This window comes from Nicotiana sylvestris, chromosome 3 (assembly GCF_000393655.2).
Source record: "Nicotiana sylvestris chromosome 3, ASM39365v2, whole genome shotgun sequence".
Taxonomy (NCBI): Eukaryota; Viridiplantae; Streptophyta; class Magnoliopsida; order Solanales; family Solanaceae; genus Nicotiana; species Nicotiana sylvestris.
In genome coordinates, this window is record NC_091059.1 from 37,387,911 (window position 1) to 37,459,999 (window position 72,089).

Consider the following 72,089-nt stretch of genomic DNA (forward strand, 5'->3'; position numbering starts at 1 on the left):
CGTTCATTTTTGTTATGATGTTTGTTTTAAGTTGAAGTTAAATTGATTATTTGAAGATTAGTGATTTGAATATGTTTATTTATTTTGTTTAAGTTTAATTCGAAGTTTGAACAAAGTTTGTTTGTTATTGTTACTGAATATTTTCATTCATGTTCATACTTTGTTTGGTTGATCTTGAATCCGAAATTTGTATAGTTTGATTTCTTGTTTATCATTTATGATTATTTCTTGAATTTGTCTCATAATCTTGTTTAAGTTTAATATAGGAATTGTTTGTTGTAATGTTGTTAGAGTTGATTTTAAGTTCAATATTATTGAATTTAGAAATCTGAATATACTTGTTTGTTGTTGTTGTTGTTGAATCCGAAAATAGGTTTGTTTGTTGCTAAAATATTGTTCAATCAAATTTTAGTTGTTCTTTGTTGTTCAATCATGTTCATGAGATTTGTTGTTGAAATGTTGAAGAAATCATGTTCATGAGATTTGTTGTTTGAATTTATGTAGAAATTGGTCATATTGACTATATTTTGGTTGAGTTTGATTAATTGATTTGTTATAGCTGATGGGGTAATTTGGTAAATCGCAGTACGTTTGGGGGTAAAATAGTAATTGCAATAAGGTCGGAGGGGTAGTTTAGGAATTGTACATTTTGTAATTTTTTATATGAAGCATGGGGGACAAAATGTAATGGGGTGGGTTGTGATATAGTTGTTTAATATAAAGGGGGGACAAGACAAAATTTAGTGGGGAGGAATCTTGTATTTGTTTAGTGAAGCATGGGGGACAAAATATAATGGGGTGGTGATGATATATTTATTTAATGTAATGGGGATGAGTGGGAAGATAATGGATTTGGTAGGGAAAAGGGATTGATTTTAATTGATTAAAGGGTTGGGATTATATATAGGAAGTCTTGAACACAAAACAAAAAAAAGACACACAGATAGAGAAAAATAGACAGAGAAGAGGTACGAATCTGAAAACTTTCAAGAAAGAAAACAAGAGAGAAAAAAGGGCTGAATATTTAGGAGAGAGAAAATTTCGAAAAATATTTAAACTTAAAAAAAACTAAAAAAAATCTTCTGCTTTCTTTCATTGTTTGAAATCAGAATTAATTGTTGTTTCATCAAAGCTTGAAGCTTTTGTTTTTTTTGGGATTACTGCTCCACTGGTTTGCAAACTCTGTTCCTGGGTTATTACTGTTGCTGGACTGTTGTTGTTGTATTGTTATTACTGCTGTTGATTCTCATCTTCATCTTCTTTTTCCAATATCAGGTACACAACTGTAATTTTGGCATTTTGTAAGCCGAAATGAAGAATGGAGTGTTAAATTTTTAATTTAGTTTTAATTTTTTTTTGTATTGTATTTAGATTATTCATGTATTATTATTCTGTAAATCACTGTCATTTTGCATAATCAGGCATGTTATAGCGATATATTAAATAACGCCTTAACCGGATTATTAGGAAATATATTTAAGCCTGATTACTAATTAAAACTGTTTAATAATCAAAATAGAAGAAATAACGTAAAAAATGGCGTTATTGAATCAGTTTGGCAAAAATTGACTGAGTTCCTTATTCATAAGGTTTTTTGTCAACGTAAGGTTTTTTGTCAACGTTAAGTTAATTGGAATCATGTAGTTAATTTCAGTTAAAACATGAATTAGTTTGCGAATCAAGTATTAGGACATGATGTGAATTAAAACAAGGTTAGTTAAAGTTAAATTGTTTAATTTTTAGAAATATGGTTTAGTAATCAAGTTTTTTTTTTCTTTCAATTTTCAGTATTTGTAAATAATTAATTTCAATAAGCTTAAGTCATACTAACAATATGAATTTTAATCCAACTATGGGATAATTAGTTTTTATTTTTATTTTTGACAATTCCATGTTGTTTGAAATTATAATTTTAGTAATATTACTTTCCATTAATATTTGTTTTAAATTAGTAATTAATATGTTATTTTTAAGTATGTAGAGATTGACTTCATAATTATAGACAAACTTAGTAATAATAAAGATGTAGTCATTAAAGGGTATTCATAAAATAAGGGAGGATCTCGCTAAAAAATAAATAAATATAAATAATACAAAAAATTGTAGTCCTCCAATCTTATTTATTTATTTATTTTAATATAAGAAAATATCTAGATTTCGAGATGGACGATTTAGTAAAATTCACAGTCCTACCTAATAGTACCATAATGCGTAGTATTTTGGCGCATATTTAATAAGGTTATTTTCTTAAATACGGGTGTACATTTATGTAACCCAAATCACGATCTTGACGAAGTCAAAATGCGTCAACAAATCACGTGTGCACTGGTTGTGGCGTGGTTCGAGATGCGTTTTCGCGACGTTGCAATTTTGTATAAAATAAATAATGATAAAAGCGGTTTTAAAAGTTAAATTTGCATATAAGTTCTTAATTGTTTAAAAATCAGATAAATGAGCCAAATATGACAATTGAGCGACCGTGCTAAAACCACGGAATTCGGGAATGCCTAATACCTTCTCCCGGGTTAACAGAATTCCTTATCCGGATTTCTGGTTCGCGGACTGTAATACAGAGTCATTCTTTTCCTCGATTCGGGATTAAAATTGGTGACTTGGGACACCCTAAATCTCCCAGTGGCGACTCTGAAATAAATAAACAAATCCCGTTTCGATTGTCCTTTAATTGGAAAAACTCCCTTCACCCCCCGCGGGGGCAGAAAAAGGAGGTGTGACACTGGTTTGAGCATGCATATATATTCTTGATTTATCTATAAATATTTATTTAGGTGCTAATTGTTACAGGTCATTTATATATGCTAGTTGGGAGCCTCGACTTCGTTGATTGAAACATATCTTCTTTAAATTCTATATCTGAGCAGCGTTACGATTATCTCTTGCACTGCAAAAGCATGCTTTATATTTCTTGACTATTGATATCTTTAATATTTGTCATTTATGAGTCTATTTAATGTTTCAGTTCTAAGTTCTGTTATTTATATAAGTGTTGTAAGTATCTTGATGCTTATCGCCTCGCCACTACTTCTTCGAGGTTAGACTTGATACTTCCTGGGTACCGATAGTGATGTACTCGCATATACTTCTACACATCGTTTTGTGCAGATCCTCAACTGGGTGCTAGCGGAGCCTCTTGATTGAGCCTAGGCATCACACAGAGACTTAGAGTGAGCTACACTCCATGGATTCATTTGCAGTTCCCGAGTTTGTGTCCTTTTACCATTTTCTATCTATTTCATTATTTCAGAAAACTTTGTTCATGTAATCAGACTTGTATTTAATTAGTAGTTGCTTGTGTACTTATGCGACCTAGTCTTGGAGGTTGTATTGTATTCGTCGTGTTTAGGTCATGTTATGAATGTATCTGATATTATGATTCTTTTGAAACTATTTCTGTCTTTATTTATAAAATGACTGTTAATTAAAGGAATCTAGCTATATTTTTGTGGATTGTTAGTTGGCTTGCTTAGCAAGTACGTCTAGGCGCATCACGGCCTAAGGTGGGATTTTGGGTCATGACACTACCATTGGTAGGATTTTGGTCGTGACAAAGTTGGTATTAATGCTCTAGGTTCATATGTTCATGAGCATGTCTAGTGGAGTCTTTCAAATTGGTATGGAAACGTCTGTACTTATCTTCGAGGGCCTATGGAAAAACTAGGAAAACTTCACTTTCTTCTTATCTCTATCGTGCAACTTTATTTCATCCTAAAGTTAGAATTTTTTATCTTCTATTCTCTCAGAAATGGTGAGAACACGTTCTTTCGAAGAAGCTGAGAAGGCACGAGTACCTAGGCTAGAGCCTGGAGAGGTAGAGGCCAAGGTAGGGGTAGAGTTCAAGCCAGAGCACATACGACAACACCTGTGAGAGGTGTAGCACTTGTAGCTCCTTGTGCATGTGCTAGATTAGTTTTTGAGGAGCCACTTGTAGCTCCAGTTGAAGATTAGGATGTAGTTCATGATGTTCCACCGGGTCTGACTCAGATCCCCGTGGGTTTACTTGTTATCCCAGCTCTTCGGGACACTATGGTTCGTATCTTGAGTTACTTTGATGGCTTGGCACAGGCCGACATACTTTGTATGATTCCATCTAACTCTCATACTGGAGGGGGAGAACATGCCCCAACTATTCATACTCTAGAGTATATCGTTGCTATGTTTCAAACTCCAGGAGTTTCGATTGTTCCACTAGTGGGAAAGGTTCAGCTTGTTGCTATAGTCAGACCTGAGATTAGACCTGCTATCACTATTGAGAAGCAGAAGAGAATGGATCGGTTCCAGAAGCTAGATCCTCCTTGTTACACCAGTGATCTCACAACTGATGCTCAAGAGTTCTTGGACAGGTGTCATGAGATTCTATGCAATTTGGGACTTGTAAAGTCCAATAGAGTTGATTTCACCGTATTTTAGTTAAGGGGGCCAGCCAAGAGGTGGTGGAAGACATATGACAGGGCAGACTAGTAGGGTAACTTCCTCTCACGTGGCTCAATTTTTGACTCTTTTCTTAGAGAAGTTCATTCTGCTTACCAGGCGAGATGAGTTATGCAACACATTTGAGCACTTGCAGCAGGAGGGTATGACTGTGACGCAGTATGAGATGAGGTTCACCGAGTTGTCATACTATGCAGCTCTTATGGTTCCTACTGAGAAGGAGAGGGTACAAAGGTTTGTTAAGGGACTCAACTACAGTCTTAGGTTTGTGATAGCACGAGAGGTTGATATTGAGACTACCTTTCACCTGGATGTAGAGATTTCTAGGATATTGGAGTGTATTTATAGGTGAAAAGGGGAGGATAAAGAGGCCAAGATGTCTCGTAGTACTGGAGGATTTAGTGGCTCCTACTTTGGGGACAAGGGTCATCATAGTAGTGGTTATTATAGTAGACCAGTTTAGTCAGCACTTCAGACTTCACGTGGTGAAATAGTTAGTCATGGATCTCAAAGTACTCATCCAGGGCAGTCATTATTCAGTGCACCTCCCGCACGTGGTTCTTAAAGTGGTTACTCCAGTCGTCTAGGGCAAGCTAAGTGCTAGCAGTCACGTCAGCATAGAGCTTGTTTTAAGTGTGAGGATTCGAGGCACGTGAGGAGGGATTGTCCCAAGCTTCGTATGAGTGTACCTCAGCAAGGCACCCAGACTTTATTCCCCCGCCAGTTGTTACACCACCTGCATAGCCAGCTAGAGATGGAGATCAGGAAGGTAGGGGGGACCTAGAGGTGGAGTCTAGTCATGTTATTATGCTTTCCCTGGTAGGCCTGAGGCGGTTGTGTCTGATGCAGTCATTACAAGTATTGCTTAGGTCTATTTTAGAGATGCTTCAATATTATTTGATCCAGTTTGTACTTATTTGTATTTGTCATCCTACTTTTCATATTTGGATATGCCTCGTGATTCTTTGGATATTCCTTTTTGTGTGTCTACACCTGTTGAAGTTTATATTGTGGTGGATCATATTTATCGGTCTTGTGTGGTTAGTATTGGAGTTTATGAGACTAGGGTTGATCTTCTGTTTCTTAATATGTTTGATTTTGAGGTAATTTTGGGTATGGATTGGTTATCTCCATACCACGCTATGCTTGATTATCACGTGAAGACCGTGATGTTAGCTATGTCGGGGTTTCCAAGGTTTGAATGGTAGGGTTATTTTGATCATACTCCTTGTAAGGTGATTTTATATCAAAATACTCAACGGATGGTTGATAAGGGGTATTTGGCGTATCTGGCTTTTGTTAAAGGTGTTTGTGTTGATACTCATGTGGTTTATTCAGTCTTTGTAGTGAGAGAGTTTCCATATATGTTTCTTGAAAATCTAACGTGCATGCCACCTAATTGGGATATTTATTTTGGTATTGATTTGGTGCTTGGAACTCGGCCCATATGTATTTCACTGTATCACGTGGCTCCAGCTGAGTTGAAGGAGTAGTTGCACGAGTATTGGAAAAGGATTCATCGTGCCGAGTGTTTCTCTTTAGGGGGCACCGGTGTTGTTTTTCAAGAAGAAGGATGGTTCCATGAGGATGTGCATTGATTATAGGCAATTGAACAAGGTTACTGTAAAAAAAACAAGTAACTATTACCTCGTATTGATGATTTGTTTGATCAGCTTCAGGATGCTAAGGTGTTCTCGAAGATTCACTTGAGAACTGGTTATAACCAATTGAATATTAGGGATTCGTACATCCCTAAGACAACTTTCAGGACTCGCTATAGGCATTATGAGTTCTTGGTGATATATTTTGGTTTGACTAATGCCCCAACAACTTTCATGCATTTGATGAGCAGTGTATTTCAGCCCTATTTGTTATTATGTTCATTGATAGTATCTTGGTATATTCCCGTAACAGGGAGGAGCACGAGCATCATTTGAGAATTGTGCTTCAGATTCTTAAGGAGAAGAAGTTGTATGCTAAATTCTCCAAGTGTGAGTTTTGGTTGGATTCAGTGGCATTCTTGGGCCACATGGTGTCTAGTTTTGGGTCCAAGGTGGATCCGAAGAAGATTGATATAGTTCAGAGTTGCCCAGACCTATTAATGCTACATAGATCGGGAGTTTCTTGGGTTTGGCGAGCTACTATTATCCCTTTGTGGAAGGGTTCTCATCTATTGCAGCTCCATTGACCAAGTTGACTCAAAAGGGTGCTCCATTTAGGTGATCTGACGAGTGTGAGAAGAGATTTCAGAAGCTCAAGACTGTTTTGACTACAACTCTAGTTTAGTATTGCCCTAGGGATCGTGGATGGATATTATCTATTGTGATTCTTTGCATGTTGGTCTTGGGTGTGTATTGATGCAGGACGGTAGGGTGATTTCTTATGCATCGCACTAGTTGAAGGTCCATGAGAAGAGCTATTCGGTTCATGATTTAGAGTTGGCGGCTATTGTGCATGCGCTTAAGATGTGGAGGCACTACTTATATAGCTTGTCATGTGAGGTTTACATTTATCATCAGAGTCTTCAGCATTTGTTTAAATAGAATGATATGAATTTGAGTCAGCGAAGATGGTTGGAGTTATTAAAGAATTATGATATCACCATCTTGTATCATCCGAATGAAGAAAGTGTGGTAGCAGATTCCTTGAGCAGAAAGGCAGACAGCATGGGGAGTTTGGCATTTATTCCGGCGATGGAAAGACCTTTGTCTATATATGTTCAGGCCTTGGTTAATATATTTGTGAGATTGGATATTTCTAAGCCTAGCGGAGTTCTTGCTTGTGTTGTTGCACAGTGTATCAAGTCTCGCTAGTATAATAATCCACATTTGTTAGTACTTAAGGACACGGTACAACAAGGTGGTGCTAAGGAGGTGGTTATTGGTGATGATGGTTTGAAGTCCGGATTTGTTTTCTTAATGTTGATGGCTTGAGAGACTTGATTCTTAAGGAGGCTCATAGTTTGCTAAATTCTATTCACCCAAGCGCTACAAAGATGTATCGTTATTTGAAGAAATATTATTGGTGGCAGAGGATGAAGAAGGACATTGTTGGGTATGTCTCAGGGTGTTTGAATTGTCAATAGGTCAAGTATGAGTTTCAAAAACTGGGTGGTTGGCTTGAGAAGATTGATATATCATAGTGGAATCAGGAGCGCCTTATTATGGACTTTGTGATAGGCTTTCCACAGACTTTGAGATAGTTTGATGCCATTTATGTCATAGTTGATCGGTTGACCAAGTCGGCATTTCATTTTTGTTGTGAATTTTTATACTTCAGGAAGTTGGCTCAGATCTACATCAAAGAGGATGTTCTCTTGCATGGCGTGCCCATATCGATTATCTCTATTACACCACATGTCTTCATATGTAAAAGTACGTCGTAAGTATATTGATGTAATCTCGGAAATGAGATCCTCTTTGAAAGTATATAAAGTAAGTTATTCATGTTACCTTGGAAGTTAAAAATATTTAGGATCATGATCAGCAAGTAACAAGAGGGTTGGAAGGTTTAGAAGCTAAATGAATCGAAGAAAATAAAATTCGCCGAAAGTCGGCAATTTGGGAATGTTATAACCCATACTTTTAGGGTGATACTAGTGTGTTTAACATGATAAGAAGGTAATTTTATGAGGTATTTTATTTATATGATAGTCATGTGTTAAGTTTTGGAGTTACGTGAGTTATGAAATAAAAGTCGATGAAAGTCGTCACAAGTTACGTTCATACATTTTACTGAAGTTTCGGTCTAATGTCACTAAGCTTTTCTCCCAATATACTTTGAGTTACGAGGTGATTCACCCACCAAATTGAAGGTCCAAAAATCTAGTTTCCAATGCATTAAAGCATTAATCAATGCAATATGGCAATAGATAGATATTCGCATTTTTGCGAGACTGCACAGATAAGTAGGTGACAGGTAGGTGTGTTGCCTACTTGCTTAAATGAAGGGACCAAATAAATCCCCGAAAGAGGGCAGATTGAGGTCTCATATTTTAAACATAATCTCCTGAGCAAACCATAGGATAAAAACATGTCACGTCCCGACCTTGGAGAGCGCGACCAGCGCTCAATCGAGGTATCCTAGTCAAGCAAGCCTACTTGATACGTTCGACCAGACATTACCCATGATTAATGCGAAAATGAATATCACAAGTTAGACAACGAAAGAGTAACATGTACAATACCCATTTCATTACCATGTAACTTTGTTTACGATTACCCTAAATATTACAATTTCCTAGTTTGAAAGTGGAAACATGTTTGACAAATACAACATTTCTAGTTTGACTTTCCCAAATCAAAATGCAACTCACACTGTGTCTACGGAGCCTCTAATTGATACAAAAGAGTAGTATGATAGTGTCGGGGCCAAGGCCTCGGCTATACCTCAAAATATAATGCACAAGCAGCAAAAGACACAAGATATTGATAGGAAGCGGGGTTCACCAAGTCATCTGAGGAGAGGGTGTACTGCTATCAATGATCGATGTCGCCTACTATGGAACTACCTGTATCCATTAAAGAGGCAACATTCCAGGAAAAAGGGACGTTAGTACATATGGAATAGTACTAGCATGTAATACTAAACACCCTCTCAATGAATAGAGAAACAACACAAAAGGAGAGAAACATGAGATCAATGAGAAAACCAAATAATAATAAGATACCAAGTCAAGTGTGAGGTAAACCTTCAAGTAAAAATCAATATTTTAGGTCAAAAGATCTTTAGCACCGATACACCATCGTGCTTATAGTATGTAGTCCGATCTCTGCCTGATCGGCTAAGCCGTCTCACCCCAAAATATGAGGCTTGACATAGAACACAATACCACCACTTGCACAGCATGGCATCTGATCTCTACCCGATCGACTAAGCCGTCTCACCACAATGTTGTGTGGGTCGACATGGTCTTTGCTAGCTCTCAACTCAACTCATCCCAATTAAGGGAAATAATCTCAATATAACATAGTGGGGATTTATCCCTCAGTCAATACCTACAACAGCACGTGTAGTTTCAGGCTTGGATATTTATGACTCAGCCTTCCTCGGTAATCTAACGATACTCCTAAAAGCATTTATCATAAAAAGGATCATATACTTTTCATAGCCTTCCATACTTTCTTTCATTTTCGGTGACACTCTGGGATCATATGTAAATCATCACTTTTGGCACAACGGCCGCATTTCACAATTTATACTTTCATTCTTTCATTAACTTCCAAGGATCATCTTAAAACATTTAAGGATGTTTGAAACATTGAGAAAAATCATATTCTCATCTCATAAGCATGTAAGAATTCGAAACACATTGGGGATAAGCATAAAAGAGGAGCATAGCATTATACAATCGGGATATGAATCAGACTATAGGCATTTGGACCAGCTAACCATAGAAGAAGACAGTAATGACAGAAATAGGATCTTGATCAACCCATAATCAAAGTTTACGAGAATTTCGAGGAATCCGATTCTACTGAAAGAGTTTAGTCAACATGCCTCAGTTGATTTTTCCTTAGAATTACTACAACATTCTGAAACTTGTAGCGACTTCAATCTATTAGAGATATGACAAAATTACACCATAATTAGGAAGAAGTACATAGGTCCAACTCATTTAAGTATTTCATCAAATACTAGGTGTGCAATTTGACTATAAGGTTCTCTTATAGGATTTCCTTCACCCCACAACAAATATCAACAAACAATTCATCCCGGGTAATTCAACAACCTCCAAGACCCCTATACCGATACATGCATGCCATATCTTTTAATCCTCGGCCTACTAGACCTGTAACAAACTTGCATGGAAGATTGAGAACAAAAACTTACCCGGATAGGTAGTGGTCTAGTGAGTGATTTCCCTTGAATCTTCAAATTTGGGACAAGAATTGATGAGCAAAGTGGTTGGGGCTCCTTCATCCCTCTCTAAATACTCCCCACTATCTAAAACAACTGTTGAGTCTAGCCAAAATAACCCCCAACGTCTTTTTATGAAAATGGATCAAGTAAAATTTCTCAACATTTAACCCCCCCCCCCCAACGGGGTCTGCGATTGCAGACAGGACCGCAAAACAGATATGCGGTCTGCGAAAGGGACCGCAAAATGGTCCCCAAAAACTGGGCTATTCTGATCCAGTCTACGGTTGTTCTGTGATCCGCAGAACAGTTATATGGTCGCATAACACACTACAGCATCTCCCTTCGGAATATTCTCATGATGGTTCAGCGACGGTAGTGCGGCCCGCGAAATGATTAGCGGTCGCACAATGGACCGCAAAATGACCTCCAAAAATTGAGTTTTCTTTTGTTTCGTCCAGCGGCGGATCTACGGTCCGCGAAGCAGTTCTACGGTCGCATAATGCACCACAGAAACGCCATGATCTGCCAAGAATTTTTCCACCAACTCCACAGTGCTTTTCACAACCCAAAAGTCTGTACCGCAGCGAGTTTGCGACTACAAAAATTTTCTATGCCCTTCTAACATATTACTCAACCTCAGCACCACAAAAAGGTCAAATTCTTAGTGAAATTTGATGGGGCATTACAAAACCTCTACAACTCCTCCCCAAAAATCCCACACAAACCCTAGGTGAATTTAGATAGTGATTCTAGCTCCAAAAAATCCTGACAACTTGCTAGTCTCCCTTTCTCTTTCTTTTTGTTGTGTTGGGGGACTGATTTTGGATAGAGAGGGACTAGGTTTCGTAAGTTCAACTCAATTCAAGATAAGTTTATGCTTCTCTTTCCCTTATCCAAGCTTCTACGAGTTATAGCTCGATCGTAAAGACTAGAACTTGTAAATTTCGAAAGAATAGTATGCTATTTGTTATTGCGTCACTGTTGGCTAGTTGTGAACTAATTTTTAAGTTACATTCATGGCGGGTTTATATGAGATGGTTAATTGAGAATGGCTAAAACACACTAATTCCTATTTCCCAATTCTTTGTGGTATATAGTATTAAATACTAGTAATATTTTTTTTAAAAACGGTACAAATAGAAGTGGACCAAGTGACCCCCAAAATTTTGGATCGCCCCATACATTTGCTAACCGCTAGGGTTTCGAAACCTCGACAACTCTACAGTTCTAGTTGCTCTGGTAAAAAGCCTAAATAAATATAATTTGAACAATCGTGTGGCAAATTCCTTAATCAAGAAAAAAAAAACATACGTGTACTCAATAAACAACTAAAAATGTAATGACACATTAAATTAGCTTACTTCATAAATCGAGTTTACTCGGCACATCCATGACCATGAGGCTATCTTATTTGGTCCCTTTTCTACCATTGATGCAATCAACTCTGCCACTATGCTACAACTGCACTCTAGACTAAAGATGTCCTTGAATAGCGTAAAGCTAATTCTCTTTCTTTCTGTTCCTTAAAAGAGGGCACTAAAATCGGGTGATTAATGTATGATGAAACTGTATGAAAACGAAGGATAAGAAGTATGCTTCCTCCGTCTCATTTTATATAATGATTGTTTTTCCAGAGTTAAAAATATTAACTTTTGAAACATGTGATTTAAGAAAAAGCCATAACCTTTTTTTGACTAAGGGGAAAAATGTCATAAAATGGAACAAAAGGAGCAGTAAATTTCTAAACCAAGATATGCTACCGAAGGACTGCCTCTGTTGATGGATTGTTGCCACTCTAACGAATTATACCAGAGAGTGGCATGTGAACCGATACTAATTGAAATTTGGATCCTGACATATCTACTGGTTCTTTGTGTAGGCGTCTAAAGCGTTATTAAACTAAAGACACCTTGAAAAGATATAAACTACAATATAAAGCCATGTAATTTAGACAGACTAAACAAGAAAGAAAGAAAATAGGGCACATATAGAATAAATGTCTTTGGTATAACCCAATTCTTATACAATGAGCTCATCTTCAAGATAATTGTACTCAAATGTGAACTCCTGCTTGATCCTCTGGCACCTGAGAAATAGCACAGAAATGATTTCAAAGTCATGAAAATCAGTTGCAGACATATTTGCTTATGCCAAATTTAATCAATGGAGGATTATAAAGTAACCAAGATGCCAAGTCCAATAGATATTCTGTTAATCTCTTTCATTCAATTTTTCCTTCATCGGGGTGGAACCATGGAAGTAGGGGTGGGATGGGGGAGGGAATTAGCCTTCAAACCACAGCAACATTCGCAGATTACATATCTCAAAAAGGAAATGTGCAGAGCAAGGCAGGTATACATATCTCCATGAATATATGGACACTTTTTGGGATGAAAGATATTACCCTCCCTTTCTCTCCTTATCCCTTCATTTCACTCCTCAAAAACTTAATCCAAGCAAAATATTATATTCACGCCTCCATTCTCCTTCCCTTTCCTTCAATCCAAAAGATATTTAGAGTAGCTCCGCAACAGAAAATAGGAAAGATAACCACATGAAACACGATCACCAAAAGGAAACAGGAGATATATTTGAGAAAAAGGAAAGGAGAAAAGAAGCAAGCTTTTCTGGAAGAGTTAATGGATGCCAGTGATTAGGAGCAGAAAAGAATAATGGTTAAAACCAAAAAGGAGAAAAACTATAAGACTCATGCAGCTCCATGAATCAGCAATGTCTTTAGTCTTTACAATAGGAAGCTCCAAAAAATGATCTTATTATACAGAGCAATACAGCCTTGCTTTGGAATGGCTTCCCCAAGGTAAAAGAAAAGAATACATCAAGGGTATAAAAAACCAGACCCCAGAAATTAATAAAAACTTCCTGGTTAAAATTTCATCTGGATTCTTTGCCATTAAGAAGATGGAGGAGGACCGAATATGTGGAAAGAAACATGAAGAAAAATAAAATGAAGATCAGCTATAGGCAGGGAACTAAGTATCAGGTTTGGGAAAGGGGTGGAATACAAAAGCACATTCTTAAAGTCTAAGATTGCACACCGCATCCATGCTTGAGAAAGGCTCCTAGGTTCCATCTATTCCCTTTCAAGTATCAAGGGAGCAAAAGATAGTATGTTCTTTATATTAAAGCTTCCTTCCCTCTATTTCATTCCTTAAATATACCAAACGAATAATTTAACATCTTACATTCGTCCAAACTACCAAACCAAATGTAGACGGTAGAATGGGCTTGTTATTTACAATTCCCATGAAAGTCGGTCACCAAATATCTTTCTGGATTTGGGTGGAGTCAGCCACTCAAATATCAAAAGAAAACATTTTGAAATGCAGTATGCAAATTGAAGAAAGTATAATCTGGTAGCATACCATCCATGTTGCTCGTCATTGGCAATGTGGAAATCAAAGTACACATATGTCCCCTGTTCAAAGTCATCAGTCGCAACAGTAGGCTCCTCATGCCGCTGAAACCATGTGTTATATTTTCTGTGATACCTCCAAGACTGTTTCTTCAACTCCTTAGCAGCCAGATACTGCTGATAAGTATTCTGCAAAGAGGGTTATAAAAGAACAAGGATAAATATAATCTCTAAGATTGACCAAGGGCATTAGAACCAACAGAAATTGCAGTGCACCTGTTGGTAGTAAAATGCAAAGAACAGAGTGTCAGTGCCGTAGTTATCAGCTCCAAGTCTTTCCCAGAAGGCAGGATTGTTGACAATGGGTGCCTGTACTTGGGGATAGCTTGGAGGGGTAACTGCAGGGTGCCTCTGTAGCAACAGCAAAAGATAAGTTCATATTAGTTTCTTTTCCAAGTAGCACAGGGGATGAAGTATTAAGCTTACCGGTGTATAGCTCTTTGCACGTTCAGAATCTTTGGGTTGAGGAAGTTTGTAAAAGGCAGATTCAAGCATCTGCAAGTTGTATAATTGGTCATGCATTCCTCCAGAATTTGCAGTGGATGCACTCAGGTTATCACCAATTGCTCCAAGGTCAGCAACACTCCTTCGACCAATAACCCCAAGACTTCCAGATGGCTGACTGGATTGCAAAGGTTGCCCAGGAGATAAATCTATATCCCTTGGTCTTGGGGATGGTTCAGCAATAGAGCCATTGACTCCTCCCTGCATCTAAGAATTTGTTATAAGTGACTAACAGACTACTAATTTGACCTTTAGAAAGATTGAAAAAAAAAGTAAAAATTGTATAAATAAACAAGAAGAAATTATGAAAATGGGTACATCGTATTGACATTATTCAGATTAAAGAGTAATTAAGGTCTTGGCATGTAACGTGAAAAAAGAATTAAAAGGAAAAGGAGAAATAACGAACTACTTTGGACAAGAACTCCAACAAACTTCATCAGTAATCCTAGTACCAACTTAGAAATTTAAACATTCCAGAAATGCTGTTTGCAGGTACGAATAATAGACAAAACAATTTTGAGGACAAGTCACCAAAAGCCTGGTAATGCTCATCTATGCTAAGTTGCTCGTACACGGTTGCGGGTGTCCGACACGGGTGCGGATCTAGAGGTTGGATCCTTCAAGATGTAAACTCTAAGATTCGGGAATACGGATCCTAGTATAGATACGGGTTTGGGGGATCTGGCAAAAAATAATTCAAAAAAATATAAATATAAAATATCTTTGAATTATGAGAAATTTTGTGAAATAATTACGTATAGCTTGTAAAGTGTGAATTTATTTTTTATTCTCAAGTTGTAGATAAGTAAAGGATTGATTTCATAGATAATGTCATGTTATTTTCTTCAAATTTACCCTAGTTTTGATTCTGATTTCGGTAATCAAATTGTATCACGTCCCAAATTTTTCCGTCCGGCATGGTCAAAATACCCAAAATTGTTGACCAAATCCGGTATGGATCCCATACCCACACCCATACTAGTGTTCACGGGTGCGGTACCTAAACTGTCATGTCAGAGCAACTTAGCATCTATGGGCCCAATCAGAAGTTCCCACTAGACAATGGTCTTGCAAACCTCACCACCCCCTGTTCAATAAGTAACTCAAAAATAGTTCAAACTTGCCATAGCCGTTGCAGTAGGAATTTAAACGAAGTCATATTTAGGAAGGCAAATTTCACACTAAGATTTTTAAGGCTCGCAAAAACACTTCAACCAAAATACGGCAATTCTTAAAAAATGCTCTTGGGCACTTCCCCGAGATTTCTCTCTTTCCGACTTCCTAGGAATGCAGAGCAACCACTTCCGGTGTCCTTCCATCGAAATTCTTTTAGTGTTTTAGAGCTCAGTTTTCACCCACTATGATTACTGTTTATATTATTATTATTATTATTATTATTCTTTTGTAAGATCTCATCTGCAGTCTCATTCTCATGGAGGAAGACAGAATTTATTTGAACGCAGGTTTCAAATCGTTTGACATCACCAGATGGACTTCTAGAATAGATATATGGTATGATTGGGTGGAAAGAAGTCGTCACATGATGAGAAAGACAACAATGAGCAAAAAGATTATGGAATGAATTTGCAGTATTCTCAAAGAGGCTCTGAAAGATGAACGAAATTTGGTTAGGAGATGGAAAACCAAGGAGTAACGAACAGAATACATATGCACCAGAAAGTTCAATAATTATGGAAGATATATGAGTATTCTCTCACTGTTGGGCAATGAAAGATCAATTATTATAATTCCCGAGCTAGCATTGAATGCGGGGTGGAAAGATATAGCTTTAAAGATAGAATTAAATGCTCCGTCAACTAAGCAATGCAGAACCTTTAAAGAGGACTAGTTGTTTGCTAAAGTAGTAAGAGAAAGTAAGTGGCAATCTAATACTCTTCGAGAAAGCTGCTATCAATGCTAACAAAGGAGATACCATTATCATGGAGCTATCTGGAATGAAGGATATTGATTTAATCAAAAGATGCATAACAGGGTATTTCGGGGAAGAAGTAACAGAGAGACCATCCTTACCCTTATCAGACATCATGAGATGGACCTCTGCTACCTGGAAAGCTGCTTTGGGGGTGAACATGTACCAGATGGCCGGAAACATGTTTCTATTTGAATTTATTTGAATTTCCGAATAGGAGTATGACAGAACAAATTCTTCAAAAAGAATGGAGATGGAAAAACTTTAAGATGCATCTCGATTGGTGGAACCATATTGCAGGCTATATCTCTAATTCCCATTCTGATTAAACCACTTGGATTAGAGCTTTGGGATCCCACTACATCTATGGTCGCGTAAGATATTCAGTGAAGTAGGAAACTTGTGCGGCGGATGGATTTCTGCAGAGGAAGAGACAGTCCTAAAGAACCACCTCAAGTGGGCTAGGATCCAGATATCAGTAGTTTGTCGGTGATCAACTAGCGAGGTTGTTATTGAGAGAGATGGTATCAAGTTCTTTATTCCAATTTGGGTGGAGAGAAAGACTCGAGTTGAACTGGGATCGTCGGAGCTGAAGGAGATTCCCGAAGAATCCGGAGATCCTAAGCTGTCAAAGGACCGATGGGCTAAAACAACCTATGTGAAAGAGATGGGTCAATTCAGCCCTGTAGTTTCACGTGATATAGGCAAGGATCGCGTGAGATACCTAAGTGAAAAGCCAGCTGTCACAATTTTACAAAAAACGAGGAAGGCACGTGCAAAGGAGACGAGGGTTTCAGAAGATTTAAGCACAAGTTTGGGCCACTCTATTGGGCCCAATGCTTAAGATTCTGTGAATACCACTTATGGGCCAGATTTTGCAGCCCGGGTCATTTTTAATGACTTATAAAAGAAGCCCAATGAAGATGAAAGACTTGATCCTTTCTTTGAAGACTTAAAGGCAACATCTGAAGTGGAACAACAGAGATGCACAATAAATCATTCCGATTCATTAACATTAGAGGCATAAAAGGAAGAAACGAAAAATACTACAACTTCAGAACCTGGGAAACTGCCAACTGAAACGGATGGCGAAGATGAAGACATGCAAGCAGAGAAAAACATAAACTCCATGGCAATAATCAAGATCGGAGAATATTCGAAAGTAAAGTGTCTTTGTGGAATGACAACGGGTTAGGACAAGGAACCCTGAAGGGTTTCTTCCCTGACATTCATGAAATAAATCAGCAACAACAAGCAGTTTTAGCAGAGGTTTGGACTGCCCGGGGATGGAATCTCACTTTTAGGAGAATGCTAAATGATTGGGAGATTGACAGATTGACCGAGTTCTATAGGGTCTTGGGACAGTTCTCTGGAATCAATACAAACCAAGACCTTATCATGTGGCAACGGAATGGGCAAGGAAAGTTCTCAGTTAGAAGTGCGTACAAAGAATACAACCTTGCAAACAATCAAATCGGATGTTGGCCATGGAAGATGATATGGAAAGTCAAAATTTCATACAAGGTCGCTTGCTTCACATGGTTATTGGCAAAAGGTGCAGTCCTAACACAAGATAACTTAACAAAAAGAGGATTTCAAATGTGCTCTAGGTGCTACTTATGTGGGGAGCAGGCAGAGACAATCAACCATTTTTTTTGCATTGCAAGTTCACTATTCAGATATGGAGGATCTTCATTAGTCTACGGGGAATTCCATGGGCAATGCCGGGAAGAATCCTTGATATTCTAACTAGCTGGAATAAAGGGGATTTCTTTCGAGAGACAAAGAGAGAGGGAGAATTGTCCCAGCTTGTATTTGGTGGTCAGTATGGGAAGAGAGAAACCAAAGATGCTTTGAAGGAAAGTGCAACAATATCCAGAAGATAAAGATGAAATGTGTAGCTCTGTTTTATTTTTGGTGTAAAGGAAAACTTTTGGAGGATCATGAATCCATCTTAGATGCCCTAGGTTCATTGTAAGAAGAACTAGGAGGAACAGTGTCCTTTTTTGTGTGTAGTTTTGTATGGACACTTAACACTGTAATTATGGGTGACTTCACATTTTCAGTGAAGTCTTTATATTAATATACAAATTGTTACCTTCTCAAAAAGAAAAATTCTGGTGGCGATAATAGTGCAATTGAGAAGAATCAGGCCATGACCACTCACCAAGAAGGTTCAGATATTGACGAATGGGTAGTGGAGGATGTTGAACCCTTACAACAACAGAATTTTCTACTTGAAAAGGAGATGAATGTGGCACTTTGTGTTCATCAAAATTTGATAAAATTGGGGAAAATGTTTGGGGTTGATTTCCAGGGTCATGAAAAGAAGCTCTTGAACTATTAATGCAAATCGACAGCTGTAGAAAGGCTAGAAGAATGGAGGCAGAAGGTGACTATTAAGAGGTGTAGATACAAAGGTATTCAAGAATTGAAGGGGCTAACTTCTTTTGATGCTATCAAGAGTGATAGCACAAGGAAGGCAAAAAGTGGTGTATTGACTGAATTATAAAGTTGAAGTTAATCTTATGGGATGTAAGGGGTTTAAATGATTGGGAAAAAAATAAAATTAGTGAAGAGTCTACTGTCAAATTGGAATGCTGATATTCTACGTTTTCAGGAGACAAAACTGAAAGGGGAAGTAAGAGATCTAGTTAATCAGATATATGGAGGGAGATGGATAAGATTTGCATGTCTGAAAGCTAGTGGTACTAGGGGGCATCTTAATGCTATGGGATAGTAGAATATGGCAAGGGGAGGTGTTACAGGTTGGAGCATACACCTTAACTCGCAAATTTGTGGCTATTTTGCAAAATTTTGAATGTCACATAAAGGCTCCAAATTGTAATTACGAAAGGAGGCATGTTTGGAGGGAAATAGGCGCAGTTAGAGGTTTGATGGATGGTCCTTGGGCTATTTGTGTTGATTTCAATGTCACCGGGTTTCCTTCCGAGAAAAGGAATTGTACAAGGAGATCCAGAGCTATGGTGGAGTTCTCAGATTTTATAGAGGATATGAATTTGATTGACTTACAATTGGAAAGGGGTACCTTTACATGGTTCAAAGGGATAATCATGCCAATGCTTCTAGAACTGATAGAATTCTAACTTCTAAAGAGTGGGATGATAGCTTCTGAAACATCAAGAAAGCTCTTCTTCAAAGGATAGTATCAGACCATGCTCCTGTATCGCAACATTGTGGCTCCTGGGAACAAGCCAAAACATATTTAAAGTTGATAACTGGTGGCTAGAGACTAAAGGCTTTGTAGACAGAGTTAGTGAATAGTGGACCTCTTTTGAGTTTTCTGGGAAACCAGATTACATCCTAGCTTGTAAACTCAAGGCACTCAAGGGTAAAATTGAGGAACGGAGCAGAAGCAGTCGAAGAAATTTGGGTCTACAAAAGGCCAACCTACTTAGCCAATTGACAGCCATGGACTCTCGACAACACACTAGAGTTTTGACAGAGGATGAATCAGTAAAGAAGGCCGCTCTTCTTATGGAATATGAAGAACACATTAAAAATGAAGAAATAGCATGGAGACAGAGGTTTAGCACTCTTTGGCTTAAAGAAGGTGATAGGAATACTAGCTTCTTTCACAAAGTAGCTAATGCACATAAAAGAAGCAACAACATCGACCAGATTTTATACACAGAACGAAGAATGGAGGCCTGCTAGTAATTTTGTCAATCGCCCAGCTATAACTGAAGAAGAGAGGGAGTCGTTGCAAGGAAATTTTGATGAACCAGAGGTACTTGGCTGCCTGAAGATGTGTGCCATGGACAAAGCCCCTGGTCCTGATGGTTATACAATGGGATTCTTTATCAAATGTTGGGTTGTGGTGAAGCATGACATTATGGAAGCTTTCTATAATTTATCACATGGAATTTTTGAGAAAAGTTTCAATGCAACTTATTTAGCCTTGATTCCTAAGAAAGCAGGAGCGGAGGAGCTGAGAGACTGTAGGCCTATAAGCTTAATAGGCAGTGTATACAAACTATTCTGAAAAGTTCAAACAAAACGACTCATAAGGGTGATAGATAAGTCGATGGATTCTCAACAGATGGCTTTTATCAAAGGAAGACAGATAATGGATGCTACTTTAATTGCTAATGAAGCTGTGGAAGTTTCCAGGAATTCTTTGTAAATTGGATATTGAAAAGGCGTATGACCATCTCAACGGGAAGTTCTTGCTGAGGATTTTAGCAAGAATGGGCTTTAGGAAAAAATGGATCAAATGGATAGAACATTGCATTTCTACTGTCAAATTTTCCATTCTCATAAATGGATCACCTGAAGGTTTTTTCCCTGCTTACAGAGGTTTAAGACAGGGAGATCCATTGTCTCCTTTTCTTTTCATCTTAGCTATGGAAGGTCTGAATAACATGGCCAAGTCAGCAAAAGTCAATGGGTTGATTAAGGGGCTTGAGGTTGCTAGAAATGAAAACATCAACTTGGAAGTAACACATCTGCAGTATGTTGATGATACCTTAATTTTTTGCAACAATGTGATCGAAAAATGTGAAAAGAAACTGTCCAGGTAAATATCCCAAAATTTGTCCCTTCGGGGTAGACTTACCCATATAAATTCAGTCTTAGATGCACTCCCAACTTATTTGATGTCTCTCTTTCCCATTCCTCTTGCGGTTATTCAGAGACTTTGACAAACTCAAAAGGAATTTCTTGTGGCAAGGAGAAAAAGAAAAAAGGGTCATAAATTTGATCAAATGGAAATCTCTTATTGTTGGTAAAAATCATTGCGGCTTAGGTATTAGGAATCTAAAGATACAAAACAAGGCTCTCAAGATGAAATGGCTATGGAGGTACTGCCAAGAGCCTCCAACATATTGGGGAAGTGTGATCAAAGCTAAATATGACGAGGAAGGAAAGTGGATGTCTAAGGAAGTGAACACTACATATAGAGTCAGCCTTTGGAGATCCATAAGGAACCTTTGGCCAGTATTGAAGAGTAATTCATCTATTAAGTTGCAGAATGGGGAAAAAACTTCCTTTTGGAAAGATAACTAGCTGGGAGATGGTTGTTTAATGGAACTCTTCCTTGATATACATGGCTTGGTTCTTAATCATCAGAAGACAGAAGACAGTAGCTGAAACATAGTCACCTCAAGGTTGGGATCTAATATTCAGAAGAGGCCTTGAATGACTGGGAGATGACCAGGTTGATTGAATTCTATAAGAAGCTAGAAGAGTTCAAAGGCATACAGAATGGAGTAGACCGGTTATGGTGGCAGGGACACAATAGGGGCATCTACAAGGTGAACGCAGCATATAGCCATATAAGACCTTGAACTAACCCAATCAGCAGATAGCCAATTGGCCATGGAAGCATATTTGGAAAGTCAAGATCCCATACATGATAGCCTGTTTCACTTGGCTACTAGCAAAAGAGGTGGTTTTAATCAATGACAATCTCATTAGGAGAGGGAAAGGAATAGGAGAGCTTTTGAAAGGACCAAGAGTGATTTTATACATGTGAGGACTGAGGAGTAATCTCGTGTCCAGCTACTTTTTGGTTCACCAGTTCTTATTTGTACAAATAAGTAGGTGACTTTTGTAGAGAACCATCTTTTTGGTGTAGCTTTCTCTATTTTTTGGTGTACTACTTGTATACGGGAATTCCCCCGACATTAATAAAATTATTTATGTTATCAAAAAAGAAAGAGGGATGACATTCTCATGTAGTAATATTGACCATTCAGAAAAATGTCTTTATCTGAGTAAAGGATTTCATTGAGCAGATAGAAAAACCTTGACTCCTGCAAAAAACAATTCGCGCTTTACAACTGTATTGAAGATTAGCTAACCGCCGGGAAGAACGGCTTCCTTGTAGTTCCAAGCGCCTTGAATACTACATGGGTTATTCTCCTTTTCTCAAGCAATGTAATTTTTAATATGGTCAATTGAGTCAGTGCTCTTTAAGATAACCTCCTTAGCATCAAATCCCTGACATACTTCATCTTAGCAATCCTAATTGCTTATCTAATCTCAAGTCATTAACCATACCCTTTAGCAATACCCAAATTGCTTGTCTAGTCTCAAGCCAAAGATTTCGAGGAGTAAAGGAGAGAGAGAGAGAGAGAGAGAGAGAGAGAGAGAGATTCGAATTAGATAGTAAAAGAGACCAGAATCCTCAACTTCCTATCAATCACTTGAAGTTCCTACTCTAAATCCACAATCATATTCGTCCTTTTATTTTCTAATCCACCCCACGGAAGAAGCTTAATTTTAAGAGAATACTCAGCCTCCTGAATCTACCTTTTTGCCTCCAACGATTACCTTAACACCTTGAAGCATCCCTTCAAAGCCATCCAATAGAAAGATGGACCCATGGAGCCAAACCAGTTCTTCTGACTCATTCAGCACTAAACTATTTTTGCCTAGTGATTCCAAAAATACCTCCTCCAGAACTCCACATTTTACTCAGGCTCTTCAATCAAACTTGAGTAGTATCCAGTTAATATATCACACAACCACATGCTCTCATGTAAAGTGAATAATAGGCTTCTAAGATATGTCACTGTAAATCACTAATAAAAAATAATTTGGCGCAACATTAAAAATACAGTAAGTTAAGAATCAACATGCCATAAACTAAAACGAACGATTAATGAGATAAAGTAAATGAACTTAATATTGGAAGTCAGATCAGTTAATGGCATTCAACTCACTGGGGTATCTAGTCCATATGAAGCCTTCATATCATCTTCATTCAAAAGATTTTTCCCGGGCCCAGGATTTGCAGCAGAATCTGTAGAAGAATCTTCAGGCAAAGTCTGTTGTTGCTGCAAGTCTTCAACTTTTGAGTGGCCTGCATCTGCAACCATTGTATTTATAAAAGCATAAGCATCCATGCAATCAAAGAGTATTGTAGGACAATCTTTTGCTTCAATATGCTACAGAAAATACCACTATAATTTCTTTTTTAATTTTTTTTTCTTTCAGCTGTCCATTAGGTACACTAGACCATTATCACAAGTCGAGCTATCTCCTCTAATACATAATCTAACTCAAACTATAATTTTCTGGACAATAAGACCATTACGATAGGTCCTCCCTCCTCGCAGTCCCATTCGTACTTCATCTGAAAGACTGAAACTAACAATAATTCTATTCTCCTAATAGGCAAAGCCAAATAAATTGGAAAAAGGGTGACAAGTCCAAAAGTTAAAGACAACAGCAGCAAAAAATTGAGACTGGGATTTAAGATCCACAAGAAAAAAGAAAACGGAGATGAGCAAATCAATAATCTCAATGCAAGTGTTGGTGGCATTGTCACCCAATAGGTGATGACGGAGGTAACAACATTGTCTAATCCATATTTAAAGAGCACCTTGTGTTTATCTTATGATTTGTATGGCGTGGTGAAATAACTAACGTTTATCTAATGAATCCTGGAACTTGATCTATAGTGGAAGGTGAGGTATGTCTACATACTGCTATGACGCAATTTGCTCAAAAGAAAGTGAGCTCAAAGCATCTTGAATCCTATTACTAGTTCCAAACAACAACAACAAAAAACCCAGTATAATCTCACTAGTGGGGTCTGGGGAGCGTGATGTGTACGCAGCCTTCCCCCTACTTTGAGAAGGTAGGGAGACAGTTTCCAATAGACCTCGACTCAAGTAAAGATTAAAAAAGAAAAGAAGATTAACAACAAGCTGTAACAAAAGCAAGATAATAAGAAAATCGAAGCGAAAGAAATAATAGGTAGAAACCTAAGAATAAGAAAATACAAGACTAATAGTAATACTACTGGTATGGAGAAGAAAAATGTTCGACCACCTACTAACCTTCTAATTCTTGACCTCCACACCCTCCTACCAAGGGTCATGTCCTTGATAAGCTGGAGCAGTGTCATGTCCTGCCTATCACTTCTCCCCAATATTTATTTGGCCTACTTCTACCTCTCCTCAGACCTACCAAATCTATTATTTGTCAAGAAAATTACCAGTTCTTGAATTTATATAGCAAATGAGATGAATGGATGATGAGAAAGGCAATTTTGTCAGTGTGGTTAACAGGAACAAGTGGCGATAGCTCCACAGTAAATGGAGATGTATCAGGATTAGCCTTATAAGGGTAAATTTAGGTAGAGCATTAACTATTTCTCTAACTATCTGCCCATAGGAATTTTACAGAATTCTCATAAATCCAATCACAGTTAAAAGTCACAGGTGCCTCCACATACCTAAACCTAAATCCATAAAAGAAACTAAAAGAGGAAGAAAAAGACTTGTGAGTTCCTGAAGTCAAAGGCTCACAGAAATTTTATTGTTAAGACCAACATATATTGGAGGTTGGGGAGGAAACTTTTGCTTCCAAGTCCTGTTAATGTCTGCATGATTGTTGAAGTCAGCATCTCATGCAGGGATATTTCATTTCTGCCACCTCCATGTACTTCATGTACATATACTTGAGTTCAGGATACACTGATAAACCCAAAAACTAAAATTTATCCATACTACCAACAAAGTTACAATGCCCTAAATAAATTCTCATGACACTTGGCCATTCATTAAAGATTAAACCCAAAACTGTTAAAGTCATTATCACCTATGTTAAGAAAATTGACGTTGGGCCTAACTCAACCCCAAAAGCTAGCACCTGAAACGAAGATTGCACAAGACCATATTTTCCCCTGCCAATGTGGGTCACTTAATAGTTAACAACCTGCCGCATGCCCAGGACTGAATATTTGGATCGTGGACAACATAACATGGGTTACCATCATTGGGTAGACCAAGAACTGAGATGGTCCGCATTTATTTTTGATAAGAAAAGGGGCCCTGGGCTACCTCAACCCAAATTGCTAGCTCATGGGGGGGGGGGGGTGCTCAAAACCATATGAGGAGACAACAATTCATACACTCAAACAACAAGGAACACTTAATAACCTACTAATATTTTTAAGTTTTTTCCTCAGAATTTTCTAAAAGCCATTTTATTCACTTCAAATAAATTTTAGCAATTTATTCATTAGGAGTGATAGTTTTTAAACATAAACATATGCCAATGTGTTGAGTTTGACAGTTTTTCTAGTTTTGAAACAGAAGTACCACAGATTAGTTAATTTAAAAACCGTATAAGAAGATCAAAGTAGATCTAGTCTTCACATGTGATCACTCTCATCGGCTTACTTCCCTTTTCAAGGAACATAATTAAAAGGTTTAAATGGAAAAAAATGGTTACTCTTTTTCCTTTTCCTATTACATAGGAGGATTGAGGAAAGGAAAGGGGGCTAGTAGAACCGAACTCACACCTGTTGTGTGGAAGACACCATCAAATACCACTAGAATATTAGCCTTGGTTTCTTCATTAACTAATACTATGTGTTTCTTATTATCAAGAAGGCAGCGAAAGATAACAACAAATATCAAATTGCAAGAATGAAAAAGCAAAACAAAGAACTTCAAAACGGAAGGCAGAGACAAGGAACAGTAGGTACAAAAGATGGACTTTCCTCATGATTTTCATATTCTATGAGACAAACCAAAAAATACATGACAGAAGATTTTTCTTTTTATCCAGAATAAAAATAAAAAGATTAATCTCAATTCATAAACAATAAACAAAAAAGGAAATCCACTTGTTTTTTTATGAAGAAGCAGGAAAGGAGTGAACCAAATGAATCAAGCCTCACAAATTAAATTATGTTTCAACTCAGCCAAGCCCCAAATGGGCTCAATACAGAAGGCAATCATATGACAGAAATTGACGCCAAAAGATGTCCATTCACCATCGCCGTCAAACCTAGATATCAAAGGCTACTGATTAAATAAATAATGTGTCACACCTGGCTGCTGCTGCAAAGATGCAGATGAGGCAACACTGTTAATACTAGATGCTTGGACTCCAACTCCCAGTCCAAGTTGAGGAGAGACAGAGGAGCTTTGAGAATTGAACTGAAATTATAAAATAAGGTAAGAGCACATAATAAGACTAAGTCACCAGCATATTAGGATGGAGGAAACCAATGCAACAAGTAATAAAGTGCAATAAGCCCAAAGACAGCAGCAGATTCTCAAGTTCTTCCCAACTCACTATATTTCCTCTCTTTTTACTTAATCGGATTATCTCCTCCTTTTAGGGTGCCAAACTAGCAAATTCACATGGTGTTAAAACAATGCCATAGAGTTGATATTTTCAACTGATGTAGAATCTACAGAACGAAATCTAGATGATTCCTTGATGCTACATGCTAGGGTTTGAAAGTAAGAGTTTTTTTTTTTTTTTGAAATTTTTTTTAGGGCTTTACCCAGAAGGGAAGCCCTTTCAAAAATTCTCAATGGCCAGGGCAGAACCCAAGCCAAAGAGTATTTTTGTTTTTAACTTCAAAGAATTTTGTCATATAATAACAAGTCCACTGGGTCTAAAAGCAATACTACGCAAAGAAAATGTTAACAAGGAAGACAAGGGAATCGACAAAAAAAGGATGTGCATAGTGAAAAAGGGCAGAGTTAAAAATTTAAAGAAAATATGGTGCTGAAGTAACAAAATCATGCGATGAAGGGAAACAAGAAATGCAACCAACCAAAAGAAGCAAATGTCATGAACAAACATTAAACAGCACCTGTGGCAGAAGTGGATTCTGTTGTTGGGACGAGAACTGCTTAAGGTTTCCTCCACTAAGTGGAGGTATACCAAGAAGATTACTCTGACCCTGCTGCTGTACTTGCTGAAATCGTTGCAAGAACTTCTCCCTCTGGTCAGGTGCAATTTCAGTTCTTCCACGGAATTGGCCCTGAAAGCACAAGAAACATATTGAACTCGAATGATACCTGTTGAAGCAATTGAATATATAGTGGTCTTGGACAAAAAGTTAGAAACTTATAGATTAAATCACACCCCAAAGTATGTTATCAACATGAAAAAGAAACTAAACTTGAAACATACTTGGGATCATGCATGGGAAATCCGACGTATCCTTACAGCAATCCATAACTATTGAGAAAGATTTTCTTAGTGACAGCACTCCGTATCAATTTAGGCGACGTATTCTCTTTCAACATCGATGAGGTGCTATAGTTTTCATATACTCTCTCCAGCTAGGAATGAAGATACATAGAATAAAAGCAATTTCCAACAAGCAAAGCAGATACCAAGATCAGGAATAGTTTTTAAGGACTGTCAGCATTTAATGACATATTTGAGGTGCTAATAACTTTGATTTTTAAACTTGCAGCATGCGATAAACGAATAAATAGGTAAACATTTAAGTGGCAATTGAGAGCTCGCATAAATGATAAAAAGGAAAACATACCGCTTCATTTTGATTCTGAAAGGAACTGCCAGGCCTCCATTGCATACCAGGACCAACAGAAGGAGAGAAAACCCTACCAGTCATAACCGTAGCATCACCAGGATTTGCCCCATCAGCAACACCAATTCCATCTGTAGCCTTAGCTGCTTGTGACATCATCATTCTGTTAGCCAGAGGGGATACCAAAGCCTGACCCATGGCATTACTTCCAAGCCTATCCTCGGAACCTAAGGTATTTCTCTTCGTGACTTCAGAAGCTGAAGGAATAGCTCCTAGACCTCCATTCCCAGTAGCTGCACCACCAGAACCAAGTGTAATACTAGCCACGGGTTGGTTAGATAGGGAACCTCTATTGACACCCCTTAAAGCAGTTTCATTAAGAGCAGGGGAAGGCTTTCGACCAGGGAAGCTTGTCACGTCATCTTCTTTTATCGCATTAGACATGCTAGTTGGAGATAAAGCAGCAACAGCACCTGCATGTTCCAAGAAACCACATCAGAAGTTCTGAAGAAAACAAAAAAAAAATTGATGTATCATAGAGCTTTCGAGTTGAAGCATGTTTAATACCCTGTGTTGCATGACTGCCAGCGGGTGTTGTGGGTGCAGAAGCAGCAACTGCACTACTTTTAGGAGGTGGGGTCCTTGCAACTGCTTCAGAGCTACTGTCCTGTGATGCTGTTTCATCAGCCTGATCCTGAACACAAGCAGCTTGCTGTGCTGAAGATGTTACAGACACCTTGAAAGCAAACCGTCAATTAGTTCTTTACATTGGCAATGCTAAGTAAGCTAATGAACCCTATAAATTTGGAAAGAATGGGTCTCAAACTTTACTTTTAGCCAATGAAACAAAAAAATAAATATCATAGTATTAACATCAGAAATGTAGAAGAAAGGTGAATAAAGTGTCTTCAAAAACAATTCAACAGTTGCATCAAAGAGATATGGCGAGAAAGGAGAAAGGTGGTAGAGATTGAAATTATTTGTGTATTTTGGGGTTTTGGATGGTCAGTTTGAGGAAGTGGCATCATAAGAACCATACACATGCTACACCTACTTTGAGAAGTAGACACTGCTCCTTCAATTCTGGCTGCTTCAGGGGAAATTTTGTATTTTAATATATTCACAAACTTAAAAACATATCAATTTTGAAAAAAAGATGAACTTATAACTTTAGGCTTCAGTATCTTCAGCCATGAACAGTAGGAAACATATATTCATAATATTAAACGATGACAAAGACATTGTATTTCAGTGAAATGTTTGTCTATACCCAATAGTACAAAAGGGAAAAATATTTTGTTGTTAGACTTGAGAGTGTCTTTGACCATGATTAGTAAGATGTAGGATATATATCGTTCTTTTTTATAAAGTAGTAGATATGCCTATAGCTAAAAACAATAGTATGAAATAATAAGGAAGCAGACATATTTCCTAAAATGTTTGTGTTGTTTCAGAGTACAAAGGGATAATATTTGTTATGAGGTTTGAGATTGTTTTCAGCCACAAACAGTAAAATAGATATCTTCCAGTAAAATTGACAAAGAAGACATATTTCGTCGCAAATGTTTGCATCGATTCCCGGAGTACCGACGTGATAGTATTTATCTTTAGGCCAAATTGTCTTCAACCATGAATAGCTGGAAGGAGATCAGCACAATACTAGAAAGACGACATAGGAGTCATTTCTTTGAAAGTGTTTGCGACCCTTCATACTCCCTCCATTTAAAATTTATGAGTCTTACTTCCTTTTTATTCTGTTTCAAAAAATATCTTGTCTTTCTATATTTAGTAAGTTTTTGGTTTCAACATTTCCATTATACCCTTAATGACACTTCCTTATAGGAAATACATGGCATATTTAAGACCAGAAAATTATTGCATTGTCAAATTGCTACTTAGTTGTGACATATAGTCTTGAGCTGATTCGGCATACAGTGTGGACTGCCAATGTCAAGAACATAGAAGAACATGCTACATGACTGGCCTTGCAGGAATGGAATCTATATACATTAGCTCTCATATGGGGTCTTTGGGAGGAGAGGAACAGGATTTCTAAGTGGGGAATAGGAAAGTTTTTTGTACATTTGAGAAATAGCTTTCTGTTTTAAGTTAATTTTGCTTCACCCACGAGGTTCCTATTTGTATAGATGATTGTGTCTTTTGTAGAGAATTTTCGCTGCACCCACGAAATTCTAATCAATACAATTATTACTTTCTCAAAAACAAAAGCTCCTTTAGGTGAAAGAAAATCAAACTTTTAAAACTCAATATCACATTTGAAGAAGAAAAAATTACCCTACAAGAGAAGGTAGATCAATCGTTGAGCTTCTGAAAAGTTCAATGCATTACCAAGACTTGTCCATCAAAACCTTGCTCCAAGTTGTAAGAATTCATAGACACATAATGTTTTATGTTAACTAGTTTTCCAGTAGTTACTCGAGAAAACCTGATGATGCCATAAATTTTCATCAAAAAATAAAAAAAGACACCATATCTTTTAAGTTGCTTTTGTTTCATGTTGTTGTATTAGCCTGAAATAATTCTTTCGCATACATCATTTTCTTTCCAACCCATTCTCACGACAAATGATATTTCTTTTTGAGAAAGTTCTCATGACAAATGATATTATTCATCAGATTTCAATTAAATGGGCAAAAGAGAAAGACATAATACGATTATTTCCACTTAGATTCAAAGATTAATAGAAGAATCGCTCATAATCCCCGTTATATTGGGAATAGTTCCAACAGACATCCATTGCCTTAGGCATCAAAGCAGTAGAACTTCTAAGTAGTAAAATACAAATTGGAATAAATGCAGAAGATGAAGATCAATTCGATAAGGCATACAATAAACAAAACAAAGAGTACCAACTACCAAGTGAACTAATCTACATGACCACAATCACGGTATCTAGCTTAAACGAAATAGTACAAGTCAGAACCATAGTGCCATACTACTAGCCTTCCAAGTAACCACTGCCTGACTTATTAGCAACGGGAAAGAAAATGTGTAACAAACTGCGCTCAAATCTTTTGGGTTACACTGTGCTCAAATGTTTCCATCCAAAAGCCCACGTAATGCCAAAAGAGGAAAGAGATAAGGAAAAAAAGCAAACCATACCGATGATTGAGCAGGGGAAGAGGCCAGAGAATTTTTCACACTCAAAACAGCACTGGCAACAGTGACACCCTGGAAAACCAAAACAATGTTACAGCTTCTGCAGAGGCTGTATGTCCCATCCCTACATAGATGGGCAAGGAATTTCTTTCCTCTACTTTTTTAATATATATTTTGAATTAGTTAAGGCACACAGTATTGCACGTGAATACCAAAAGATACTAGAAATGGGAACTGCTATTTACATAAACATCAATTACGCCCCAAATAAGTCGCAGCTGCCTAGGTGAATCATCCATATCTATTTCACTCTATTCGGGCTCAACTCATTCCAATACTGGTAAAATATGTCTTTTAAGGAACTTAAGGCTTCTCTAAAACTTAAGGTTATCCAAATCTCACACTTCTCCAAATCCAGACCTAATAACAACAACTAAGCCTTCATTTAAAGTAGTTGGTATTGCTTATATAGAATTTTTTCTTATATTGTGTTATGCTCTTAGTCAAGCGGAGTTAAGTTTATATTAATTTCAAGAACTTTTAGTTCTTCTGAGACAACTCCCATCCATGTAATTAAGATCTATCTCATCTCTTCCCTTTATAATAATAGATAAGTGTAAGATTTATAGCTCAAACCTAGTCAAAGATCTTTGATGCCCTTTATATTGATTAGATTGCTGAATGCAAGATCCTCGTAGTAAGCTGAACCAAGATCCAGATGGTCGGACTCACTATTTGGTGAAAACGACGATGGCTGTGGCTGATTCTCGAAACGATAGAGCCACTAGGCATTGTCGTCAGATTATGAGAAGTATTGATTCAAGTAGGCGAACTAAAATATTGAATACCAGTACCCACCTGGGCTATGACCAGTACAAGATGTTGAAATTGGGATACTCATCGAAATCTTAATGTCATCGAGGGGATGGAGAAAGAAGATGTTGAAGATGATAGAAGGGCAACGCGTTCTTCTTCACTTCCCGAGCTGACTGACACGTGGCAGAGATCAAATGGTCTTACTTCATAATTCAAATCTACTAAGAAATAATATGATAATAACAGCTCATCCGCTGATGAGGTATTGGTAAAAGTGGCCCATAATCCGAAATCCAAAGATAAGAGGTATATCAAAAAGTAAAAGATATGAATCTCTACGAAAAACATAAAAAGGCATTAAAACAAGAGGATATTCCTCAGAAGTACAAAGTCATGCCCTTTCCCTTCAAAAGATCTCATACTTCATTTCCCTCCATACTATCCACATAAGTGCTAATGGAGCAACATCCTATGACAGGCGTCTTCGCTTCCATCTTCTGAAGAACTATCATAATAAAGCATCCTTCATAGTACCCAAACATAGTTCATTGTATATGGAACCATCTAAAAAGCTCCCACCACATACGTGGCGCTACCTAATATGTTATAAGAGATAATCCACGCCCTCCCTCGAGTGTTTACACATGAAGCACCAACTAACATATGTAATCCTCCTTTTCTTCAAGTCTTAGGCCGTAAGAATTGCATCTCTAGCAGCCAACCAAGCAAGAAAATACACCTTTCTTCGCGCATTAGGTATCCAAAAGGATAGACGAGGGAAATCTAACTTCTCTCTAACTAGCAACTTGCAGTAGTAACTCTTCACCGAAAATCGCCCAATGCTTCCTAACTGCCATCCCAAGAATCCTGGCTCTCAACGAGTAAGGTTTGCTTGTAGCATTTTAAGTAGACTTTGAAATCCCACTATCTCTGAGTCCTGAAAGTTCCTAAAAAATTTGAGATCCCAAATAACACTCTCCTCATGTAACCTCCTAAACTGTTGGACCATCATCTACCTTTTGGCACGAAATAATATATATATTCAGGAAAGTAATCTTCAACATGTCCCTGCTCCACCTGTCCAACAAAAGCTAAGCCTACACCCACCCGCCACCTTGAATGAGATACACCCACGAAATCCTTTTTCTTTATGGATAAATACACCCACAAAACTCTTCCCATCCTTTCACAATATTCCTCCAAAAGCTGCACCTAGAGGAAGTAGTGATGTTCTTGGCTATTCTCCCCCACCCCTCAATGATGTCATATTTATCTGCTATCACCTCTCTCCCTAATGAATGCTCCTCTGTTTTGAGATCTCCATAGCCAAATTCTAAGCAAGGCCTTGTTGAAGATGCAGAGATCTTTTACTCCCAGCCCTCCCCACCTTTTGGGAGTCATATCAGCTTCTTAATTGACTAAGTAAATTTTCTTGCTCCATCAGTTTACTCCCACAGGCATTATGGTCAGCATAATGCTAAACTAAATATAACACATAAAACACTAACCTTATCAATGATATGGTGAAAACATTGCACTTTTTGGCAACATAGTTACAATTAGGACCATGAAAGAATTACTTTTTCTCAAGCAATACAGTATTGTTAGAACCATGAAAATGCTATCGCTCTTCTAGCAATAGAGTAAAGATTGGTTTAATTCACAGGCTAGCAACAACAACAACAACGACCCAGTGTAATCCCACAAGTGGGGTCTGGGGAGGGTAATATGTACGCAGACCTTACCCCTACCCCGAAGGGTAGAGAGGCTGTTTCCAGGAGACCCTCGGCTCAAAAAAGCAATAGGAGATGATATATTAGTACCATAAAAATGCGTAATAAAAATAACAACAATATATAAGAGATATGAAATATGAAATACAGAATACGAAATACGAAATACGAAATAGATGGCTGGTATAGTACCACTAGAATGTAAAGCCATGCATCAATAGATGACCAATGACATTCCTAGTCTAACTCCTAACTAGATAGTCTCCCTCTATTGTGCTGTAGAAATATTCACACTCTCCCCTAACCTACAACCTTAGTGCTCGACCTCCATAATTCCCTATCAAGGGCCATGTCCTCAGTAATCCTAAGTCGCGCCATGTCCTGTCTGATCACCTCTCCCCAATACTTCTTAGGTCTCCCTCTACCTCTCCGCGTGCCCACTACAGCCAGTCGCTCACACCTCCTCACCGGTGCATCAGTGCTCCTCCTCTGAATGTGCCCAAACCATCTGAGTCTTACTTCCCGCATCTTGTCCTCCATGGGGGCCACACCCACCTTCTCTCGAATATCTGCATTCCTAATCTTATCCATCCTTGTATGCCCGCACATCCACCTCAACATCCTCATCTCTGCTACTTTCATCTTCTGGGTGTGTGAGTTCTTTACCGGCCAACATTCAGTTCCATACAACATGGCAGGCCTAACCACTGCTCTATAAAACTTACCTTTTAGTAACGGTGGCACTTTCTTGTCACACAAGACTCCCGACGCTAACCTCCACTTCATCCACCCCACCCCTATACGGTGTGTGACATCCTCGTCAATCTCCCCGATCCCCTGAATAACCGATCCAAGGTACTTGAAACTACCTTTCTTGGGAATGACTTGAGAGTCAAGCCTCACTTCAACTCCCGCTTCCGTCGGCTCAACTCCAAATTTGCACTCGAGGTATTCCGTCTTCGTCCTACTCAACTTGAAACCTTTAGACTCAAGAGCATGTCTCCAAATCTCTAGCCTCTCGTTGACGCCGCCTCTTGTCTCGTCAATTAGAATAATGTCATCAGCAAATAGCATGCACCATGGAACCTCCCCTTGAATATGATGAGTCAGTGCATCCATCACCAGGGCAAATAGGAATGGGCTGAGCGCAGACCCTTGGTGCAACCCCGTAATAACTGGAAAGTGTTCAGAGTCGCCTCCTACTGTCCTAACCCGAGTCTTAGCTCCATCATACATGTCTTTAATCACCCTAATATAGTTACTCGGGACCCCTTTATCCTCTAAGCAGCTCCATAAGACCTTCCTAGGAACCTTATCGTACGCTTTCTCCAGATCAATAAACACCATGTGGAGATCCTTCTTCTTATCTCTATACTGTTCCACCATCCTCCTAATAAGGTGGATAGCTTCTGTGGTAGATCGTCCCGGCATGAACCCGAACTGGTTGTCTGAAATAGACACCTTCCTTCGCACTCTCATTTCTACCACTCTCTCCCAAACTTTCATTAATTCACAGGCTAGCTAGGCAAGAATTATAATGTAAGCATTGCCAGGTGATAAATAATAATATAACAATTCTTAACTGTAGAGTGTATAGATAACAATATAAAGATAGTTATGCATTAGACTCATGCAAGTATTCTTGCTCTATGTATTCTTATTCCATATCACATCCGCATAACATAACACATAGATCCCCACATTAGCTATGACAATATTAGTAATGCCCAGTCTAATACCAGCAACCAAATGTCGTGTTAGTAATACTGGGTTTTATTCCCAAGACCAAATGTGCAATTTATGTCTTAAAGTAAATGTTGTAGTTATATTTCACATGATCCCATATTGTTAGACCCGTCTAACTTCAATATTCTTTGTAATCATTCCTTAGTATTTTCCTTATGCTAGAATGACTACAACACTCAATAGACCACCAGGCAAAGACATCAATTATCAGCCACCAAAACAAGAATCTTCTTTTTTATTTGGTGGGACCAGCCACCATCAGCATGCATCATATCTCATTTGAACAATACTGTAGCAAGAAGTTCCTGGACCTCCACCCTAATTCCGAACACCCTTGTTAAGTACATTGCCCCCATCATGCTTTGCCACTATCCTCTCTTTTTTTTTAATAAAGACTTCGACACTATCCATATTAAAGAGATAACGTCATCTCCCAGATATTAGGACAAAGTGCCATATATTATTGCATGAAAAACATTTCGAAGTAATATGTAGACTAATGACTTGAATGTGTGTATATTAAGCCTATGCTCGAGTAAAAGCTGAGGATCTATGGGTTTAATCTCTTTTGATAAGGTGATCTATAGGTTTAATCATGAAGGCTAATTTTTTTTTTTTCTGAAACTGGTAACTTTTTAATCATGAAGGCTAATTAAAGAGGCAAAAATCCAAATGGTCCCTAACACACAAAGGTAGGACTAACTTGGTCCAGTATTAACCATGAATGCAAATGGTCCATAATATTTTATAAAAAGTGGACAATTTTGGTCCAAATATATAGAAATGACGGAAAATATAGGAGTCTTGTTAAGCTTAACCGATATTGATCACATTAGGAGAAAAAAGCATAATAGCTATACTGAAATCCCCAACTTGTATCAACCATAAAACCCTCAGCCTGTCGAAATCCCCAAACTGCGACCAAAAACCTTAAACTGCGAAATCCTTCATCTGAGCCCGTAGAAATTCCTAGTACACAACCAAAACCCATCGTCGAGCGTTGAAGATTATAGAATCAAATAGTAAATATACATAAACAAAAGGGCGGCGGGTTACATTCACCTATCAATGCCAATTCAATTGGGAACCACCAATTTAGAGCCAGCAAAATCTTCAGGTTACAAATTCAGAGCAACTCATGATTAACGATCACATCATGTCTGCTTCTTATACCTATCAACTAGCATTCCATGTCTCCTAGAATTTAGCAGGCTGAAAAGTCCATGCTCATCCTAGAAGTAAAATCCAATCTTTGAAACCCAAAATTCAGCAAATCAAGAAAACCCACCAGAGCAGTAAGCTTATCAATATTGTTGGTAACTAAGTGACAACAATGGAAAATCCCTTGACTTCGGACTGATTTTGGAGCAAAATATCTAGAAGATGATATAGGGTTCTTTGTTTTTCACTTCTCTCTATCAGGCTAATTGGAGCGCTTCTACATTTGTTTTCTTCTTTCACCGTAATCGGTAACAGGTCTTTTCTATTTGTCGTTAGTTTTAGGTTTTGGCCAAAACATTGAGAACAAATTTGTGTGCAGGGTGGTATATATTAAGAACCAAATAGTCCTACCCCAATATATTAGAATTTAGAAAATGACCACAAATTCTCTTAATTTTAGTAAAAACGGAAAAGGGGGAACTTTCGTATTATTATGGTATAGGAAAGAGAAATAAATATATCACTCAAAATTAAAAGATGAAACAACAAATAAATAACTTAGTTAGCGAAATAAATTAGAAAAAGAAAAGACGATTTGGATGTAAATTACCTTAACAAGACCAGGTGGACCGACAGTAACCAGATCTTCAAGAGACTCCACCTTATCAAGCGGTAAAGTGCTATAAAGCTCATCAACATCACTGAATTCATCAAAGTCCTCCTGAAAAATTACGCAATCCATAAAAAATTCTAATATTACATGCCAGAAAGAGGCCATTACTTCAAGAGCAATCCTAAGAACACTTTCAGAAGTGAATACACAGAAAAACAAGTGAAGAGACAGGAAAACAAGCAACCTAGCAACGCTACAGAATTCCATTTTAATGTACAGAAAATTAACAGGTTAGAGTGATAAATATGTTGATTTCTTCAAAATAACCCAAGCCAGGCACACGAGGAATAAACTGTATAGAGCAGCAAACCTGATTACGTTCCACATAATCGTCAAGGAAATCCTTGACATCATTGACTTGTTCAGGACTCAATTCATCATTATCCAGTAGTCTTAATATCAACTCTAATTTCATTATGTGAGCCTTGTGCCGAACAATGGATGTTTCCAAATGTACCTGAAGAAAACATTAAAAAGGAGTCTTTCCTCAATTATGGTAAGCCAAATGCACAATATACACAGATTTAATAACATCCTCTTACCAATCTTGGGGGCCTTTGCTTCCCTTTTTTAACTGAGAGTCCTTCCAATTCAGCCTCGAAAGTGTCGATTTGATTTTCGAGCTCCCCAACCTACCCCAAAACAATTATTAAAGTTCATGGAACACCAAGATAAAACTATCAGAAGTGCCAACACTTTTTGTCACAAATAGAATTTCCCCTTTTCGCCATTGCACAAGTATAAAGGTAAGAGTGGGAATATGCTCATCTGATATCTGTGGGTGCCTACTATTTTCTGTTTTCTTAGGATTGAAGTGGGAAAAACAGTGTTCTCAGAAATGTAAGATGGGCAGTAATGATTTGGTTAGATATTCCTCTAGTGAAAGTGCAAATACAAGTATAGACAACAAAGGAAATAGAGACATTCATTGTTGGGATACATATACAACAACAAACCCAGTGAAATCCCACATGTGAGGCCTAGAAAGGGTAATGTGTACGCAGAAATTAGAGAGGTTGTTTCCGGTAGACCCTCGGTTCAGAAAGACAAAAAGACATGATTTTCTATGAATGACACCTAATCTCCTACACAAATAGAAATCTCATAGCTTACTTTTAATTAACACTTCCTTGCCCCCTTTGGATCAGTACCTCGAATGCCAACCTGCTAGCCTCTTTTATACCCTCTCTATCATCGGATTCCAAACTGCTTGATTCGTACTAGATGCTCCTAATAGGAGACCCAGATAAGTAGTAAGTAGTAGGAACAGCCCCGATCCTGCAGTTCATCACTTGTGCTAGACCCTTAATGTTCTCCACCTTACCAACCGGGATAATTTCGCATTTTATGAAATTAATATTCAGGTCTGACGCATACTTATAAAAAAAATCTTCAGGTCTGACACCACTTGGAACCATGTCAACATTTGGATATTGCCAGCATCACAAAAAACTAAGGTGTCATCCACAAACAAAAGATGAGACACCTTTCGGAGCCATGGCCACTGATTGCAGCAGGAAAACTCCTTAAGCAACCCCCTGCCACAAGTCTATCCACCTCTTGCTCAATGCTTCCATCATTAATATGAACATTGGGAAAAGTGGGTCAGCCTATCTCATTCCTCTCGAGCTAACAAAGAAACCACATAGGTTACCGTTTACCGGGACAAAGAACATGGCAATAGAGATACAAAACTTGATCATTTCCTTCATCTAGCACCAAACCCGATTTTCATCATAATGAAATCAAAATACTCCCAAATGACATGATCAAAAGCCTTCTCAAGATCTAATTTGCACAAGTTCCCCTTGCTTTTTTCCCGAGTCCACCGCTTCATTGGTCCACCAAAGCTGCATCAAGAATTTGCATGCCTTCTGCAAAAGCATTCTGAGAAGTCTCAAGTAGAGACTGATAAGTCTAATACCCTCTTTAGTCTATTAGGAATCTTAGATATAATCTTATAGAAGCTTCCACTAGACTAATAGGTCTATAATCCTTAACATTCGAAGCTCCTCTCTTTTCTGAACAAGACAATAAGGAGGCACTGAGAATCGGGTAGTGTTAAAATCCCCTCCCAACACTCGAGGAATATCCCATTCCTCCGTAAAAGTGGCCATATCCTCCCAAAACAGCAACTTAGATCCTCCCCCTACATGACCATACACCCCCCCTCCCCAAAAAAAAAACCTCACTCCATTCCAACCCTACAACTATGAGATCTACTGAATAGAACTCGTCCTTTGAACCACCAAACATTCAACTTTTCTCTCATCCCATAGTAAAAAATTCCCCATGCATTACCCCTAGCCGGAATAGTCTCGCAGTTCACCCATCTTCCACCTCACAGACTCCTGACAATGCTATCCGTCACCGTTTCCATTTTAGTTTCCTGCAAGCAAACAATATCCGCCCCCATTCTTTAAGTCCTACCTTGATGATAGCCCTCTTGATAGGGTCATCCATCCCCTCCCAACACTCGAGGAATATCCCATTCCCCTGTAAAAGTGGTCATATCCTCCCAAAACAGTAACTTAGATCCTCCCCCTACATGGCCATACAACACCCCCCCCCCCCAACAATACCTCACTCCATTCCAACCCTACAACTATGAGATCCACTCAATAGAACTCGTCCTTTGAACCTCCAAACATTCAACTTTTCTCACATCCCATAGTAAATAATTCCCCATGCATTACCCCTAGCTGGAACAGTCTCATACTTCACCAATCTTCCGCCCCACAAACTCCTGACAATGTTATCCGTCACCGTTTCCATTTTAGTTTCCTGTAAGCAAACAATATTCGCCCCATACTTTAAGTCCCACATTGATGATAGCCCTCTTGCTAGGGTCATCCATCCCCTCATGTTCCATCTAATGATTTTACTATCTACCCCCCGCCCCCCTCCAACTTCCATCAACTCACCCCACTACTCTTAGATCTCCTCTCGTATATCATAATTCTACCTTCTCCTTCCTGATCTTTCCCCACTCTCCCCTCCCACTCACTTTTCTACGTCTTTACCTTCATTAGTATCTCGGTCAATGTCATACAAAAGTTATAATACCATGTCCTCTTTCCCTGTACATAAATACATACATATATATACACATTATATATCTACACACACACACACACACACATATATATATATATATTGTGTGTGTGCGCGCGCTTATTTTGCAAAGGAACATGCTTGACATATACATAGTGTGTGTCTCTCCTTTGTGTGTGCTTATTTTGGAAAAGAACATGCTATATACATATGTGTGCGCGCGCGCGCGTGCACACTTATTTTGGAAAGGAACATGCTAGACATATATCTTCTCACACAATGCTTTAGATGGTTAATGATACCGATACGGAACACAATATTATCAAATGCAGAAATAAAAAGAGACCAACTAGGAATTGCATTCAGACTGTTATGTTATGACATGTATCACAAAACTATTTTAGAAACAAGTAGTTGCTTGATAAATGGTGACTTCGATAAAAGAAATTCTAGGCCTCATACTGAGAATGGAAAATAGAAGGGCTGAAACTGAAAACTCAAAAAGGGAGGAAGGAATTGAAGAAATTGGAGTTCCATGTCAACTTTGGAAGTAGGACAGGCAGCAAAGTTGAGAGGAAAAAGAGTTGTAGAATTTAGCAATAAAGATAAAAATATTAAGTTGGAATGTAAGAGGTTTAAATGACTGTTCTAAACGTAGGACTGTTAAGTTGTCAATGTCAAAATGGAAGGTTGACATCTATTTTATACAAGAAGTTCAGATTGCCAGACGGACAAATAGAGAGGTGAGTCAATGGGTGGAGTATGAGGTTATAGAACCGTTTGGTAGTAAAGGTGGAATAGGAACAGGGTGGCTTGTCTTAGGGACAATTTCTATTTCATGTGAGTCTGAAAATACAGATACAGGAGAATTTATGTGGTCAAAGAAGCAAATCACGCATAGCATCAAGAATAGATAGGATCTTATTCTCAACTGAATGAGACTGGAACTTTCAAATGCAATAAACAATTATTACTTCCAAAAGTAGTGCCAGACCATAGCCCTCTAATGTTATATTGTGGGCAATAATAGAGGACATAGTAGTTTAACTTCAAAAGATGTGGCTGGCACATGAGGTTTTATGGACATGGTAAGAAGTTGGTGGGATGGTTTTGAAGCAACGGAAAAACATGATTTCAAACTCGCCAACAAAATGAAAGTGTTAAAAAGATCCGATGGAATGGAACACACATGCATTTGGCAACACAAAGAGGAGGAAACCAGAAGTGCTGGAGAAATTGTTCAAAATGGACAGAGAGGCAGAACGTAGGCCACTCTCGAACTGAGAGTTGGTGCAGAAAGCAGCCGTGACAATGGAAATCAAAGAGATAGCAAATTGTGAGCAGACTTCTTGCAGACAGAAATCCAAGTGCCTTTAGTTGCAAAATCAGGATAAGAACATTAAGTGCTTTTGAAAATGACATATGAGGAAAGGACATACAATCATATTGACATATTAGAAGTAACTGGAGAAATGATTGATGATGGAGAGGCTATCAGTAATCACATGGTAAACTTCTAGAAGACATTATCATCAGAAACCAAGAATTAGTGAACAAATGGGGAAACAAGGAACTGCCTTGTCCAGATAGAGAGAAAAGTGAATGGCTCCATTGAAGAGAAAGAAATAGTGGAAGCAACGAGGATCGGACGAATTTACTATATCTTTTTATCAAAAATGGTGGACAATAATCAAGGAATGTAATGAAGATTTAGATAACTTTCACGAGACTGAATACTTTCTTAAATGTATAAATAACCAATCTGTTATTCCATTTGGAGTTTAGAGAGAGAAACTCTCCTCTCTAGGATTAATACCCCTTTCCCGTGCAGTTCTCCTTGGATCACATTAAGTTGATCTACCAAAATCTAACCAATTTCAGGTATAAAGCTTTGTCACAAAGTAGACAACAAGAACAAGGATGACCATGGAAATTGGAAAAACAAAGAACCTTGTAAAGTAAAGTGGTTTCAATGGCTCAGAGAGGCTTGCTTGACCCAACACAGTCTACAAAGAAGAGGTATAATTATTTGCAACATGTGTTAAAGTGTGAAGATAATGAAGATGTGAAGCACTTATTCATCCACCTCAGAATCACATACCAGATGTGGTACATGATTGTAGATTTGCTTGAAGTTAAATGGTGCATGCTAGAATCTCCTAGAGACCAGTTACATTGCTGGAGTAGAAGAGGATCATAAAAAGGCAACAAAAGTTGTGGAGCACTGTATCAGTGGCTATATGGTTGACTGTTTGTTGCAAGGAAAGAAATCAGAGATACTCTGAAGACAACAACAACAACAACAAACCCAGTGAAATCCCACATGTGGGGTCTAGGGAGGGTAATGTGTACGCGGTCCTTACCCCTGCCTTGAGAAAGTAGAGAGGTTGTTTCCGGTAGACTAGGGGTGTCAATGGATATTTAAAAACCGACTAAACCGATCAAACCGTACCTTACCGAACCGATTTTTAGGTTTTTTTAATAAAACCGTAGGTTTTTATATAAATGATATTTTAAAAAATGCCAAAATTTAACCGAGTTGTACTGATACCAAAGAGACACCGACATGATTGGTTCTAAAAGTCTAATTTTGGTTATATATAATAAAATAACTAAAAAATTGGTATGGTACAAATTTTATAGAATAACCGACCGAACCAAACCATTGACACCCCTAGGCTCAGAAAAGATACAAAAGCAAAACGGATAAAAGGCTCAAGAAAGGAAAAACGGGAAATAACAATAAGCAGCAATACCAACAAGGCAATCAGAAAACCAAAGCGCAAGAATCAACATGTAGTAACAGGAATATGAGAAGAAGAAATACAAGACTAGCACTAAATAGTACGCTTACAAAGAAGACGCTCGGCTACCTAACCCTCCACTCTAATTCTCGACCTCCACACCTTCCTATCACGGATCATGTCCTCGATGAGCTGAAGCATCATCATGTCTTGCCTAATCACCTATCCCTAAAACTTATTGAGTCTACCCCTACCTCTCCTTAGGCCCTCCATGACCAACCTCTTGTATCTTCTAACTGGGGCATCGGCGCCTCTCCTCTTCACATGACCGAACCATCTAAGTCTCGCTTCCCGCATCTTGTCCTCCGAGTCTTGCTTCCCGCATCTTGTCCTCCATCGGATCCACTCCCACCTTGTCTCGAATAACTTCATTCCTAATCTTATCCAATCTAGTGTACCCGCACATCCATCTCAACATCCTCATTTCTGTCACTTCCATCTTCTGGACATGGGACTTCTTGACTGGCGGCACTCAGCCCCATACAACATAGTCGGTCGGACAACCACTCTGTACAACTTACCTTTAAGTTTTGGTGGCACATTCTTATCACACAAAACACTGGAAGCAAGCCTCTATTTCATCCACCCCGCCCCGATACAATGTGTGACCTCCTCGTCAATCTCTCCATTCCCCAAAATAATTGACCCAAGGTACTTGAAACTATCTCTCCTATGAATGACTTGTGAATCCAACCTCACATCCCCATCCACTTCCTGATCCGCACCACTGAAGCACAACCGCACCACTAAACTTGCACTTCAGAGGTACTTTGAAGACAAAAAGGATAATATTTGTACCTTAAAGCATAGATGATTAGCTCTCTTAGCCAGATAGCCTTTCCATATAATAATGAAAACAACGGAAACGAGCCTCTATTTCATCCACCCCGCCCCGATACGATGTGTGACCTCCTCGTCAATCTCTCCATTCCCCTGACTGATCCGCACCATTGAACTTGCACTTCAGAGATACTATGAAGACAAAAAGGACAATATTTGTACCTTAAAGTATAGATGATTAGCTCTCTTAGCCAGATAGCCTTTCTGTATAATAATGAAAATGTACAAGGAGATAGGATGGTTAATCTCTTCAGTTTTTTTAACATGTAGCTAGTGCATTAAGATGCAAATAGTTGGGGGTTGTACTACTCATTCGTTGCACTCTACGGGTGCTATTCTTTAAATAAAATTTTCTTACTTGGAAATTAAATGTTAAGTTTTTACCCTTGGAAGAATGGAAGATAAAACTGATGGAAAGAGAAGCCATTCTACTCTTGGAAGATAAACATATGGAAAGAGAAGCGAAATTTTTGAACCAATAAAACCTCTGAAAAAAGTAATTCATTTGAAGAGGTAAAGGAGATAGATTCTCAAGTTCATACCACATTATTCAACCAATCTCGTGTCTCTGATTTGGCCTTCTCCCTTGGGTCCTGATACATTTGGAAGAACAAAATGAAACACACTCACAACTAATACAATTACAACCAAAATGGTACTATGACATAAAATGCAAAGCTGACTTTGAACCCACATATGGACTAAAATATAATGGAAAACCAAAAGCTAAAACTAAAATTGGCAGAAGAAGCATCTTTTGACCTTGCATTCACAAAGCCTCCATTAATGGATGATAAAAGACATCACTACTTCTTTAATGTACAGCCAGCACTCAACTAAGGGTCTATGAATGGGAGATGGAAAAGTTGATTAACTGTTGTCGAGAATAGTACAAGCCTAGTACTACAAAGCACCTATGCTAGGTGCAAGTATTTGTATTTATATTCCTATCTAATGCTTTATTTTCTCTAAGAAAAGATCATTTTCATCAATCTTTTTCTAAGATAGTAAGTATTGGGCTTTTAAATGTGTATGTTTGCTACATGGAAAATACACAAAATAGTATAGCCACTTTCTAAGGATTTCTTTTAGCTGGGACCTATTAACTTCTACATGGAAACCAAAAACACGACAGAAAATAAAACATACAGAGCTAGGAAATGGTGACCTCAAAGTTGTAGAGCAACGCTTACCGTCTTAGGTTGTTGACCCAAACCTTCTTTTGAAAATGCTTTGGTCTTAGTTTCTTTCTCACATATTTTGAATCGCTCCATTTCACGCTCAATAAGCTTACGAGCATCCATTAATGCTTGTTCATACGAGGCACTTACCTATGTCAATAAACAAAAATAAAACTAGTCAAATAAAATTGCATGGTTTTGTTGAAGACATAACAAAAAGTAGAATCTATGATCACACAGAAGGTAAATGGATGCACTGATGCAAAAAGGCCACCAACTCAATGGTCATAACTAAGCAATTGTATGGCAAGAAGCCATCAGTTTTTTAAATTAGTACCGATAAGTCATTATTAATCTACAAAAAGAAAGAGAAGTGCATAACTATATACTGTAAAAGAGTGTATCGGTAGAAGGTCATCTCATCAATTAGTTAAAACTTCATTCACAATTATGAATCCATCTTCATCGTATTTATACAAATATAATTTAACTCTAACCATAAGAACCATGCTCAACCAAATAAGGCACTTAATATGGAGAAGAAGAAGAAGTAAAAATTGAAAAATAAGCACCTAGCTAAAACTTCTCTAAGAATCATCAACAAACTAGTTATATCAACATGTCCTATCAAATCAGTAGCAGTCTCAATTTGATTGCCTAGAACAGAGCATTTTCACTTTCTTGCCTTATCCCAAGTCTATCTCTAGTTCCCTTCAGTAGTAGCATTTTCTCTTCTTGTCCTTTTCCTTTCTCCATCAATATCCCTACCACTTCATATTCAATGAGATGGAGTGCATTACCTTCCAAAAGAACAAAATGAATGCCTACTACTTTTACAATAAAGATTAGCAGTCATATTGTAAAGGTGCATGTGTCACTCGTACAGAGAGTGCATTAGCACCCCTTGCCACTTCTTTCCTACCAACAAGACCACTTTCCTTCTCCTTCTAAAGCTGCAGCATAATAGGTAGATTTATTTTCTCCGTGCAAAGTCTTAAAATAATACCAAATTTGAGTAAACAAATGTCTGCGCAACAATCAACAACACACATGGGACATACACTCTCTAGAACCATCTTTGTCACCAACATAAGGAACTCAGATCTTGCTCGAGTATGTTGAAACAGAATTGAAATCACAAGTCCAACAGGGGCCTCAAGTAAATGGGAAGTGTTTCCAGCTGGTAGGAAAGAGTAGTGGGCATGTTTAGGAGTTCCCACACCAAGGTAGAAACTAGGCTGACTCTGTAATGCAGCCCTTGAAATATTCGAGCAAAAACATGTCTAAAGATAACCTAAACTTAGACATTAAAGAAAGAACAAAAATCACTCAAAGTTCAGAGGTGAGAAAGAAGGTTCGGAATCATCATTCTTTCTAGAATAGTTGACACTACATAAAGAAGTAGTTGTGGTCCAAACTTCCCCATACACAACATCCATGCGTAGTTTCTTGTACAGTTAAAACTTATTCTTTTAGTTAAGATCAAGAACAGCAAAAGTGAATGATCACAATAGTCTAGGTTTCTGAAGCAGCTTATACTCGCCGGACTAATAGCTTTAACTAGGTTCTCCTAGAATTTTGTAATCTTATCTGGAGATTTCTATACATTTCTTCATTTATAGTTCATTTATACTTAAGGGTAAGTTCTACAGAGTGGTGGTCAGATCAACGATGTTGTATGGGGCAAAGTGTTGGCCAGTCAAGATCGCTCATGTCCAGAAGATGAAGGTAGCAGAGATGAGGATGTTGCGATGGATATGCGGGCACACCAGGTTAGATAGGATCAGAAATGAGGTTATTCGCGACAAGGTGGGTGTGGCCCCTGTTGAGGACAAGATGCGGGAAGCGCGGCTTAGGTGGCTTGGGCACGTGAGGAGGACTAGCACAGACGCCCGGTGAGGAGGCGTGAGAGGTTGACATTGGAGGGACTACGGAGAGGTAGAGATAGGCCAAATAAAAGGTGGGGAGAGGTGATTAGGCAAGACATGGCGCACCTTCCGCTGACCGAGGATATGACCCTTGATAGGAAGGTATGGAGGTTGAGGATTAGGGTAGTAGAGTAGGTAGTCTAGAATGTTCATAATAGTAGTATTGGCACACAGTCTCGCTTTCTGTTGGTAGTAGGTTTTTATGACTAACCGTTGTTTTCTTTCATTGTTGATCATCTTACTATCTTGTTATTTTTATTCTGCTTTTATATGGCTTTTTGGTACTTTACCTTCTTGTCTATATTTTCATTAATGTGGTACTTATGCTTTCCTAAGTCGAGGGTCTATTGGAAACAGTCTCTCTATCCTCACAAAGTAGGGGTAAGGTATGCGTACACACTATCCTCCCCAGACCCCATGGTGTGGGATAATACTGGGCATGTTGTTGACAAGAGGGTACCATTGAAACTCAAAGGTAAGTTCTACAGAGCGGTGGTTAGGCCGGCTATGTTATATGGGGCTGAGTGTTGGCCAGTTAAGAATTCACATATCCAGAAGATGAAGGTAGCCGAAATGAGGATGTTGAGATGGATGCGCGGGCATACTAAACTGGATAAGATAAGGAATGAAGTTATTAGGGAGAGGTGGGCGTTGCTCCTATGGATGACAAGATGCGGGAAGCGAGGCTTAGGTGGTTTGGACACATGCGGATGAGAACCATAGATTCCCCAGTTAGGAGGTGCGAGCGGTTGGCTTTGGCAGGTACGAGAAGAGGTAGAGGGCGTCCTAAGAAGAATTGGGGAGAGGTGATCAGGCAAGACATGGCGCGACTCAAGATTTCCGAGGACATGGCTCTTGATAGGAAAGCGTGGAGGTCGAGCATTAGGGTTGTATGCTAGGGGTAGTTCATAGTTTTTCCCTCTTTGTACAGGGTAGTCTGATAGAGTTATGCCTAGGTCTGTTAGCGGTATATGTTATGGTCACATTATTTTGTTATTTTGCATATGATTTTATTATTGCACTCCCTTTCACCTATTTGATCTATTTTAAGATATTATTATCACTTCTCTTGCTTTTTTTGTTGTTACCTATCTCTCCTTTCGTGTCTTTTTGAAATTATTATATCTCCTGTTGAGCCGAGGGTCTCCCGGAAACAGCCTCTCTACCCTTCCGGGGTAGGGGTAAGGTCTGCGTACATCCTACCCTCCCCAGACCACTAGTGGGATTTTACTGGGTATGTTGTTGTTGTTGTTGTTGCAATTCTTTTTCCTTAGAATAATAATCAGGTCCGAATCATCCTATTATTTTGATGTCAATCAACTAAAATTGAGGAGTTCGCGATATTCAGCATTCTTTTAGACAAGGCACTTACAGATCTTTGAGTGGCTGCCAAATACTTTTATCAATGACGGGTTAAATTTGACACCAAACATGCAGAATTTTGTTCTTTAATAAGTGACAAGAAATCAAGCATTTCCAGCCGAAATATTATGTTCCCCCAGAACAGCATGCATTATGAAATTGAGAGAACAGTAATCACTAACTTTCAATTCTATTGATATAGCAAGTCTTATCAACCAATAAGCACAGCTAGTATTAGTGATTGACGAGTAAATGCATCTAACTACCAAGACTCAATTGAATAGTATGTAAACCAGAAAGAAAACAGCCTGAATTGGTACCTTTTTATCTTTGATTTCACTTGATTGAATCCATGTTTTGATTTGGTCTCTATACCTCTGAAGCTTTTTGATCTCCTTTTTCAAATCCGCTTCAAATTTTTCCTTCTGGTTCGCATTATCCGTGTCGTAAACCTGAAGAAAGAACACTCAATTAAAGAAAGCTTTCTGCAAATGTGGGCTACTGAAGTAGTAGAAACGGCAAACAAAAAAAAAAGAATTGGTACCTTGTTCCATATGCTATCGAAGACATCAACGCCTTCTTGAACTTTCTTCAGAACTCGATCGATTTCACCCTGTAGCTTTCGACTCGCTCCCATTGCAACGATGATTGAAGAGAACGGATCAAACAAAACCCTACTGGGGTTTTCGTTTTATCACACACTAGAGATGAGTAATTGGATTAGTTCTGACTTCTGTCTCGTTTTTTGTTTTAGGGCTTTTACAGGTCGACCATGGTTTAGATTTGGTGGGAGGGGTCCATAAATCCTATGACACCCCCCCCCGCCCTACACCCCCCAATCCCTGATATAATTCTTTGCAAAGTAACTCATTTTTAAGGTTAAGGAAAATTAGGATAATTAATAAAGTAAAAAGGTATATTCTGCCCATTTCCAATTTCTACTAATTTATCACTAATTACGTCTTATATATAAATTAAACAATTAAATTCATACAAATGCTATCGAAATTAGTGAAACAAGTTATTAATAATATTAAAAATAATAATAAGTACACTATATTCATAAATAGATCATCATAATAATAAAATAAAAAATAAAATGTTCCATTCAAAATTTAGATCATACATACTATTTCCTAACAACATCACATATAATCCATAACTTATCGTATATAATATTTTCTAAATTACTTTTTTTTGGGGACTTTTGGGATTATATTTTTTGTTAACTAATTAACTGGGAATTCAATGTTAAGGATTTTTGTTTGTAAATCTCAATAGTTTATAACTTTTTTCGCAGTAGTGTTTAACAATATCGTATCCTATGAAAGAGTAATTAAATTACTTATATATATATATATATATATATATATATATATATATATGGTGAATCACATTAGCAACCTTACTGTTCATCAAGTAGTTATGTTATACAAATAAAAATCTCCAAAATAATTAATACATAATTTCAGCGTAAAAGGAGGTTAACCACCCAAACAACTAGATTTAGTTGTAATATAATAGAAGGATTAAACAGAACTGACCCAAAAAAAGTATCTGACTTGAAAACAAGAGCAAAAACCTGAAGAAAATAATAACACTTTGTACACTTGAAAATAACCAATATTTTATAGCTAATTGGAGATAAGTAATTAGAATTGGAAATAAAAAATCTAGGTAGAAGAAAGAATGAAACAAAAGGAAGGCAAAACTTATATCTGACGTTGGAGTTGGAAGCGGCAAAAGGAAAGAGACGAAGACGTAGGTTATAGGTTGGAGTTAAAATAAAAACGGTAAAAAGTAATATAGAATTATAAAGTAATAAGTAAGGGAATAATTGATAAGAAAAATAGGGAATAATCCCATCATATCAAATCGGTTATTTCAAAAAATTGTACTTTTCATTGTTCTGAAATAATAAATTTAACAATACAATACACCTAATTTTAACTAAACAATCAAAACAAACATTGTTTTGGAATAACAATAAATACAATGGGTAACAACAATCCAAGCAAGTTGTAACCCTTAGTTATAATTCTTTGCAAAGTAACCATTTTTATGGTTAAGGAGAATTAGGAGTAACAAAGTAAAAAAAGTATATTATGCCCACTCCCAAAGTCTTGAAAAATACAATGTGGCCCAAAATATAAATAAGTATATTTTGCTAAAATAAAAAGAAACCAAATCAGCGCCCTCCATAAATCCCCTACTTCTGGAGTGCCCAACTAGTGTTTTTGGACAAATTTCTCCATTTATATGATTGATGTAACGACTCGGTCACTCGTTTTGAGTATTAGAACCTCATTCCTTTATTTGATGCTTCACGTAGCTTCTTTTGGTGTTTTGTGACTTGGGGGTGGTTGGTTTGGTTCTGGAAATGTTCGGAGTGAATTGGAACACTTAGTTCCATTTGGAAGCCTTAAGTTGAAAGAGATGACCAAGGGTTGACTTTTGGGTAAATGACCTCGGAATTGGGTTTTCATGGTTCCACTAGGTTCGTATAGTGATTTTGGACTCGAATGTATGTTCGTATTTGGTTTTGTATGTTCTTAGAAGATATTGTCTTTATTTATTGAAAGTTAGCAATTTAAGAAATTGGAGAGTTCTTAAGTTTGACCAATAGTTGACTTTGGAGTTATCAGACTTCAATTGTTGTTCCAGGACTATAGATAGATTAATTTAGTTGAAAGAACTTGTGTGTAAGTTTGGTTGAGATCCGAGGTGTCTAGGTATGAATCAGATACTTGGTCGGAAGTTTAGAAGCTCATGAAATTAAGATAAGATCAATATGTGGTTTGACTTTTGATTCTTAGATACGATGTTTCCGTATGTGTTTTGAGACCTTGGATAATTCTAGATAGTATGTTATGGACCTGTATGATAATCAGACGGGATCTTGAGGGCTCGGATAAGTTTCCGGGTGATTTCGAACGACTTGGGGTTGTTTGGAATTTCTAGCGTCTGATGCATCACATCTGCGATGGATGGTTCGCAGGTGCGAAGTGCGCACCTATGGTGAGTGGTGCGTGCCTGGGAAGAGAGGTTTGGTCAGGTGGAGGTTGCACCTGCAACAGGTTGCTCGCACTTGCATGTCTGCTTTTGCAGAATTTTGGTCGCATATGCTAAGGCGAGTCTAGAAACTGGGGGCTCACTTGGAGCACACATGCGGAGCTCGCACCTGAGGCCAAGTTTTTGCAGATGGGAGAATGCCTGACAGGAAGCTATAAGTCGAGTTTTAGCTTATTTTCACTATTTTTAAATTTTGGAGATTGGAGAGATGTGATTATGTAGGAAATTTTTATTGCAACCTTGAGGGTAAGTAATTTTTATTTAGTTTTGATCATATACCTTGATTTCCTATGGATTTTTATACCTAAATATATGGGAATTTAAAGTGATTTTTAAGGTTTTCATCTACATTAAGAGAGTGTATTTCGAGGTTTTGAGTATCGATTTGAACTCGAATTTGAAATTTAATCATATATTTGGACTCGTTGTGTTATGGGTCAAGAGGATTTACCCATAGACTCGGGGTTTGACAATGTGGGCGTGGGTTGACATTTATTAACTTTTGAAATTTGATTTTATATTGAAGCTTTATTGTTTAGGGTTGATTTCTACAGCCTTATTTGATATTATTGAGTACTATTTGACTATATTCGAGTTGTTGAATGGTGGATTTGAAAGGAAAAGTGATATGTGAAGATTGAAGGTATTCCTAGGAAGAGGTGAGTCTCTGTCTACCCTTATACGATGGAATTTTTCGTTTATGTGATCTATTTGCTACTTGTTTCTCGATATACCCTTATATATGTGTTAGCTAGGTTATGACCATTTTCGGGTATAATTAGGCTTATATTATACCCTGTTTGGATTGTGTGAATTATTTATTCATATTTTGTTGATTCTATGACTATGTGGTGAAGTTTAGTTATAATAAAATACCATGCTTAGAGTTATGACTTGTTAATTTGGGCATTAAGGAATTCTTTTGCCATCTTGAGCTTTCTAATTAACCGTAGTCATACACTTGGTTTATTTGATTTATAATTTAGTGGCTACTTGGCTTTCTTTACTTATGTTAGATATCATGATTTGACTTATGTATATTAAATAAGTATATTGAACTGTTATGATATGTTGAATTACATGAATAGCCGTAGCCATCTCTTATCCATGTGAATATTCATCCACATTTTATTTGTATGCCCTGGTGCAACTTAATTATATTATTTTATACGCATATGTATGAGTTTGAAGAGCTAGACATTGAGGAAAGTTGAGGATTTTAGCACTAGGGACACCATGAGCGGGTATTGATTATTGATCTTTGACTATGATTTGATTGATGTTTGGATATGGATCCGTCCCTCTGGACTTTGGTGATTACCCATGTTGCTTTGGGCCCTATGAGTGTAGGAACTCATATTGGTGCATAGTTTTAGACACGTGGATTGTGTCAAGCACATGGTTTTGTGATGTGATGTATTGAGAGTGAGTCATGAGCATGCATATACGTCTTGTACTTATGCAATAGCTTTTACTTAAATATTGATTGATACTCCTCATGTTTTATAAAAGAATTGAAGTATTTGACACTGTATTTGATCTCTTTATTTGAAAAGTATGCCTAAATTCGATATTTATTGTATCTTTATCTTTTTCACATACTTGATGATACCATGCCTTACTTCATATACTATCTATGTTTTTACTTGATTATGGGATAGTTAGTAAGTGGTAATGTCGACCTCTCACGACTACTTATTCGAGGCTAGACTTGATACTTACCGAGTATCGTGATTTTATACCCATACTCCACTTTTACATATTTTGTACAGATTCTGAGGTATGTACTGGCGGTATCCATCCAGAAATGTAGGAGCTTACTTGGGACTTTTTTGTGAGTTTCCTTATTTGATTCGATCCGCAACACATGAAGTCTCATTCCCTCTCTATCTACCTCTATCTAATTTTTTTCCAGACGGATGTTATTGTTCATTTGAGACATTTTGCTCTTGTTAGATGCTCATAATAGTGTGATTTCGAGTTTCGAGAGATTTTGATACAGTTGTGGTCGTATTTAGACCCTGTCATAGACTTATGCTTTTACGATGTTGATTCGAGACTTATTTGCTTTCTCATTTATATCATGACTCTGTTTGTTACTTACTGTTACACTCCGTACATTCATGTTGGAATGCATCTTAAATGAATAAATATAAGCCATAGAGTTTAAGAACCTTTACAAAGATAATGATGCATCAACACATGTGTTACAGAAGTATCGTGAGAGTTGGAAACTAAATGGATCAAAGATGTTACAACCCGTACTTTCGGGGCAAAACTAGGAGTACTTAATATGCTGAGGAGTTTGTGTTTTAAGTTGTTTGAATTGTTTAATGGTCATATGTAAGTTTTAAAGTCAAGCAATTTGTAAAACAAAAGTCGACAAAAGTTATCGCAAGATACGTTCATAATTTTATTGAAATTTGGGTCTAATGTCACTGAACTTTTCTCTCAATATACTTAAAATTATGGGTGATCCACCTACCAAGTTAAATATCTACGAGTCTAGTTTTTGATGACGTCCAAATCTACTACTAAAAAGTAAATGGACACAGTCGCATGCAATATAATTTACCCAACTATGAGTCGGGGTCGAATCTCACAGAGAATAATATATAGGTTATTAGAAATGTAAGAGAATTATCACTTGTTATGCAATTCCAAATACTTAGAATTGGTTTTTGAAAATATTTATATCTAATTGTGAAAATTTAAACCAACCTAGAAAGCAAGTAAAATGATCAATGGCTATAAGTATGGATACAGAGGGAATTACACTCAAGTAACGATCCAATGTATTTCATGATTTTACAAATATGAGCGAGTTTATGTTAATTAGTTACGGGTAATAATTCTATATTAGCTTCATCCAAAGACTAACAAGACTTTCTAATTGAATTATCCCTAAAATAATTAGGAGATTAAGCGCACCCGGATATGGCTACAAGTAGTTCAATCCTATCCCTAGGTAGAATCTATAAAATAAGGATTAAAACCTCAAGTTCTTGTTAATTAATCTTTCTCAACCTTAAATAATCTTTTCCAAAATTTATTCGGATTTAATGGGCTAGTCCTCAGGTTAGCTAATCCCTTTGGAAATATTAAAGAATAAGAATAATTAAAGAAACAATAACTCACTTCATAAAAGATAAAAAATCATTCAATACATAAGCACAACAAGATATTTAATCCACACTTTTAATTATGAATATTCCCATTAACAAAATTCAAGTGTTAAAATAAATACTACACACTTAGATATTCAATACAAAGCAAGAAAATAAAGAAATGAGTATGAAATTCTTAACCAAAATCTTCAAATCTTCAAAACCCAAGTGTGTGTGCAAACTCTAGCTCCCAAAACTTGTTCTCTCTAGTCTTAGAGACTGAAAATAAGCCAAAGATCTTTTTATGAATTAGCAAAATCGTGTATTAAAGGGTTTGGGGCCAAAACATTGTGAATTGACATAATTGCCCAGAACTGAAGCGCGATATTCGCATTTGCCAACAAAAGTTCGCAATTGCGAACATAGACTATCCTGTTGACTTTCGCATTTGCGAAGGTTGACTGCCTGGTTTGACTTTGCATTTGCGAATACAGCTTGACTGGGCTAACTTCGCAATTGCGATGTATTTCTCGCAATTTACATGTTTGTTTTCTTCGCATTTCCCACAATTGTGTCGCAATTGCGACACCTGAGACCATTGTCCAGATTTTCTTCTTTTCAAACGTTTTTTTGACTCGTTTTCACTTGGTTTCTTCATGGTCACTTCTAAATCACAGAGAACCTACAAAATAGAAGTAAATGACATTAAACACATGATTTTATCACTCAAACATAGCAAAATTATAGGCTTAAAGACAAGATAAGTTGGTAAAATACCAACTTATCAAACCCCCAAACTTAAACTATGTCCTCAAGCAATGAAAGCGACAAAATCTCATCCCAAATATTTAACTCAATCGTACATCCTTATCATGCCAAGCCAAAAAAGGTCTACTATACGCACAAACACATGACTTCGATTGGTACCAACAATTAATCCAAAGCATATGAATTACAGAACACTTCTCATGAACTTCATTACATTTCTAGTGCTCAAACACTATGCCAATCAAAGTAGCAAATCAAGTCATGACACTAAAGCTTCAAAATTTGCCTCTCTATCAAAATTATCTTCCCTCGTTCATTCCTCCCAATTGAAAATGAGATTAAATTCACAACTCAAATCTCATGTGCCCTCACACTTAAGAGAGAATCTCACACTCATAATTTGCAATTCAAAACATAAATGGGATATCAAGTGGAAAGAATAATCTCTCACTCTCACAAAGATATTCAGATGCACAAAAGTAGCGCCATATGCTTGCCCTTATATTAATTCGCCGCTTATTCAAGAACATTCGGTTGGAGGTCCCATAAGGACTTTTTGAGCTTGTAATGTAGGTTTAGGGAAGAATTAGATAAGCATTTGGGATACAAGAGACTACAGCCTCCTTGAACACTACTCACGTTTGTCTTTCTTTTTGCACTTTGATTCTTTTTAAACCACATAGCCCTTATTGGCAGCTAGTTATCAACATAAAACCACCTTAAAGTACCTCTCTAATTTTGTCAAGACTCCATATTTATATATATACATATTAATACCATTTTTTCTTCTTTTTATAGTTTGAGTAGCTTCATATGAACAACTTTGAGGTATATATTTCCACCCTCAATATACAACCTTACCAATTTCCAACTTGATACCAACACCTCCAAACTTATGCTTTCAACCTCATTCTCAATATTCAAGGAGGGACGGGTGCAAAAGAGGGAATTATTTCACAAAAGGGTAAAGGTTTGTAATAAGGTGGCTAAAAAAAAGGTTAAAAGCTCAAATGGGAAAAAATAGTGATTATATTTATGCAATGGTAGGCTTGAAAGACTAAAGAGGTTTTTTCAAAGATCACAAAGAATGCCTAAGATCATCCCTCCAACCAAACATAATTAACATTAGCATTGAAGACCAACCAGGCAAGTTCTAGACTACAAATAATGCAAAAGAACTTCACAATAAGTCTCACCACACATGGCACATGAAAACTCAAGTGGAATACAAATCCAAAATCCAATTCAAAACAATGAATCTCAAGGAAGTCATGTATAGCCTAAGAAGCTATTTAGTGAATCAAAGAGCCAAACATTGAGTCTAAACGTCATGACAATGATCTATACTTTAATTATTTTTCTTTTTCAAGGATAAAAAAATTCATATGCCGAGGTTTAAATCGTGTTGGTAGCAAGCAAGCCACAACTTGGCCAATGGGCTCATACCCCACTCAAACCACTTGTTCTTCCTAAATTAACAAAAATTATATCTAAACTACAAGACTAATTCCCTTAAGAAAGTCGCCTAGCTATCCATCATCGTGAAAAGTTGACAAAAATTTACTAACAATTACCCAGTTCAAGAAGAAAATTGGCATCCTCGGAAAAAGAACCGTGGTACAAAGAAAACCAAGGATATCGCCACCTAAACATACTATATATATAAAAAAACATTAAGAAGCTAATAAACATCAAGTAGCTAAAACATACTATGTATAAAAACAAAAGTTCAAGAAGCTAGTAAACATACTAATATAACACACCACATGAAAACACAAGAACATCACATGAAAACAACCAAAGTACCAATAAAGTACCAATCTAGCATATCCACAGTTATCCACTATTATACAAGATCAACAGTTATACAAGAAACCACCCCCAACTAAAGATGTTGCAATGTCCCCAATGCAACTAATCATAATAGAGTAAAATGGTAAAAAGTGCTCCCTGAATACTGCATCAAGCGCTATCCTTGCTGTCGGAATCAGAGGCATCCTCCTTTCCTTCTTCCTCGGACCAATCAACCGGGGCATCATCATCATCTTTCGGCTTGGTTGATGGCATTAGGTCTTGAGGATTTAGGACTTTCCACAACCCCTTCACACCTTTCCACATGCGGGTGCAAAATTTATCTCTTTTCTTCTCCTTTTTCTTTATCTTGGTGTGTGCCTTTACCAGATTGTCATGAGAACTGCTCAACTTACCATGCGCCGTGGCCAGATCAGCATATGCCTTCTCCAGTGTCTTAAGGTGATCCCTTTGCTTCTTCTGATCATGAAGGTACTTTTGAAACTCTCTCTTTGAAATGTATGCAGCGGGTCCCTCAGATGTTTCCCCAGGTCCCTGTGGAAGGCCAGCTACTAGGTCGCGAATTAGCCACATTTCCTCGGTAAGTACAGCAAATGGTCCTCCTACAGAAGATGATGGTTGGCTACCCTGATCGATCTGAGAAGAAGACCTCAACTTTCTCTTTTTGCTCTTTACAACGCCACCTTCTCCTCTTTTCTTCAAAGGATTGATAGGCTTTCCCGGCTCTATCCAGTTGTCTCTCGAATCTTCCTCCACCCTAGCAAGTTGGCACAGCCCAGTGATAAGCGATGGAAATATCAATGATATACTATTCTGAATCCGATATTCCCTCAGTTTATTGATAAAGATTTCACCAACATTTAGCTGAATAACATCAAGGATGCAGACTATCATTTGAGCTCTTGTAGCCGGTACATTCCATATATTTGACACAGGGAAGATACGACTGCATATGATGGCCAGCCATATCTTTGCTTCAGCAGTGAACTCTTTGGATGTGATCCCTGTTTTTTCAGCTGCCTATGGAACATCCACACCCGGGCATAATTTGGACACCAACCACTCCCCTGAGGCACAGTTTTTTGCATGGAATGGGGCCATGTCATGGTCTGGTGGATGATACAATTGGTTCACATCTTCAGCTCCAAAATGTACCATTTTGCCGCGAATTCTCATCTTTGGCTTCTTTAACCTGATAGTTGGGAGATTCGCATACAACTCCTCACCTATTGCTCATTGGCTCGACAAGGTTGAGGGGCAAAACAGTTCCATCCCATGTTTATAAGCCTTTGATAGAACACGTGAAGACATTCTGGGACGTTGTCCAGCAATATACCACTTTCCGGGAGCAACTTCTTCGAAATAAGCTCAGTATAATACCGTTCTTGGCATTCCAATGACAAGAACTGGTGTTGGTCATAGTTCTCCTCAGCTTCCAAGGGGTTGTCATTTGTAGATTCTTCGGAGTTAGAGCTCATTTTCAGCTTATGGTACCTGTAAACAAATGATAGGAGTGAAAACATGGTATGGCTATGAAGAACATTGCAAAATGAGTCAAATATGCCAAAGGAATGATTGGACAGTCGAAACCTAGCCTTAGAATTTTTTTTAGGATTTTGAAATTTGCAGGTGCCTGCTCTCTGATGTCGCAATTGCGACATTTGCTTCGCAATTGCGACATTTTCTTCGCAATTGCGAAGGTAACAGAATTGCACAGTGATCGCAATTGCAAAAAGTAGCAGGACTACACAGTTTTCGCAAATACGAAACAATCCTCGCAATTGCGAAGATGGTGAGTGCTGCCAGGTTTCACAATTGCGACCACCTATTTGCAAATGCAAAGAGGCCATCGCAATTGCGAGCCCATCATCCCCAGCCAAGTTTTTCACGGACGATAGTCCCAATCCCCAAAAATTTCAAACAAAGGCTAACTTTAGAGAACCCAAGCAATTTTCAAACACAGACTCATGTAATAAACTTCATAGATAACCATAAATTTAAAATATATCAATGATTTGGCCAAGAATCTCATTCGGGCCTTTCATCAATCACATAGGAAGCACACAAGACCTCTCCTAATTTAACAAGCCATGGGTACTCAGACATCCCCATTTTCACAGTAAAGAAATAGATTCTCACTCTCAACCAACCTCACGCAGAAATCAACATACAATTTGAATAATTTTTAAACAATTTCGGGCAGAGGAATGTTACCCATTTGGAACTGTAGGTTTTCAGAGAAAGCTGAGAGGAGAAGAAGAAGGAGGAGGAGGAGGAGGAGGAGGAGGAGAAGAAGAAGAAGAAGAAAAAGAAGGAGCGATTAAGCTTTCATACCTGGATGCTTGCACTTAGGAGTGAAAAATGGTGGACTTTGAGAGTTAGTAGAGTGAGGAAGATGGTCTTTTGAAGAGCCTCAAATTTTCTAAGTTTTGTTCAAAGTGAAATCAATTTACCCATTTAAACGCTCTAATGTCGCATTTGCGACACTACCTTCGCAATTGCGAAGATCAGTAAATCCTGCAGTTGTAGCAAATGTGACATAACCTTGGGTTTTGCGATGGACCAGGTCCACAAATGTGAACAAAAGTTCGCAAATGCGAAAGGTGGTGCTTCTGTAGTATTCAGCTACTGGATTTCATGCTCTCCGTCACCCCGACCTACTCAAATCAACTCTAAAAATTATGAAACTTGGCAGATTGGTTAGAAACAATATAATAAGCTATTCTAAAAAGGAAAATTTCAAAAATTACTAAAATTTTTGAAAAACAATGGATTGCCTCCCACCAAGTGCCGCATTTTACGTCGTGGCATGATGCGAATCAACTTTACCACTTTTCTCGCCACTTTGATGATATGAATTGGGAACCCAACTTGGAATCAAACTTGTGACCATGAGCGGTGGGGGGTGGTAAGTAGATAATCAAGCCAAGCATTAATTTCTTCATTTTGCACTTCTTGGCTTTCATGTGAGGAATGTCATTTTGCTTTCTTGTTCCCTCAAATTGTAAAATGTATGGCCTTTGTCTTTCCTCCTCGCAATCCCTCATTGACTTGTGTAGTTCAATTCCTATATCACCACACAATTCCAATGTTGAAAAGTGCTTGGAATGTGACATCAAACCTCCAAATTTCAATTCTTCCCGGATTTTGACATCCTCTTTTTTCCCCGAACTTGAGTCAATCTCAACCATATTTTCATTTATACCGGTTGAATCTAATTTTATATTTTTCTTGGCATCGCTAACACTCATGGAGTCGGTTGGCAGATGTTCAATTCTTGATCCCTCAAAGTAAATCTCACTTTCTTCCTCATAGTCGGACTCTTCTTGACTTCTTTCCGCACTCTCAAGTTGGTGGCATATTGGGCCTCAACCAATATTTTCATTTGATCCTCCAAAGTGCGGATGTGTTCATCATTTTGAATCAAGACTAGCTTCAAGTCCTTGAGTGCAAAGTTGTGTTTCTCCTCATTTTCAAGAATGGCCTCCAACATGAGCATCATTTTCTCATTTTGAGCATTTGAGAGTTCTTCTTAGTTTTGATCAAGTGCCAAGGAAGGATTTTCGGCTTCAATCTCCAAGGAAGATTCTTGGTTATCATTAACTTCCAAGGCTTTTTTTGACCTCTAAAGCTTCAAGCATTTCTTCCATTTGCAAATTCAACCTTTCAAGTGCAAAGTCATTTTGGAGACTATTTTCCAAAAGCTCCTTCAAGGCACTTTGTTCTTTGTTTCCTCCTTCAATTAGGCATTCTAACATGAGCTTGAACTCTACATTTTGACTATGCTCAACTTCTTCCACTTCCATAGCCCTATCATTTTCATCACAAAAAGTAGAATCATCATAGCGGGGGCTTGGGGAAGGGAATGACGAATAATCACAATGCTCCCAATGACCAAATTGACGACCACACTTATCACAAATACTCCACTCATGGATTTGAGATTGTGCACACAATCCACCCTCGGGAGAATTTAAATAATTTTGCTACGAGTGTGGTCCTCCACAATAAGGACAAGGGTCATCAAAGCATGAACAACTATCATCCGACCAATTTTTATTATATGATGCCATTTTTCAAAACTAAGAAAATAAACAATAAACAAACAAGAAAAATAATAGGTCAAGGTAAGAAAAATTAATTACACAAATATTCATAAGTTTGGACCAAAGCACTTACGCTTATTTCTCAAACAACCTAAATTACGCCAAATTGTTTCCCGACAACAGCGCCACTTTTGATGACGTCTAAATTCACTACTAAATAAATCGATACGGTCGCATGCAATATAATTTACCCAACTATGAGATGGGGTCGAATCCCACAGAGAACAATATATAGGCGATTAGGAATGTAAGAGAATTATCACTTGTTATGCAATGCCAAACACTTAGAATTGGTTTTTGAAAATATTTATATCTAATTGCGAAAATGTAAACTAACCTAGAAAGCATGTAAAATGATCAATGACTACAAGTATAGATACACAGGGAATTACACTCAAGTAACGATCCAATGTATTTCACGATTTTACAAATATGAGCGAGATTATATTAATTAGCCACGGGTAATAATTCTATATTAGCTTCTTCCAAAGATTAACAAAACTTCCTAATTGAATTATCCCTAAAACAATTAGGAGATTAAGCGCACCCGGATATGGCTACAAGTAGTTCAATCCTATCACTAGGTAGAATCTATAAATTGATGGTTAAAACATCAAGTTCTTGTTATTAATCTTTCACAACCCCAAATAATCTTTCCCAAAATTAATTCAAAGTTAATGGGAGAGTCCTAGGGTTAGATAATCCCTTTGGAAACATTAAAGAACAAAAATAATTAAAGAAACAATAACTCACTTCATAAATGTCACACCTCCTTTTTGCGCGCCCGCCCCGAAGGATAGAATGCGCGAGGGAGTTTTTCCAATTTAAGTGACAATATTCGAAATGGGATTATTTATTTAATTTAGAGTCGCCACTTGGGAAAGGTTTGGCTTTTGGTGTCCCAAGTCACCGGTTTATCTTGAATCCCAAATCGAGGAAATTTTCGACTTTTCCAAATGAAGTCTGCGAACCAGAAATTCTAAGTAAGGAATTCTGTTGACCCGAGGGAAGGTGTTAGGCACCCTCGAATCCCGTGGTTCTAGCACGGTCGCTTAAATTGTTATAATGGCTAAATATCTGATTTAAATACATGTTGTGACTTATGTGCTTTTATTAAGTTTAAACCGCTTTTATTATTATCATTTATTTTTATAGAATTGCAACGTCGTGAAAATGCATCTCGAACCACGTCACAATCAATGCACCCGTGGTCGTCGACACATTTTGACTCCGTTTAGATTTGGATTTGGGTCACATCAATGTGCACCCGAATTTAAGAATATAATTTACTTAAACCGTGCCCAAAAAGTCTAAACGCGTTATTATTTTGAGGAAGGCCATGAAATTCACTAAAACGGCCTGTCCTGAATTCTAAATATTTATTATGGTTAATTATTGAGGGCCCCGCAATTTACATTTTTATTTGGCGAGGCTCGTCTTATTATTTTAGAAGGAACATCCTAAAGCGACTACATTTCTAATGTGTTTGTCTCTAAAAATAGAAGAAAAGATGCATGCTAATTCAATTATATGCTTTGGCCAAATCCAGATTTTAGTTAATCGTCTGATTAATTATTTACAGAGTGAAGAAACGTTGTACCTCATGAAACATGCTTTTAACTTGATAGAAGAATTATATACAAGATTGATGAAATGCTACGACTGCTACAAGAGCTCCCTAACTTTAACTTATTTAGACAAGATTAATTAAAACCACTTATTAGAAAATGCGACTAATGATATTTGAAACTCATCCTATAAACTGCCTAATGAAACTGAAACTCAAGAATCTGAAACTGTATTATCTTTAGCTAGATTTAAAACAGCCATTTGCCCTTACATATTCAAAGCATGCTGAAAGAGCGAGTTTAAGTTAACAATCGTATTAAATAGCTGCACATTTCATGAATTGTATTTACATCTTGTATACTACTAAACGAATAAAATGTCGCAGTTTCAGATTGGCATAGACTTTAATTAAGTACAACCTTACTAACGTATCTCTATTAGGCTAACAGACTAGAAACTTACATATCTTAACAACATTTATATAAAAAATTCGTAAGCAATGCAACAGATGATTATAACTCCTTCAGATCTTTCGATTCAACTTTCATTGCAACATCAGACAGATTCGAAATGTGTACCTGAGGAAATGCTTACAATGAAGAAAGTAGGGGAGTCAGTTGAGCAACAGTGCAAGCGGAACAGCAGTAACAGAATGAACAACAGCAGGACAAATTCCCAGTGCAAAAATGCAATTTAGAGCCAATGAAAGATGGCAGAATGTAGCAAATTCCCAGCAATATGGAATCAGAATTTAACCAGAATGGATCCAGAACTGAACTGATACTACACACAACTAGTAATCTCAAGCAAGACTCAGGATAAATCAATATGGAACAGGCAAATCCAGACTAGTTGAGAATCAAGACAAAGATGAAAAAATGCAGTTCCTTTTTTTCTGTGTTAGGCCTCTCTTTATCTATTTCTGTCCGTGTGTTTTCGGACAACTCTCTTTTCCTGTTTTCTTATCAATCCCCCTTATATCAGTGTATTCCCCTCCCTTTATTACCAATGTCTATCTGTGTGTGTGTCTATGTATGTATTTTTGCTCTCTCTTCCCAGATCTATCTGATGTTCGTCCTCTTATGTCTATCTCCTTTCTTTTATAAACCTAAACCTCAGCCCTTTAACAGCCTGTTAGACCAAAAACACCCCTCCCATGTGCCCTCTTCTTTTTAGTTTCCACTTAGCTATTTAAGTATTAAACCCATGATATTCCCTTGGCAGGCTTAAACTTTTTTAGTAATATTTATTACTTCTGAAACTTAAAGCAGAATATGGGCAGCAGGATGTAGTCTGACAGCACATGCTGTCCAACTATTTAATTCAAAAGCACTTAGGCAGGGCACAGGCTGTGCACAAAATGCACATGTTGTGCATAAGTGCACATGCCCTCCAATTTCAAAACTGTGACTAAACAGAACATTGATTTTTGCATTTCTGATTCAAATTACCAATTATAAATAAGCAAACTCAGTTCCTAATTGATTCAAACAAATGCTTAGTGTAAGCACGTGATTTTTGCTTCACGGACAGTCACTCCAAAAGAAAAATAGTGACAAAGGACCTCGCTGTACAATTTTCAATTTTCCGTAACGTGTGCTGCTAGTCATGTGTGGTTCTGTCCATTTTTGCTATTTTTAACATTATTAAACAAAATACAAAATGTGTATGTCATGGTAATTAGACCATAATTCGTTCAGTAAAAGAAAATTCACAAAAATATTCTAGGGTGCGATTTAATCTATTTAAATATTTTGATAATTATGTTAGGTGTTAAATTAATGTTTGTTTGAACTTCATTTTTATTTTTATTTTTAAAAAATTAGAAGAAAAAAAAAAGAAAAAAGAAAAAAAGAGAAGAAAAGAATGAAGAAAACGGTTTGGGCCAAGAAAATAAACCAAAAATAGGCCCAAACCAATTCGATCCGACCCAGTCCAAACCAGGCCTCAGGCAAACCCCCCAAACGACGCCGTATAAAGGCGTTTGATCTGAGCCGTCCGTCCAGGCCGATCTAACGGCTCAGGACCTCTTTCAGCAACCCGTTTTCAAACCCGACCCAATAACCGGTCTGACCCAACCCCTCACTTAAACCAAACGACCCCGTTTAACTACCAAACGACCCCGTCTCATTTCTCACCATCAGATCCAAGCCGTTGAGATCATCTGATCTAACGGCTCAGATCCAATCAGCCTCCCCGTATATAAGCCTCCTATCATACCCCGCGCCCCCTATTCGAACCCCCCTCGCTCATCGTCTTCACCTAAACACTGAAGCCCCCCTCAAACCCTAGCAGCCGCCCTAGCTTCCCTTTCACCAGAACCCGGCGGCACGAACGCCGGTGACCACCTCCTGAACACCCTAAGTCCCCCTCACTCTCCTGAACATGGATCTGCTATCCATTTGCCTCGAATCACTTTCCTTCGTCTCGAATCTTCATTTGAAGATTTGAGTCGAACCCGGACCTATGCCAAATTACCCCATCTTCATACCAGACACTCCCCTGACCCTCCTCGTGACCAAACCAAGCTTGGTTTGGTCCGAATCTACCCACAACTCCTAAAAAACCAGATCTGAAAATCCGGACCTTAGAACACATGCACCTGGGGAATCCGGCCAGTCTTAACAGGGGTTTGAGGTCTAATAGACCTTAGTCAAGGTGTTCTCATGTGAGAACACCCTGATTAAAGTTTGTTCGGCCTCAAGAGTTCGAAGTTGAGTCAGATTTGGGTCGTTTTGATTTCAAACTTTTTCGGTAAGTTTTCTTTTCTCTTTGTTTTAGTTCTAATTAAGTTGTCAGCATGCTTCGTTGTGTTTGTTTGTTATTTTGTTATTTTTCATTCGGATTTCTTCCATCTCTGTCAAAGGCCTCTTATTTGGTCAATTGTTTTCTGTTTGTGTTCTGAATGTACCCCATGATAAACGTGATCGTCAATTAGATTAGTCGTCAAATGAGTTAATTCATATAGGCCCCCAGTAATTGAACAAAAGTTGTCTGATGCCCTTTAGGTCCCTGAAACGTATTGTTTATATGAGCGACTGATTATTACCTGTTATAATTAGTATAGTCGACCTGATAAATGTCGTCGATTAATTTCCTACGACTGAATGTTCAAATATTCTAATATGTACAACCTCACTTGACTGAATGGACCTGTATTGTGATTTGAGTGTTGGACATTATTTATGAGTGCTAGTTTGTAACTACATTGTAAAAAACAATTAAAAGAATCAGGCTAGGGCAATTCTGAAATTGAACTTTCAGAAGTTCAAAATGCCCTGATACTGCAATGGGCAGGGCAGTAATAATCAAGGGCCAACAAGGGTATTCTGGGGTGTTGAAAAGGACAAAACGATTAGTTTAAATGAGCTGACAAGTAGGGTACTAATTTGGGATTAAACTAATACCAATGGAGAACAAGACACAAGGGTATGAGGCTTAAAATGAATAATAAAATGAGCCCATAACTCTTGATTAAACAAAACCAGGCGTGGGGAACAAAGGGCTGGCACCAAAAGATGCTTAGGCATGGGCTTAAAGGAGTATGGGCAGTCTGCAAGTAGAAGGGAGGCAGCTTAGCTGCACTGGGATTTTGGCTTATAAATAGGCCCTTTGAGAACTTAAAGAGGGCTGGAACTTTTAGTCTGAAGAGAGGTCTAGTGAGTTCAAAGAAAACTGAAAAAACATAAGGTAGTTTCCAGTAAGCATTGTAACCAAACACTGTCTGAAAGTTGTATAAGAGTGCATTTTGGTCAAGCTGTCTTGGCCAAGTTCTGTTGTCTGCATTGACTGAGCTGTTTATGGTTGTTGAACTGTTGGTGTTGCTGCATTGAACACTCTGTTATTGCTGTTGTTTCTCTACTCTTTCCTGGGATTGCTCGTTTGGTGCTCGACCATTTGCTGGTTCTCTTTGTTTTGGGAAATATTGCTGTTTGTCTGTGGACTGTGGGAAAACACTTGGGTTGTTGATTTGTTGCTGTGTTGTTGCTGTGTGTCTGCTGTTGCTATTGTTTACTGCATACTGCCCAGCTGCTCATTCCTTTCTTCTTTGTCCTCTATACCAGGTACACAACCGATGCACTGTCAAAAAATGTAATTGGAAAATTTGAGCATGAATACAAATGAAAGTCCTGAAGAATGTCTTTTATACCTAGATTTGTACATTAAATATCCATGTAATGTGTAATAGTTTGCATTCCTGTTTAGATACTGAAGGTAGCCTGTGTGCCCAGTAGATGTAAATATGGGGTGATTGAATGCTAGTTTGTATATGTAGGTTAATGGATAAAAGGGTCTCCAATGCAGTAGGTTGTATCCTAGGTTTTGTATAATTAGCATGTCCTTAAATACATAGAACTATCCATGTTAGTTAATTTCATGTCCTTTTGATAAATTGTCTCCTTATAATTGACAAACCATTGCCTTAAAATAAACGGCGCAAGCCTGCACTTCTCAACCTCACGAAGGTCGAGCCCGGATCAAACGAACCAGCAGGCTTTCATCGGAAAGGCATTGGCCCAGGTCCAGCCGATACTGTGTGAGCTGGGTTTGGGCCCACGATGCTCGATTAGCTGCCCATGGGCATGGCCATGTTTTCTTTTTATTTTTATTTCTGCAAAGGCACTCGGAACTTCGTTATAATAACCGGCAAGCATGTAATTGAATAGGGTCACTTTTATTCTCAACTAGTAGAGATAAATGCGACAAGAAACGTAGTAGCTATAGGATATCCTTTTTTAAAATAAAGCCGAGATGAGCCTCGACAGACAAAAACGCACGAGATGCGGGGCCCTCGTTAAATGTATATTATCGAAGCATTTAGTTTCTAGGACGGGTCGTTTAGCAAATCTCACAACCCTCCTAAAATAACAATACGTTAGACTCTTTAGGACGCGCCTTAATAAATCTTACCTTCTTAAACCCGGGTGCACATTTATGTGACCCAAATCCAATTCTCAACGGAGTCGAAATGTGTTTCTAATCACGGGTACATTGATTGTGACGTGGTTCGAGGTGCGTTTCCATGCCGTTGCAAATTCATTTTTAAAATAAGAATGAGATGAGCCTCACCAAATAAAATACAAATTGCGGGGCCCTCAGTAAATATTTGCTTTAAAAATTGTTTAGACTTCGGGATGGACCGTTTAGTAAAATTCCACGGTCCTACCCAAAATAAATACGCTAGTCGCTTTAGGCGCGCCTTTAATAATTTAATTTCCTTAAACTCGGGTGCACATTGATGTGACCCAAATCCAAATCTCAACGGAGTCAAAGTGTGTCGACGACCACGGGTACATTGATTGTAACGCGGTTCGAGATACATTTTCACAACGTTGCAATTCTTGATAAAAACAGTAAATGATAAAAGCGGTTAAAAGTTAAATTTTGCACATAAGTTCACACTTGTATAAAATCAGATAATCAAGCCGAATATAACAATTGAGCGACCGTGCTAGAACCACGGAACTCGGGAATGCCTAACACCTTCTCCCGGGTTAACAGAATTCCTTATCCGGATTTCTGGTACGCAGACTATAATATAGAGTCATTATTTTCCTCGATTCGGGATTAAAATTGGTGACTTGGGACACCCTAAATCTCCCAAGTGGCGACTCTGAAATAAATAAACCAATCCCGTTTCGATTGTCCTTTAATTGGGAAAAACTCCCCTGCGCCCCATCGGGTGCGGAAAAGGGAGGTGTGACAGCTCTGGCGACTCTGCTGGGGACCAGAACCCAGAACCACTGGTTCAGGGTTAAGAATTCGAGCTTAGAATAATTGTTGTTATTTGGCTTTATTTATTATCTGATTTTTACATGATATATGCTTAATGTGCTAAATGATGCTTTTACCGCTTTAATATTATCTGAATTGTGTATATAAAACTGCTACGAAACCCTTCTTTCTGAGTCTTCTGAATTTATGGTGTACACGTGCGCGTGACCCACCTTTCTGTTAAAGTCATACCAAATAAGACGGAGTTGGGACAAGTAACTAGGCCGGGTAGACTTTCGTGCTCCCGGTACGTTGCCCCCGCTTCGGCTCAAACTGTCTGTTTGAGTAAGCCAGGTTTAGAACAATCAACCTCAGGTTTACACTTAGAATAACTCAGCCATATACCGGATCCCTAGTAGGAACGTTTATTTGCATCACGTGCATTTGGACTTAGGGGGCTCAACACAGGGGTTGGGTCTGTCTAAGACAGGTGAACCCGAAATAAAAAGACCATCCTGATGCATCCTACTTGCTATATGTGCATTCATTTGCCTCGAACATGCTTGCTGACCGGCTTAAATGAAATCATGGTAAGAGCTGAGGAATAAAATGGGTTTTTTCATAATAAAATATAGTTTTCAAATCTTGAAATCTTGAAATAAAGGTATTTAATCTTGAAAGGTATTTAATCTTGAAAATAGTTTGAAAAAATTCCCAAAAAATAGTTTTAAATCTTGAAATAGTTTTGACTGAAAATAATTGGAGTATGTTTTCAAAATGAGTCTTGACTTTATTAAATTAAAATTTCAGATACAAAATGAGCACCACACAAAACCCCTCCTCCGCAAATACAGAAGAGTTTCTATTCCGGCTTCAAATGTGGTGGTATGAATTAGGCGAAGATGGTCAAAAGTGGGTCATCAAGCATTTGGGAAATCTCCCGGACATTATGAAAGTTAAACCCCGTGATGATCTGATTGCGGCATTAGTAACTTTTTGGGACCCTGTTCACAATGTCTTTCGTTTCTCTGACTTCGAGCTCACTCCTACATTAGAGGAGGTAGCTGGATATGTTGGTTTTGACGGAAGTTTAAGGAATCAAAGCTTGATATTCACGAAGGCTCCCTCGGTACATCGATTCTTCGGTCTTCTGAACATCAGCAGTCAAATCAGGAAAAGCAATGTCGTCAACGGATGTTGTTCTTTCAACTTTTTGTATTCAAGGTTCAGAAAGTCAGATGAGTTCGAAATTCATGAGAAAGGCCTTACTAACAAACAAGACAAAGACGCATGGCAGGTTCACCGTCGTTTCGCCTTCATGGTGGCCTTTCTAGGAATCATGGTCTTCCCGAACAAAGAACGAACAATCGATATTCGCACCGCAAAAGTTGTGCAAATCCTCACCTCCAAGGAAAACCACACCCTTGTCCCCATCATTCTCTCAGACATTTATCGGGCTTTGACTTTATGTAAAGCAGGAGCGAAAGTCTTCGAAGGATGCAAAATTTTGTTGCAAATGTGGCTGATTGAACATCTCCAACAACAGCCCAAGATCATACAGTATGGGCCAAGCAACGATAATGACATCAAGGGTTATGAGGAAAGAGTGAAAAATTATCAGGTTCCAGAAGGGATAGAAGCATGGGTATCTCGGCTAAGGGCTCTAACGACAAATCAAATTGAATGGACTCTGGGATGGCTACCGGTGAGGGAAGTGATACATATGTCAAACTCAAATAGTTATCTGTTACTATTGGGATTGAGAAGCATCCAGCCATACGCGCCATTGAGAGTCCTAAGACAACTAGGAAGATATCAAGTAGTTCCTGATGATGAAGATTTGAGTACGCAAGAAATAGAATTACACCCAGAGGCCACTATTCCTGAGGCGTTACTTCAGCAGATGTGGAATGGATGTTGATACTTAAAAAGCGATACTCAAGTCCCAAACACTACAAAGGGTGAGATAAATCCTGGATATGCAAGGTGGTTCGAGAAACGGTCTCGCGTGGATGATGTACCAGAACCTGAGCTGAGAAGGCCAACTAAAAGACCCCATATTCAAAACTTTAATGATAAAATCCAAGAGCGGTTGATCTGGGGAGAAAAAGAGAAGGGGTACAAAGCAACTATCCATGCCCTAAAGGAAAATCTAAGGAACCTCAGTCTGGAGAAGGATTTGCAAGCACAAGAAGCTGAAGGCGAGAAGAAGAGTCTAGCCTGTGAGAATGAAAGTCTTCATGCTCGATTTCTGAAAATGAAAAAGGCTTCTGAAACGCCAATGAGGAATTGGAAGGATCAAAAAACCATCGCCAATCTTTTTGAAAGAATGCAAGATTATGATTCCATTCTTGCTGCAAAAGAAAGGGCGTTGAGCAAAGCAAAAGAAAGGATCCAACAATTAAACGAAGAAGCCAGATCTGATAAGGAACGCCAAGATAGGCAATCCGAGAAAGACAGGGCACAATTCAAGAAGGAAAAAGACCATTGGATACGATCAGAAGACCAACTTCGTGCACAACTAGAAGAGGCAAGAAGATACAGAGAGCATCAACAAGCAGACATTGATAGAGAAAGAGCGCAGATGAGACTAGAGCAGGCCAGACTCCGAGCTCTATTAGAGTCATCCCTAGATCGTGAAGGCCGAATCCGAGATATAGCCACCACTCGCCAGCAGCAATTGCAGAATCAAGGCCAACATCTCCAAGATTTCAGGGCACAGATCCACGACCTGGCGGTCTACACCTCTCAAAGTTATGTAAACTGCCAAGGAATGGATTATGGAAGGTTTACAGAGCATGCACCCACCTTTGCCCGTCACCTAGCAGTGGAGTTGGAAAGGATGTACCGAACATTGGGAGGTCATCCGGGTCAAGCCCCGCCTTGAGCAAATGATCTAATAATTTACAACACAAGTGGAAAGTGGGGCACGTTATGAGATGTTAAGAATTGTATCTTTTTATTTCAATTTGAATGTGTGTATTTCAAGACATTGTTTTTACAAAGTTTTCAAATGTAATGTTTGTTCATCTTCTTTTTATAAATGTTAGCCTCATGGCAGAACTACGCCTGGTCTGATTCACGCGGGGACGTGATACGTAGGCAATCCCCATAAGATTCGACCGCTTCTAATAAAGAAAGAAAAGAAAATACATAATAAAATAAAACACAGGGTTTTTCTAAAATACTTAAAAGCGGGGACGAATGAGCAAACTGGGATGACGCATGTTGTTTGAAGCAAAGCATGTAGAAACGGTTAACTGCCTAGGTGCATTGCATCCTCTGTGTGTTATGATCAAATCTGTTAAACTCTAACGCTAACAAAGTTTGTTGCTGTCTGATCCAGACAAGTTAGTTGTTAAAGAACTCTGGCAACACACTCCTACCAAACCAGATCCAAAGGACCGGTAGCAACAAGCATGACTACTTCAGAGAATAGTAATGAGGAAGAAAGGCCAATGAGCCAGTTGCTAAAAGAAGCGATGGAAAAGATTGAAAGGATGGGACTAGAGATGAATGCAATGCAGCTAGCCCTAGCCAAAACACAAAAGAGCCCTGAAACACTGGGACACATGCCGGAATACCCTCACTCTGGCCCTTCCACAAGCCGTCCAAATCCCCTTTATCATCAAGAAAGAAGCCCTCATGATTCCCAAGCTCCACCACCCCATCAACCTCTCCCAACACCCAATATTCCCATTTTTGTGGGACCAACATCAGCCCCTTTGCAAAGAACGACCAGTGAGCCATTGTTTCAGGCTCACGATACACAATACTACCCCCCCGAGCCTACGTTTCATGCCCCCGAACCACAGGCTTACAATCCACATTTGGAAGTGCCGGCAGAGATTGAGAAGCCGGCTAAGGCCCCTGAACAGGATGAAGTATTGAGAAAGTTCAAAAGCCTGGAGCAGTCCTTCAGGAACTTGCACGGGCTGGGCAATCAAGTCAGCGTAGCATACAAAGATCTGTGCCCTTTCCCAGACGTCCAACTCCCGGCTGGGTTCAAGATGCCTAAGTTTGATTTATATGAAGGGCACGGTGATCCCATGGCACATTTGCG

General features: G+C 38.1%; 1 protein-coding gene across 3 annotated transcripts; it reads right to left on the reverse strand.

The window, feature by feature from the left end:
- Positions 1–12,142: 12,142 nt before the first annotated feature.
- LOC104238492 (uncharacterized) lies at positions 12,143–48,661 on the reverse strand. Of its 3 annotated transcripts, none has more exons than XM_070170736.1 (17): positions 48,422–48,661; positions 48,198–48,329; positions 44,600–44,737; positions 43,949–43,999; positions 37,251–37,340; positions 37,019–37,165; positions 36,646–36,756; positions 30,583–30,651; positions 28,027–28,195; positions 27,460–27,932; positions 26,770–26,940; positions 25,993–26,101; positions 22,868–23,013; positions 14,168–14,446; positions 13,958–14,092; positions 13,692–13,870; positions 12,143–12,394 (listed from the first exon to the last, which is right to left on the reverse strand). In XM_070170736.1, exons 1-17 carry the CDS (start codon positions 48,512–48,514, stop codon positions 12,328–12,330), a joined length of 2,559 nt encoding a protein of 852 aa, XP_070026837.1. In that variant the 5' UTR covers positions 48,515–48,661; the 3' UTR covers positions 12,143–12,327. The 3 variants fall into 3 exon arrangements, with proteins under 3 accessions (XP_070026837.1, XP_009791159.1, XP_070026838.1); XM_009792857.2 differs by having other exon boundaries at positions 14,168–14,452; XM_070170737.1 differs by lacking the exon at positions 30,583–30,651 and having other exon boundaries at positions 14,168–14,452.
- Between the last annotated feature and the right edge of the window lie 23,428 nt (positions 48,662–72,089).

Excerpts from the sequence above, each read along its gene's own strand:
- LOC104238492 (XM_009792857.2), bottom strand. The coding sequence starts at position 48,514 with ATGGGAGCGAGTCGAAAGCTACAGGGTGAAATCGATCGAGTTCTGAAG. Across the intron at positions 37,341-43,948 it reads GAGATTGGTTGAATAATGTG|GTTGGGGAGCTCGAAAATCA; the intron begins GTATGAACTTGA and ends GTTTTGGGGTAG. Across the intron at positions 13,871-13,957 it reads TTGCATTTTACTACCAACAG|AATACTTATCAGCAGTATCT; the intron begins GTGCACTGCAAT and ends CCCTCTTTGCAG.